Source organism: Hylobates moloch, unplaced genomic scaffold, assembly GCF_009828535.3.
Source record: "Hylobates moloch isolate HMO894 unplaced genomic scaffold, HMol_V3 SCAFFOLD_16, whole genome shotgun sequence".
Classification (NCBI taxonomy): Eukaryota; Metazoa; Chordata; class Mammalia; order Primates; family Hylobatidae; genus Hylobates; species Hylobates moloch.
The window spans coordinates 72,922,233-72,986,677 of record NW_026652291.1 but is presented as its reverse complement, the minus strand read 5'-3'; the positions used below and the strand labels follow the sequence as shown (position 1 = coordinate 72,986,677).

The following is a 64,445-nucleotide window of genomic DNA, read 5'->3' as shown; positions in this document are numbered from 1 at the left end:
AGAGATTTTGAATTCAGAATTTCATTGAGCCTTAGGATCCTTTGATGAATTTTCTTTAACTATTTCTTGCTGAAATAACAGAACTTCTAGTACGCAGGGCTAGCCTATTGCCACGACTTCTGAGTCAATCAATTTAACTCATCTTAGCCTCAGGCCAAAATTCTTGCAAATGGCTATATTCATACTCAATTCCACTTCTCACATGTACTCATCTGACCCATTGGGAACTTACCAGAGCCAGCTCTGGAGTCATAACTCAAAACTTTTCACAGAGGTCCTAGGCCAGGTGTGAATAGAATCTTCAGGTTTCCTGAACCCACAAACTATAGCCAACCTGAATGTCAAGACCCTATAGGCTTAACTATTTCTTACAATAGCAATAGCAAGCCCTTCTTACGTGCCAGACACTGCTCTCTGCTTTACCAATAGTAACTCATCTAAAACTCATAACGACACTATGGGTAGTAACCCTTATTATTCTTCTTTACAGATGAGGAAACTAAGACCCAAAGAGGTTAACGAATGTGTCTCAGATTCCAAAGATAGCAAGTAGAAGAAATGTTATAGTCAGATTCCAGAACCCAAGCTCTTAATCATCATGATATTATACTTCATAAGTTGTACAGTCAGTATTGCTGACAATAAAGGACATTCATATAATTATGTACCATATCCTTGAAAAAAGTTCTTTCAGTGAACAATTAAATCAGCCAAATGTCTTAGACATTGTTTTAGTCCATTCCGGCTGCTATCACAAAATACTATAAAAGGGCTGGCTGATAACAACAGGAATTTCTCACAGTTCTGGAGGTTAAGATGTCCAAAGTCAAGGGACTGGGAGATTCATTGTCTGCTGAGGGTCTGCTTCCTGGTTCATAGATAGCACATTCTCACCTTGTCCTCACATGGTGGAAGGGATGAATGAGTTCCCTTGGGCCTATTGTACAAGATTGCTAATCCCATTCACAAGGGTTCTACCCTCATGACCCAATCACCTCCCAAAAAGCCCCACCTCCTAATATTATCACCTTGAGGGATAGAATTTCCAGATATAAATTTGTAGGGGAGGAGACACAAACATTCAGACCATAGCAGATGTACTAAAGGATACTAATGATATGACTTGCTCCCCCAACACAAACAGTTCAGCATGTTCTGAGAGAGGCAAGACTGACACCCAAACAGGAAATGAACAGTATCAGATGCCACCATATGGAAATAAGACCTGAACTGTGTGGTGATTTAGACTGCAATATTCAGTTGAGGTCAGAAAAGGTATTGTGATCCTGGACACAGCACTTTTTCATTCAGCCAAATCACAAAACTCATATTTTTTTCTCAGACATGCGACGTCATTCACGCATTATGGTCTCTGTATAACGACATGATTGATACAGAGAGAGTGGTCCACTGAAATTCAGATCCATGGCATTACACAGCAGCCTGCCTTCAGTAGGCTTCCCTCACGAAGAGGCTAGCACTCTGTACTCTTAGGATGCCGTGAAGCAATAACAAAGATGAATACGTTTTTTAGATGTTTTCACAGGGGGCGTGACTTACTGTCCCAGAGAGCAGGTTTCTTGCAGAGGAAAAGCTGAGCCCTCAGATGATTCCTTTACTGAGGTAGAAGTGTGGATTGGCTCAGGGAATAAAGCACCCTAAGGGCTATCAGATTCCAAGCTCCAAATCTGGCTCTTACCTTAGGCTAGTCACTTAACCTGCAGACAGAGCAAAAAACTAAGGGTAAAGAACTTACAGGTAAATAACAACATTCAAAACGTATTATTCTATGGCACAAAAATACTAAACAGACACTGCATTTGGGTGAAAGCTATCCTTCAAGAGAACAGACCTACTCAAATATATCTACTTAAAGGAATATTCTGGGTTCAGAATTGAGTGTGTTTTAAATTAGGACCCATATTTTTACTAATGAAGCACGAACTGAAAAAAATAGCATTGGGAAGAGAAAAATCAGATGTGTAGCATGCAAGAAGACTGCTTTGCTGCCTCTATGGGGGAAATAAAGTTATGAGCATCTTGATAAAATTAAGTTAATTCATTCCTATCACATCTAATACGACTACTTGAAGATAAATCATAAAGTGTCAGCAAATAATGATTCTTACTTCAGTGGTAAATAAATACCTGTCACAATGATATTAAATTGCTTAAGACTAGACTCTAAGAGCATGATAAATTGTTGCAGATCTTAAACTTTGAGCAAGAGCATATTTCAAATATATACCTTCTTTTAGGAGGAGATTTAAAAGAATCAGTTATATTAACTGAGACTTCCTTAAAAATGAATTCAGCAAATGCTGCTTATTGTTCTCTGAATATCTGATTAGCATGGACAGTTAATAGTCAAAATTCAAAATTCATCAACAGTTTTTTATGACAACAGCTATCTTAACAGCAGATCTTTTAATATTATATCTTCGATGGCTTTTACGAAAATCCCCAGTTACTGAAAAAGATATACTATTTTTCATGAGATTAATTTAACAAAAGTCTATCTCAAAATTTTTGAAACATTAAAAGCTTTCTCACAGAGAAATCAGGATAAAGCTGTTGCAAAAACAGATAAAAATATCTATAAGATCACTTAACCTAGTAAAACAATTATGTAATTGCATAATTTATTAGTATAATAAATATAATTATATGTTCTCGATGCCATTAATTGTGTCAGCCCCATTAATTAACACTAAATACTATAGGGAAAACAATCTATATTAAAATTTATAAAAGAACAAAAATCTTATTTTAAATTCCCAATAAATACCACACATCCTCAGTCACAGAGTTCCAGTGGTCTTAATTGACCTGGTTTTAGTTAAAAGTAAAAACTACACTTAGGTTCAACCACAGAAAAGAAGAGGCCACTTTTCTAGATTAATTATTATGCTTCGATTATCCGGGAGCTGTTAGTTCAGCTCTCATAATTCTAGGAAAGAGTTCTAACACTGTGTCACAGAAACCTTAAATTATATTCTAGTCCACGCTTAGAATTGTCTTACCGTCCCTTCCATACTTTTAAAAGCTGCATTCAACACTTGTCTTTGTGGTCTTTTGCTAAGGATCCAGGGGGCCAACAGGTCTGAACAAACACATTGTGGTCTTCCAACTGGTACCTGGTTTCTGCTCCTGGATTTACCAAGTGACTCCTCCTGTGACTCTGGAAGCCTTGAAAAACTTGGCATCATTCCTTCCTCTGTAGATTAACAATAACTTTATCCATCTTCTTTCCCACAACTATGGAAAGGCTCTGAAAAAAAAAACAGAAATCATAACTTTGTACCTAATTTGTGATTCCTTGTGGAAGGAGGTAAAGTTCTCTGGGAAAATTAAAGTAGAGATTATACAATCTTTAAAATATTAATAACCATAATCTCAACAATCTCTTTGCTATATTAAAAAACTTACAGGAATTTAGAATAGCCTCAAACTGGAAACAACTTAAATGTCCATCAACAGGAAGGTAGATTCATACAATGGAATATTCAAGCATAAAAAGTATGAACTACTAATACATAAAACAACATGGACAAATCTCAAAAACATTATGTTGAATGAAAGAAGCCAGACTCATAAGAGTACTCATTATATAATTCCATTCCTACGAAAGCCAAATACAGGTAAACAAATTTATGGAGCTAGGAATGAGATCATGGTTGCAGAAGTAGGGTAATTTTCTAGAAAATTGCACAAGGAAAATGGTGGAGGGTGGAAATGTTCCATATCTTTTTAAGGGGTGATGTTACACAGGTATATATGATTACCAAAACTCATCATGTGAGCACTTAAAATCTGTGCATTTTAATGTATGTTACTTATATATATGTTAATAAAAGAATCTTAGCAAAATATCTCCTACAGGAGTTACAATTTGCTAAGGACTCTTCCTCAGACCATAAGAATTGACTTAGAGCTAATAATAGTATTAATCTCTAGGGGAAAGAAATGGGGACCAGGCTTAGAGGTATTGGTCAAAGGGGACTCTAGCTTTATCTGTAACATTTTTCATCAGTTTAGCACCTTGCTCTTTTCCCTTTTATCTAGGAGATGAATTTATATTGGCATATGGAGCAGCTGCATTATTTTTTAAGGTCATGTAGTTGTATCAGCCAAAGTTTATCAGGGAGGCAAAACCACTTAAAGTTATGGGTTGAGAGAGATAGTATACAAATTAGACCTTGTACAAGTGTTGGGGGAGCTGGGGAAGTAAAGATCTGGGAGGGAGAGTCTGACGTTTCTGAAGAGTTGCTAGTCAATACGAAAAGCCCTACAGTACTTCAGGCCACAAAGCGAGTCAACAAAGGGGAAGCTGGGGAGGAATCTATGGGAAGCTGTTTCCTCTGTGGGTCTCTAGCAAGGTGCCAGTCAGGAGGAGAAGCTGAACATGGGGCAAAGAAGAGTGAGGGCTTGCCAGCAACCACCAGCCTCTCTGAGTCTGTCTCCCATCCAATCTCCATGACTTTAAGAGAGTAACAGGTACTGTTCACTTCCACCTTCCAAATGTCCCACTAATTCCTCTTTTGGCCAATTCTCATGTAGAATCCTACAGGAAAGGCGTTCTGGGAAATGTAGTTCTAAGTTTACCCAGTTAACCTGGTACTGGTACAAACGACCTGATGGTATTTCTTTGTACGGCTTTACCGTAATTTAATCGGTCACCTATTGATGAGCACTTGGGTTGTTATTGAGCTTTTGCTATCACAAATGGTGTTGCAATGAATATCCCTGTCAATTCCCTCCCTCCACACATGCAGGAAGGCATCTGTAGAATACAATCCAGGTGAGGATTGGTCCAACTTGATCCAAATGTCCACAGCCAGTCCCCCAAAATTGGAGCCAGCCTTGTGGGTGCTCACTGCAAGAGTCAGAGAGCAGGCACTGTGGTTTACTCTGTACATATTATGTAGGCACTATGACTTACATAGTATATACTATGACTACTAGGTAATTTGGGCTGCCCCAAAATTACACCATTCAAGTGAAGGAAAACAGTTCCCAAAAGCAAAATAAACAGTTTTTATAGATTGGGGTTTTTCAGCCTCAGCGCTACTGACATTTAGAGCTGAATAATTCTTTGTTATCACAACAAAAATAGCTTCTGAAAGGCAAACTCATATTTACGCCACCACCCACCAATTGAGAACCACTGGAAAAACAACAGATTTTAAAATTTAGAAGTAGAGCTAAGTCATTTTGCATAATAAAGGAAGAAAGGACTGGCGTTTAGGGGTGATAACCTAGGTGAAAAGGGGACTGAGCATGGTGGCTCACCTCTTGTAATCCCAGCACTTTGGGAGGCCAAGGAGGGCGGATCACTGAGGTCAAGAGTTCCAGGCGGGCCTGGACAACATGGCAAAACCCCTCTACTAAAAATACAAAAGTAAGCCGAGAGCAGTGGCGGGCACCTGTAATTCCAGCTACTTGGGAGGCTGAGGCAGTAGAATCACTTGAGCCCGGGAGGTGGAGGTTGCAGTGAGCTGAGATTGTACCGCTGGACTCCAGCCTGGGCAATAGAGGGAGACTCTGTCTCAAAAAAAGTGGAAGGGTGGGGGTTAAGAATATCAAACAAGGAAAAAAGTAATTGAGAGGAGCCAGAGAGAAAGCAGCTCACAAGATAGGAAAGTAATATTGGGAGTTGGAATGTGTCCAAAGAGGAACTATTTTTAAATTTTTGACATTTTAATTTTCCCTCAGGGTCTAAGAACAATCGTTTCAAACATTGTGTTAATTTTTTTCCTAATTTTAATTATCTTCCCTATCCTCAGATCTTCAGGAAAAATTCTCTACATATAACCACTTTATCTATGTTAGTGGTACATTGAGAAGGTGTCCAGAGACAAAGAGACAAGATAGCAAATGTATGGACAAGATGCTGTGAGGGAGTAGGATTCAGAAGAATGTCCCAGAACACAACACAGCCGGGAATTCACAGAAATACTGGGGAAAAGGCACAGTGGACTTCCCACTTTCCGTGGATGGGGTCTCGACCCATTTTAAGAGGCTATTAAAGGAAAAATTGACTGCAGGAGGCAGGTCAACTTGGAAACATGGGCTATATTTTTTTAAATTTTAGGCATGGAGATATGGAAGGATGCACAGAGGCCTGGTATATAACTAAGAGCAGGGACTCTGGAGTCAGAGGGTCTCTGTTGGAATCCCAACTTTGCCACTTATAACCATGTACTTTTGTGTAAGTTATTAAAGCCTCTGAGACTCCATTTCCTTCTCTGTAAATAGGGAAATGATAATACCTCATAGGGTTGTCAAGAGAAATAAATGAGGCACAATTGTAAAGTGGATGGACAAGAGCTTAGTGTATACAAATTGCTGTACAAGAGCTTGTTAAATAATATAAATAAGTATGCATCAAAATGTTAACAGTGTTTTTTTGACGAATATAATTATGGGAGTTTTGAATTGTTTAAATTTAATATTCACCTCTGAAGTGTTTAAATTTCCTACAAAGAGAATGTGTTACTTATAAAGTCAGGAAAAAATAATAAAAAGATTTCCATTTAGGAAAAAATGCAAAGTATCCATAAGAATCTTCATGATAAGCATCAGAAGCAAATTCTTTTCTACAACAAATGATAACAATCCACTGATTATAAAGTTTTCTGTTAAAATATAACCCCTATGTCTTAAAGAAGTTTAAATCTGGACATGTGTCCAGCTCAAGATTCAACTTATGTATCATCAGAAGACAAGTAAGACTAATGAACACATTTGTTCAGGCTCTGGTTCAATGATAAGAGTCTATTACCTTCATAGGATTCATTAGTGTCTGCCTGTAAGAGAGAATATGCTTGAAACATACAAATCTTGCATTTCTTAAGCAGGGACCAGGTTCATTCATTATGGGTGAATAATTAAAACTGCTGTAGCTGTGTCTTTAAGAAGAGTATCATACATCGATTATAGATCTATAATAGAATTACCAATAAATAGGACTCTGCCCTCTTACTTACACTTGGAAACAATAGCAATGTGCACACTGCATGCAAAATGCTCACATTTGAGGAACTTTAAAAATCACAATGTAACTCGGCTACATCTCTTATATTTTTATACAGGTTAAATTTGGCTTAACATCAAATCTATAAATATGTGTTACACTTTCATGCTGTGTAAGAACCGTATTCAGAGATTCCCAGGATTTAAAGGCATGCATGCTATTGTTCTTGCCTCCTGGGTGGCTTGCAGTCTGCTTGTGAGGACCACACATGTTCCTTGGCTGGTGGGGGCAGACAGGAGGGAGGAGTAGGAAGGGGACTTGTATTAGGAGATGCTCAAATCTTCTTCTGCACCTACTGCAAATACCATCTGTCAGCCTATCCTTTCCCTCTTCTGTAACTCAGGCTAATCGATTACAAAAGCAGTAATAGACCCACCACATAGACAAGTGTGGGGCCCAGGAAACACTGGCAGTTTTGTTTTCTAAGGAGTAGATGGTGCAAGACCCCTGCAGCTTATATGATAGGACTATAGAACACCTAGCATAGAATTCCCAACCTGCTGTAAGCCGTAGAGGGGCAAGGAGGATTAAAGCAAGGATAGGGTGCTACTCCAAACTATTTTATGGACCAACACATTGGGAGTCCTTGCCCAGCCACTGGTCTCCACCTTTTAGCAAATGTATTCCTCCCTCATATTGGAATTAACTTCCCCCTTCCCAACTCCAACCATGTGGTTACAAGAAAATGTGGCATGTTCTTACATGATGCTGCCCTCCTAGTCACAGCTGGCATCCGAGGCTGATCAGCCACCTGACCCGGCCAACCAGAGTTCTCCCCTAGCCTATTAAAAAAATTAATCTGGGAGAGTCAGTCTGTCTCTCTGATAGAAGTTGTAAAAGAACTCCCATGCAAGGTGTCCACAGCCCCATTAACTGCCACGTGGAGAAAGCTGGTCTGCAGTGGGAGAAAATAGAGCCGGCACCAAGAGAAGTAAAAACCAAAAAGACAGACAAAGTCCTGACAAGCTGGTTCCTGGTTTGAGGGTTCCAGAGGCCCCGCTGCACTCCTTCCTGCCCGGCTGGTGACTTGGTTGTCCTACTCTTCTTTCAGTCATGTCGGCTACCCCAAGATCCTTCCATTAAATATGGCTTTTGCCTAAACAAGTTAAATATGGACTTCTGACACTTATCTAAAGTCTTGTGACTCAAATTAGTTTTTCTCAACCAAAATAAACTATGGAATAATCCTTAAGTATGGCTTGGGTACAGACAGCATATTTCTTTACAAAACAAATTCAGTGGTATGTTGATGTTCTATTAGATTGGTTGTTGTAATGGATTTCCCTGATTTGCAGAGATTTCATACCAAATCTGTGTGACAGATTTTTATTACTGAGTTATTAGATTATCTTGAAGGACAAATGCTTGTATCTGTATTTTCTCTTCTTTCTTTTCAATGATATTATCTTATATTAGGTGGCAAGCAAAAAAACCTCAGGAACAACTTGGTCGACTTCATTTCCCAAGTGTAAATTGTCCTGTGTGTACATTACTCTTGGTCATATTTCATGAGGTTATAGTGTTTTAGAACTGGAAGGAATCTCATTATCTGTATAAACCTTTTGTTAGAAGCCAACTGGAGTCTGGTAAAAATCTTGAAGATCAAATAAGTATATATTCAATCAATAAAACCTCTTTAGAACACTTATAAATTACTACTGTCAGTCCAAAACACAATAATACTATTTTCAATATTAATACTTACATTCAGTTTGGGAACTTTAATACCCTTCTTTCTCAGTCCTTTAAGACAGAGACCAATCTGCCTTACTGTAAAAGGAACAATAACAATATTAAAACAAATTGGTAGCATAAATAGAAACCATACAACCTCATTATCTTTGTGGAGTAAGTGATTACAGTGCTGCTGGTTACCTGCAGAGGCAAAATGCTACCAGCGGCAATTTTGGTGAATTAACTGGGGTTTACTGGCATACTGTCAAGAATCTAGAATGACTCATGGAATGAGTGTTAATGGAGTGAAACCTTCATTCCATCTATTTGGCAAATAGCAAGGCAATCTAATTGTTTTTCCCTAAAGCAACGCAACAATCAGATATTTAGACAGCGCATTACTTCCTTTCCTACTGGAAGAAACAGGAGTCATGAGACAAGAGACGAGATCTAAAAAGCACTGAGACTTTTCTTTGAGTTTTATTAGATTTGCTGAACCTGCACTACATGTTTGAAATGCAGGACTGAACAAAAACGACTGCACTTCTAAGGTAAGCACCGTATCCACGGGAGAAACTTTACGTGAATAAACAAATGTTACTGAGTAGCCACTGTGGACTCAGCTCTGTGCTAGATACTTCTCAATTGTACTACCTAATAAGAAAACAACTACGAAAAAAAAAGTATGAGACCATAATTAAAACTAGTTTGTAGAGTGCTCATATCACGGAGGTACCTAGGTCATACAACCCCTTACTGCTCAAAGGGTGGTCTGCTGACCATACCATCGCCATCTCCTGGGAGCCTGTTAGCAATGCAGAATCTCAAGTCCTACCCAGACCCTGAAATCAGAGCTACATTTTAACAATATCTCCATTTGCACATTAAAGTTTAAGAAGCACTGATTTAACCAACTGTCTTGGCTTATAATTGAGAAAAACAAGGCTCAGGGTGGTTAAGTGATGTGTCTGACCAAACAGCTAGTTAGGAACCCAGCTGGGACTCCCAGGTCCCTCAGCCCGCAAGCCAATGGAACTCAGGATACTGCAGGATTTCAGACAAGAGGGATTTAAGTGTGTGTCATTCCCTCAAATGACCATTGATTGTTCCCCTCTTCTCTGTGCAAAGCACATACGTACAGAGAGCCTGAGTGAGCCCAATCATCCTGCCTCCTCCCAACACCTCCTCCCACTAATACTCCTGCACAGTCCTCCCTGCAGGGACTTCCCCTTTGCCTGTCCTCATTCTAACCTTTTCCAAGCCCCTGTTAAAGAACCAGCTGGCCCACGAAGCCTTCCCTAATGACTCCAGTCCTCTTCAGTTTCTGCCTTTTTAATTCAGATTTGCTCCTACATTCTGCATAGGGCATTCTAAAAAGTTACTTACTACACCCTGACACATTTTCTAATGCTATGTACTAGACATATTGGCCTATGGTTATATAACAATAATATAGATGCAATCTTTTTCTCTATTGTGCTTTTCAATAATTGTATCTGTGTCTCCTTTCCAAAATAGATTACTTCTATTTTATCATATTAGACCATCACTTAACGCAATAACAGAAATAATATGAAACTCTTGGTGGTGGAAGGGATCCTCTCTAAAACATCCCTAAGACATAGACGTTCAGTTTTTTACTTGCATGCTTCCTGTGTTAGGAGGCTCACTACTTTTTAAAAAACAGCACCCTTTTAATTCTGAACTTTAGTTATTAGAAAATTCTAAGCCAAAATCTACTTCCCACTAACTGCTACCAGTGTCCTCAGTTCTGCCCTTAGAGGTAGTTTTGAACTGGCTGAATCCATCTTCCACAGGAAAGTACTGCAAGTATTTGAACTAATTTAACAAAAATAATTTGGAGACACAGAAGATCTAGCAGTTAGCAGCAATGAAGACCTAAGCTTGTATTCTGCATTTCCTGTCTGTATGCTTCTTAATGAATTCATGCTATCCATAAATTTGTGTTGAACACCTACTATGTGCTGGGCTGTATGGAGCACATGCCTTGTGGAGAGATTACAGGACAGAGGAAAGATGACAAGATCTCACATACCCCTAAAGCTGCAGAATGGAAACAATTTCACAATGGAAGCTTGAGATCATTTCAACTGACCTTCCATTTCATCCAGGTCTTCCTAAGCTGCCAAAGTATAAGCCTCTCTAGTCAACCCGCCCCTCCCACACAGTCACTCCAATTTGGTTCTACGTTCTTCCTTAGCAAATCATCTTCCCATAGCTGCTCTTCTAGAATTCCAGCTCCCAAGTTAATAAACTCTGCTGAACTCTCAGCCTTTTCCCAGAACACTAATTCCAACTGCATGGCAGGATTTCCACTGAGGATGCTGCCTTGCCCTCTACTAAAGTGAAGGCTGCTTATTTTCCCAATGATGAGTCACAACAGAGCCAGAGAAGAAGGAGCTGCCATTCTTTAAGCCTCCCAATGGCCTTTTAGATTCCTCACTTATTCATTCACTCATTCAAACTAGGATCCCTCACCCAGTATACAAACACCTCTTCTAAGGCTAATGCATTCTAGTTACAGGAATAACTAGAGAATCTTGTGACAGTCCCTCTCAACTCTAAAGGCAATTTGCCCTCTCTGGACAACTGTAACGCTGCACCAGGAATGGCTGAGCTGAGGACAGATTTTAGATTGTATTTCTGAATTCCATATTTCTTCCAAGGGGAGAAAAGTGAGATCTCTTCTGCTATTTCATCATCACATTACAATTTGGAGAGGAAAATTCTGCCTTCATAAATGCTAGAGAATGAAAGATAAACAATGTAATGTGTAATGCTAAAGGCTTATAAAGTTTAAGCCTACCACGATTTAAAACGAGGTATCTGAGAGGAAAGGGGTAGTTAGTGCAGCCTCCAGTGTGGGGGATTTAAGGTGCCATGAGAGGTGACAGAGGCCACAGTCGTGGTGGGTGCTTTGGTTCCAGAAGAGGCCCAGGAGGAGGGTTCGGGCTCTTTGTGCCACATATCCCATTTGATTTCTATCTGTGTGAAATGCCCTTCCCCGGGGTCAAGCCAGCACCCGAGGAAATGGCCTTCAGTGAGGCCTTGCTGAAGAGCGATCAGTACCTGGCTCCCAGCTCTGCTGAACAGGACTCTGTCCTTTCTCTGGGGACAAAAATAAACAACGTGACTGATAATTTGATTGTGGCTCTAATTTGAAGTGCAAATTCAAGAAGTCTGACAGGCGGGATCGTACAAAAAGAGAAAGATGGCTACAGGCCACAGTGCAGCTGCCCTGGTGGTAATACTAAAGACTCTGCCCACACTGGAAGCTGTTACTGCCCTGGGGAACAAAGCTGTGGAAAGCCCCACAGCACAGGATCCTTCTGAAGTTTTGACCGTGCTGACCAACAAAACTGGCTTGAAATCAGTTCTTCTAATGCTCCAGTGAAGATTCTCATTACAACAGTGTCACTCAATGTTGGAAAACTGGACCCCAAAGTCTATTTGGATAGCAAGGTATTGCAGAATGCCTTGGCAGTCATCTGACCTGCCTGCTGGATTGAGAGAAGTGCCTCTCAGTCCATAAAGTTCTCATCGGACTACTCAAGGACTCGAGGGTTTGTTTTCCTGGCTTTGAGCCACTCACATCCTGGATCCTTGACCTACTGGGTCATTCTGCTGCGATGAACAACCTCACCAGACAGTCTTTGGCCCTAAATGTTGCATATGAGCATTGCTTGCAGATTCTGGCTGCAGGACAGTTCCTGCTAGGGTCACTGGGTGTCACTGACCCCTGTGAGAGTATACACAGTCATCATCATGCAACTGCAGGACATGGTCTGCCACACAGCTCCGACTCTGGTCTGAATCCTCTGGTGGCTTTAGGAAGATCCTTGGCCAGGAGGATGATGCCAGCCATCTTGCTTCTGAAATATCTACCTGGGATGGAGTGATAGTAACAGCTTCGGAAAAGGCTTATGAGAAGCTGCCAGAGAAACAGGAAGGAGAGGAAGAAAAGGAGAATACAGAAGAACCACCCCAAGGAGAGAAACAGGAAAGCATGGAAACTCAGGAGTGGCCTTCCCTTCACTCCCTTTCCTACCCAAGGGGGAAGACTAGAGCCTAAGCTATCTGCCAGTGGGCTTTACAGGGTGGCAGGCGTTTCCATGGGACAGGAAGACAACAGGAAGGAAAATAAACTATGTAGAAGGAAGTGTCAGTCCAGTGGGTTTTGATATTGGCTTAGCAGCCAGAGTCTCCCATTTATGACCTATGCCATCCATCTATAATGAAGCAGGATAGCAACATTTCTTCCTCATACTCTAGAATCCCCAACTCCTGAAAACCCCTCTCTCAACTAATAACTTTGCTGTTGAAATGTTGTGAGCTGTTAGTGTCTGGAAAACTTTTTCTAAGAAAAACAACGAAAGTACTTCCTAATAGGGCGTAAATAAATAAATAAATATAAAAGGAGATACCTGAGAGCAAACACTGCTTTGAAGATCTACAAATTTCTGCTTTTTCCTTAGAGACGTAACTCCCAGTGAAGCTGTTGTTTATAGATTTTCCTTTCGTTAATTTGGATGATATAAGCCTGAAGACTAACGGACTCGGCAGAGAAAGAGAGCAATGACTATGGATGGCTTTTTGTGGACTTTGCAAATTAACAAAGCCATCTGGTGACAGAGAACCCCACTGGCTGACACTCAGGCCATGTCAACTCCTATCTTTAACCAAGCTTTCACAACGTAAGAGGTCTTCCAGCCTAACCTCACTGCCCGACCTGGACGTCAAAAAGGATAGCTATGTAACTTGTTTATTGCATTCTATTTCATATCCTATTTTTATCCCCAAATAGACCTGCCTGAGAACAGAAACTGTTCTTCCCACTTCCTTTGTCTACAGAAAAGGCATAAAATTAATACATGTTGAGACCTTTTGTACTTTCCTCATCAGAATATACAGTGTTTTAAGAACAGACTGCAAATTTTATCAGTGGAATGTTACATATCAAGGAGGCCCTCTTTTCTCTCACCTAAGATAGGGCTACACTAAAACAAGCACTTGATAAATGCCTTTTAATGACAGTATACTAAAACAATCATTATAACATTTAATAGCTGCTTGTCACATGTACAAATATATACAGTAGTTTTAAAACAGTAGGTACAAAATAGAAAGGTTCCCATATCTTACCAAGTTGACAGCTAGCTTTTAAATAACTGCAGCACACTGGTAGACATTATGTAAGTGAATCTGTACTTCCAGATAGGCATGTTTTACACTTCTGAATATGTGAATAAAGGAATTGTTCTAAGGTATTCACCACACACACGTGCATGCACGCACACACACACACGCACACACACACATTTTCATCATTGGCAACTTTTTCCTGGATTCCTCAGGCTTGAGTCAAGTGTGTTCACCCGCTCTGCCTTTCACCAGTGCCATCTCTTCATACACCCGTAACTATCTGGCACAGGGTGAAATCATGATTTAGCAAAAGGGCAAGTAGGAGGCAAAATGGAGTGCTATCTTCCCTAATTGCTATTTAAAGGAAACAATAAAAAGGATGAAACAAATTAAATTAGCAAAGAAGCAAGAGCATCCCAATGAACTGGCCAAGATAATCAACTTGGAAAATTAGCTATTAAACCTTCATGCATACTCATTTTCATAATTTTTTGTGTGTGCTTCTGAAACGCAACCCCCCATTGAAATGGCTGGGATGAAGTTGCTTCATTTCTCTGAGATAAGTCATTTGCAATTGGCCTTAATGAAATTAGAGGTGAGGTTTTTTAAATGCCCTGGTTCATCATTTCCCATTTCAGTACTGGAGTGTTCTGATTGGAGTTGGGGAAGTATGTAAAGGAGGCGAGAAGCTGGCTCAGACTAGTCACCTTTCTGAATTCTTCCACTTTATTTTATTATCTTTTCCAAACTGTATGTGCACAGCATGGATTTTGGTTTTTATTATCATTACCTTTATGTATCATCATCATCACCATATCATCATTATCACCATATCATCATCCTCATCATCATTTAAAAGACCTGATTTTTACTTATTTGCAGACTATCTTCCTTAAACGCTTAAGGGTAAGAATTTCTATGTATATTTTTTATCTTTTAATCTCACCATCTTGTGCTCTCAATGTTAGTCCTTCTTATGTATAGGTCTTCAACCTTGTAAAAGGCTAATCTTTATTACTCACAGCAGTCATTGAAAAGACCACAAGCATTAATAAAATCTATAAAGAATAAATATTCAAAATTACTTTTACCCAATAATTCTAATTTTTCAGTCTGTGAGCTGTTACTAAAGTACAAAATAAGTAGCCAAATGCATTATTTAAGATTCTTCTTTGGAACTTCCTTTCTACTCATTGGTTTGCTAAATTGCTACCTGGGGCAAAACAGGAATTAGAGCACATATTTAAACAGGACAAATTTTAATAGGAAGAGAAGCAATGAATTTGGATTATTCATCAACAAAAATTGTGAGAGCCAATGTCCTGAAGATTAGCTATTCACATATGAATGTTTCAATTGAAGATTAAGAACATATCTTTATATACTGGATTATTAGTGTGGTCTCCTCTTTTCCTTGATTTTGCTTTTTTTAAAATAAATATTTTAATCTACTGCTGAAGAAAATAATTTCTATAAACTCTTTTCTCCACATGTGAACAGTGAGTGGCATTTCTGAACTTAGGCAAGATTTAATAATCCCAGAACTCTCAGACCAGAATTTCAGAGGCCCCTAGATGTGTTATGAGGCAGCTTAACAATATGATTTCACAGGCCTTGGGTGGCAGAAGGAAGTCCAAATGTATGCTTGGTACCTAAAAGGCCAATGTTCAAGCTAACTAGTGCTCTGCATGTTCAGTCTTATTTATTCTTTATTTCTGAGAAAGAAATAAAAGACCAAAAGAAAAGAGAAACTCTAAATCAGGGGTGTCCAATCTTTTGCCTTCCCTGGGCCACATTGGAAGAAGAAGAATTGTCTTAGGCCATACATAAAATACACTAGCACCAACAATAGATGATGAGCTAAAAAATAAAAATCACAAAAAAATTCATGAGGTTACAAGAAAGTTTACTAATTTGTGTTGGGCCATATTCAAAGTCATGTTGGACTGCATGTGGCCCGTGGGCCGCAAGTTGGACGCGGCTGCTCTAAATCAAAGTAAGTAGATGGTACTTCAGGCCAAGTTATTTGACATTCATGTTAACTTTGGCTACCTTTAGCTAAATGGAAAATGCCTGATGGCATACAATTAGATTAAAATACATTTTCACTAGAAAGACAAAGAAGTCTTACCTTTTGAGGTGGCAAAAAATAGCCCTTGGTAGATATACATCCTCATAATTGTGCATTAATATTAACTTTGTATATTTTAAATTTATCAGTATAGGATGACGTGTGGTTTACAATTGTGTTAAAACATTTAAAATGAAAAACACATGTATTAAACTGTCACACCACCTGATGCATTTTTTCCTTTGTTAGGAATCAACACGTTAGATTTTCAAGTTGTTTTCTTGCCTATTAAATTTCATTCCTGAAATATTTTTGAGTGCCTACTATTTTCCAGGTTACTGTATTTACTCTGGGAATTCAGTATAAGGGATGAATTAGACATAGGCCCTGCCCCTACTAAAAAGACCACAGATACGGAGTTTGATGACAGACAAGGAAATGTTACCATGCAACTTGGAAAATGAAATGTTTATGTTGTAAAAGATAAAGTAGACTATTTGGGTTTTATTGTCTTTCTGTTTTGTGTTTTTGTTTTTGAGATGGAGTCTCACTCCATAGCCCAGGCTGGAATGCTGGCGCACGACCTCGGCTCACTGCAACCTCCACCTCCTGGGTTCAAGCAATTCTCCTGCATCAGCCTCCCAAGTAGCTGAGATTACAGGCACATACCACCACACCTGGCTAATTTTTGTATTTTTAGTAGAGATGGAGTTTTGCCATGTTGGCCAGGCTGGTCTTGAACTCTTGACCTCAAATGATTCACCTGCCTCGGCCTCCCAAAGTGCTGGGATTACAGCCATGAGCCACCATGCCCAACCCATAAAGTAGAATATTTGCACTTAGAAACAATCCATTTTGTTCTTCTGGGTTTTATTTGTTTATTTATTTAGAGACAGGGTCTTACATTGTTGCCCAGGCTGGAGTACTATGGCCAATCATAGCTCACTGCAGCCTGGAGCTCCTGGGATCCAGGGACCCTTCCACCTCAGCCTTCCAAAGCACTGAGGTTACAGGCATGAACCACTGCCCCCGGCCAAATTCTTTGTTCTTTTTTTGGTTTTGTTTTTTGTTTTTTGTTTTTTTTTGAGAAGGGATCTCACTAAGGCACCCAGACTCGAGTACAGTGGCATAATCATGGCTCACTGCAGCCTCAGCTTCCCAGGCTCAGTCAATCCTCCCACCTTAGCCTCCCTACTAGCTGGGACTATGGGCACACACCACCATGCCTGGTTAATATTTATATTTATTGTAGAGACGGGTTATACTTAAGTGATCCTCCTGCCTCAGCCTCCTAAAATGCTAGGATTATAGGCTTGAGCCACCACACCTGGCCCTAATTCTTGGTTTATTAAATCTTATGGTTGCTTAGAGCAAAAGGAAAAATGATAAACATATATAGAATCCCAACTCTGTTCTAGGGATTTTATATTTTAAAATAATGCGCCCTTGTCTCAAAGAATCATAAACCATAAGAGTTGAAAGAAAACGTTTTTTAAAAGTTAAGATTTTGGCCAGGTGCGGTGGCTCACACCTGTAATCCCAACACTTTAGGAGGCTGAGGCTGGCAGATTCCTTGAGGCCAGGAGTTCAAGACCAGCCTAGACAACATAGTGAAATTCCATCTCTACCAAAAAAAAATTAGCCAGTATGGTGGTGAGCACCTGTAGTCCCAGCTACTCAGGAGGCTGAGGCACGAGAATTGCTTGAACCCAGGAGGTCAAGGCTGCCGGGAGCTATGATCATGCCCCTGTGCTCCAGCTTGGGCAACAGAGCAACACCCTATCTCTAAAAAGAAAAAGTAAGATTTAAATTAAAGCTAACCTGATAGAGGAAGAGGTTAAACATAAGTTTTGAGGAACATTAATCTAGGTCACACGGTAAATAAGTGGGCTTTTATGGTCTATTTGGGGTACCTGTGGTAGATTAAGGATGACTGCAAATTCTTTGCCACTCTTTCCACTGAGAAGTAGACCACCTCTCCTTGAACCTAAATGGCCTCTATCACAATTTTCACAAACAGAAATAACACTGTACTAGTTTTCCAGGCCTACACCATAAGAAACTGGAAACTTAGACTTTATATCTCTTGGAACACTCACTCATGGAATACAGCCACCATCCTGTGAGGAAGCCTAAGCAGGCCCACAGAAAGGCCCTTGTTGAAAAGAACCAAGGACTATGGCCAACAGTCTCCATCCGGTTCCCAGCTGACAGCCAACACCAAGTTGCCAGCCATGTGAGCCCCGTTGGAAGTGAATCCCCCAGCCTCAGTCTAGCTACCTCAGCTGACACCAGGTAGGACAAATGTAAACTGCCCAGATGTGCCCTTTCTAAATTCCTGACCCACAAAATTGTGAGTAAAAAAAAAATTTGGCGGGGGGAAGAGGGTAGATTATTATACAATAACAGATAATCAGAACAGAATCTAATTATGATTAATACCACCAACTCTATGTGCAAAGTGGGTAATAATACAGGTTCTAGAGTCAAACTGCCTGGGATCCAGCTGTGTCACCTTGAACAATTTAATCTCTCTGAGCCTCAGATTCTTCTGAAAAATTAGGTTAACTATAATCTAAGTCACAGGATTTTTGAAAGAATTAAATGAGACAATTCACATAAGCACTTAGAAAGGGCCTAGCCCATAGCTAACATTATTGAGAATTCACTATTATCATTGTAGGAACATGTGCTGAAAAGTTAGAGACTACCAATATTAAATGGACTTTGAAAACACACGTGTTCACAGCTTGAGACCTGTCTGTCTATCTATCGGATTCTTCAGCTTTACTCTCCTCAGCTTCCCATATAAAATCATGAGCATGTCAATGACTGTCTCCCTCAGGGTTAATTTGGTGTTATCCCAAGCTCTTATATTTCACGTACTGTGAAAATATTGTTTCAAGAAATGGTCTGCTCATCAAAATTGTGTATCTCAATTGTGTTAAGTATATAATGACTTGCCATGTTAGCAAGATAAATCCAGGGTTAATTTAATGTGAGTATTTGAGATTTATTCTATTTTTTTCTGGTTCTGGGAACTTAAACATTTCTTCCACTTGATTTTTTTTCTCCCTTGTTTTTAGTTAGAAGCAGCATTTCAACAAGCAGATCCACAAGATGAATTTGCAAATAGCAGTTTCCAAACTTTTGAATCGTTCAACCTGAGCAACAGTTCTATCCCCATGAATACTTCACATATTGTTTATCCTGCTCTTAAATGTTACCTGATTCTTCTACTACAAATCAATCAAAGAACTGGTGATTTGTCTTGGGGTCTTAAATTAATTTGGAGCAGCTCTGCGAGCTGTGTGCCGTGAGAGAGCTTGTGGGGAGGAAAATCAAAGAAAAGCTAAAAAAAAAAAAAAAAAAAAAAAGGAGAACAAAAACAAAAGAACACCCACAGGTTTGCAAATTGAGGTCTGAATAATACATACTAGTCCCATTAAATTATGTTGTTAATCCCAAGACAATTAGTCTTCCTGTGATAAGTGTATGTAGGAGCACATTCTAAGTACATAGATTGTTGTCTGAAACTCAGAATAGTATCGCGTATCAACCCAAAATGATCTCTCCACAGATCATAAATGACATTACTTGAAATATCTTCATTTGTGCATCAGGTTCTTCGACATGGGAAAATTCACTGTTTATACAAAATGAAAGCAAAGAACACTATAAATTGAAATGCAGTAAAAGGAGTTTATTTCCAAGCCACAGCTTGGAATCATCTCCGTTTTGAATGTTGCTGGCAAAGAATGTATTCTTGATTAGGCTTTGTTGATAGGCAAAATGTGGAGCACATTTCCAGTTCTAATAAGTCTCTCAGGCTCTAGAAATTCAATTCTGAGCTACGTAAAATAGATCAGCACGATTTCTCCTCTTCTCTCCTACCAAGAGAAAAAGAAGCACCCAACCAGAATAGAACTGACAGTATACAAGAGAATTCACAATTTCTAGGATGATCTCTGAACATATATACAAAGATGAAATGCCATGGATGGGGAGCAAAGTTGGAAGGTCTTAAGAACGGGTTGGCCAGTGCCAATGGTATAGGAGAAAAAGAAGGAAGGAATGGGGAAGGACAGAGAACAAGCATAATTGGGAGGGGAGCAGGGAGAAATTCATGATGATATTACATCCTGTGTTAACAGAACTGCTTCTAGAGGCAATTGTGCCATAATTTACTGCCCCCAGAATTTGCAGATATCTTACAGAAGGGAGAATGAGAACCCCAGGGGTCAGTTCCCCATTTTGCCAGTGGCCAGCTGCATGATCTTAGAAATATTAAATATTCTGCATTTGTTTTCCCAGATATGTAAAAACAACAATTACCACGTTACCCACTCGTCCTATAGAAATCTCTGAGCTAGAATTCTTTGAAAGTCTATGCAACTTGTAACTTATATGATACAATTTCACAGTTAAAATTTTTGTCATCCCCATTCTAAGAACCTATCCAAGGTGTGAACCTCACAAGCAGTAAGGCCACACCTCAGCATCTTGGTTCTGCTTCTTACCTTGCAGGCAGGCTCAAAACTGCCACAGAACCAGAGAGAATGTGATTAGTTTTCTTACTTCTATGGTTATTATCGACCCTCCACTACAGGTCTCCCTCCTGGTGGGTTCCGTCCTCCATGGCTCCTCATGTCATGGGGCTACATTTTTGTTGTCAGATTACCTCCAAACACACGGTCCCCCAGCAAACATTAAGACTAATAAAAACATTAACCAAAAGGTATTAAAAGTTCAGCCTGCATTTTTACGTTTCCTCTGGAGTCTTATTCTTGATAATTTACATAACTGCTTCAGAATACTGAACATGCATTTTTAAATGTCACCGCTTGCAGGGATTATTTGTCTATTGCCTTAATTAGCTTCAACTTCAAAATCCAGTTGATCAGAATCGGGTTTTTTTGTGCATTGTATCTCCTGGCCTCTGTAGCACTGGTTTAATTAGGTTCCCAGCTTGCTTTCACCTAGATCAAAGGCGCGAAGAGGGGACTTGAGGAGGATTATCATAATAAATAAAATACACTTGCTTGTTCTTTCGTTCCTCATTCTGTATGCGTTTTTGCATTTTTTGGTTCATACTGTAGAAATAATGAATGTACAACATGCCTATTCTACATATGATTGTGTATCTGGCATTCTGCAGACATTTAACTTTTTTTTTTTTTTTTTGAGACGGAGTCTCGCTGTCGCCCAGGCTGGAGTATAGTTGTACAATCTCGGCTCACTACAACTCCATCTCCCAGGTTCAAGCAATTCTTCTGCCTCAGCCTCCTGAGTAGCTGGGACTACAGGTGCGTACCACCACACCTGGGTAATTTTTTTTTTTTTGTATGTTTAGTAGAGATGGGGTTTCACCATATTAGCCAGGGTGGTCTCGAACTCCTGACCTCAGGTGATCTACCTGCCTCTGCCTCCCAAAATGCTGGGATTACAGGCGTGAGCCACCGTACCTGGCCTGACACTTAACTATTAAACCAAAAACTGTGTATTCAAAAAACTAAACCTACTTTCAAGCTCAACATTATGTCTCAAGGGAATGCAAAACAAATAACTCACACTATGTTTTTAGTGGTCTACACTCTTTCAGAAACACTGATATCAAGAAAGAAATGTCATCCAAACCATTTACTCAGAAAGTCATATTAATTTTCAAACTGACAGAGAAATCACAAGATGGAATCATCTATCATCAGAATAGGCAAAGAGAAATGGGAAAGATCTCTGATTCATAGAAAAATGAAATCTAGATAAAATATTAGCTAGAGCAAACCTATGTATATCATTGAATCTTTTGATGCTCATTTGGCCATTTTTCAAAAAATACAGAAATACACAGTATAAAAAGTAAAAGGTTGCCTATTCTCTCACAATCCTTCAACTAACTCCTCCTCCTCTCCCTTGGACAGCCATTGCTCAGAATTTAGTGTATAAATGTTTTCAAAACATTCTAGTACCAGAAACACAATTGATATGTATATATATAAGGTTTATAAATATAATCATGCAAATAATATCTATATGGAGGTACCTGGTTATACATTCATTTAATGATTTTCCTTTTGATGAATATTTAGGTTGTTAAATATCCTAGCAGACACATCTTTGGGCACAAGTTTCAATATTTTTGGAGTACATATTCCTAGGCATGGGAGAGTGGGGCTCCTGTTGGGGGATTCCAGCTGGAAAGAGGAGAGAAAATATTGAGGAACCAAGCAACTGGTGGTAAGATGAGAGAAAGCAAGTTCCACTGTGGGTACAAGAATGAGAAGAGGCTGGGTGTGCTGACTCACACCTATAATCCCAGCACTTTGGGAGGCCGAGGCGGGTAGATCACCTGAGGTCAGGAGTTCAAGACCAGCCTGACCAACATGGAGAAACCCCGTCTCTACGAAAAATACAAAATTAGCCAGGTGTGGTGGCACATGCCTGTAATCCCAGCTACTTAGGAGGCTGAGGCAGGAGAATCGCTTGAACCCCGGGAGGCGGAGGTTGCAGTGAGCCAAGATTGCGCCACTGCACTCCAGCCTGGGCAACAAGAGCGAAACTCAGTCTCAAAACAAACAAACAAACAAACAAAAAAGAATGAGAAGAACCCTAAAGTTTTCAAGTGTTGGAAACAGGAGCAAACATCAGACTTTTTAGCAAGATGTGCTAGTGTCTAAGGATGTGAGCCCTCTTTAATGCCTGAGATTGAACAAATGAAGTGCAATGATCTGTCTAATCCATCAACAAATCTTCATTGACCATCTCAGACATACAGGCTTTAATCTGAGCTTTGCAATAATTTTTTCACTAATTAAAATAAGTGTAGATAGCAGGACATTTACATTTCAAGATACTATACTTTAGACCTGATTATAATTCAGTTGCAAATAATGTCTGCTTAGCTGAGGTGTACGACACTCTATGGAGAGGGCCCCAGTATCTTTTGTCACATGCGATAAGTCTATGCTTAGCAGAGTTGTGATCCCAGTTGTAATTTAATACAATTTTTATCATCTTAAACTCCCTTACTATCAATTTCTAAAATACAAATGGTACTTTTTTCTTATTATATAATTAGAAAACATCCACTCATTAATTGTTTGTGAGTTACCTTGCTGTTTTAAGTGGTGAAATAATCAGTGGTTATTAAATGATTTCATAACTGTGCTGGAGCCTAAATCACAATGCAGAGTGTTACAACCTATACATCGAGTCTTATTTGAACATTAGCCAAGTGTACAATCATTTGTTAATGCTCTCAACAAGTGGTTTCCAGGCTCTTTTTCTTAAATGAATTTGTCAAAAACAGACTGCAAGACATCCAAATCAAGAAAGTTTAAAAGTATTTATCTCATTGAGCAAAGAAATGTTTATATATATAATTTCATATGTATGTAATTTTACATAGTTTTCTATTTGGCATATTTATTAGCATCAAATAAAATATGTTACTTTACATATTGTTGCAAAGCATAGTATAGTACTTGTTTCATTGTAGGCAATGCTTAAAGTGATAGTTAAGATTCTTGAGAATTAGCTAAAAATCAGTACCTAAGAATCAGGTATATGCAATAAGTATCACTGAGACAAAACATTTCCTGGGGCCAGGCATGGTGGCTCATGCTTATAATCCCAGCACTTTGAGAGATCAAGACGTGTAGGCCAATCTTATTGGACAGATAGCACATTTGATTTGCTAAACATTGTTATTTCTTATATCACACAACTGGTCTCTTCCTGTTTCTAAAATATGCAGTTCTACCACACACCATTGGCAGCGCATATCAGTATACAGGTATACACTAGTGGTTTGCCTTGTCTTGGACTCAAATACTTGGCCTCATATCTCTTTCTGTAAAACTCATTTTGGAATATTTTTGCCATTCTGACTACAGCCAGCTCTTAGTTACTTGTAAGAGTAGAAGTGTAGAAGTAAGGTTTTTTTAGTTTTTTTTTTATTTTTTTTTTGAGACAGGGTCTTGCTCTGTCGCCCAGGCTGGGGTGCAGTGGCACGATCACATCTTGCTGCAGCCTTGATCTCCAGGAGTTCAACACCATCTTGTGCAACATAGAAAAACCCCATCTCTACAAAAGAACTTTTTGTTTTTTTGAGATGGAGTCTCACTCCTTCGCCCAAGCTGGAGTGCAGTGGAGCAATCTCAGCTCACTGCAACCGCTGCCTCCTGGGTTCAAGTGATTCTCCTGCCTCTGCCTCCTGAGTAGCTGAGATTACAGGTGCGCACCACCACACCTGGCTAATTTTTGTATTTTTAGTAGAGATGGGGTTTCACCATGTTGGTCAGGCTGGTCTTGAACTCCTGACCTCATGATCGGCCCACCTTGAACTCCCAAAGTGCTGGGATTACAGGCGTGAGCCACTGCGCCTGGCCAAAAAATTTTTTAAAAAATTAGCGGGGTGTGGTAGTGCATGCCTGCAGTCCCAGCTACTCAGGAACTCAGGAGGCTGAGGTAGGAGGATCACTTGAGCCTGGGAGGTTGAGGCTGCAGTGAGCTGTCATCATGCCACTGCACTCCAGCCTGGAGGACACAGTGAGACCTTCAAAAAAAAGAATGTCTGGGCCAGAAATAGGAAGAAGTAGGAATATAACTATGAGCAAATCAATGGTATAACATCCCTAAAGAAAGAAACTGTTGGTCAGAAGGAAGAATGGTTAGGCTGGAACATAGAAAAATGAATGCTTATCCACACATTTGACCAAGGAAAAGGATGGCCCACTCAGGGACTTGACCAGTCCTAAGAGAAAAATTTCTTTATTATGGTTGCACATTCTTCAGACTCCCTGGCACTCTTATACAGGATTATGAACCCTCCTTGACCGAATTCTGAGATTCTGACTTTTAACCTTTCAAGGTACACGAAGAGTGTTCCCCATCTCTTATGTTTCTTAATGCAGATTATTAAATATTCTATCTATACAACCATCAACAGTTTGGTTAATATGACTTTTTCCTCGAGAAAGTGAACCACTATTAATATACTGACATAATCCTGGGAATAAATCACTTATACATGTGCATATCTGCACAGTATTTAATTTTGTGTAGGAGACTGATTTAAATATTTTAAAAGGTCTATCATGATAGACTTCAGCAATTTTATAAAGAACCCAGTTAGCCCCCTGTAAAGCCAGGGTCTAAAAGAAATTTCATTTACTTTACCTATACTTTGCACCTAATTATTCGTTTGGTTGAAGTTTTAGACTTCTATGACCCTTAATGGAAACAAAAACAGAATAATCATCCTTGCTTCAGAGTGCAGAGCCACTTCAGGACAGAGACAGCAAAATGTAACAAAGAAGCAAGCAGTGTGAAAAAAAACGCAAAAGGAGAACTTTCAGAGCCTTCTGAATCAGGTCTCCTTAGAATGGCTTGAAGAAAATATTAGATGTAACCATATGAACAAAAAAAAAAGCTGGGCACGCAGTGGCTCATGCCTATAATTCCAGCACTTTGGAGGCCAAGGCAGGTGAATTGCTCGAGTCCAGGAGTTTGAGACCAGACTGGGCAACATGGCAAAACCCTGTCTCTACAAAAAATACAAAAATTAACTGAGCTTGGTGGCACACACTTGTATTCCCAGCTACTAGGGATGCTGAGGTGGATCACTTGAGACTGGGAGGTCAAGGCTGCCACTGCACCCCAGCCTGGGCGACAGAGCAAGACCCTGCCTCAAAAAAAAAAAAAAAAACCAAAAAACCTCACTTCTACACTTCTATTCTTACAAGTAACTAAGAGCTGGCTATAGTCAGAATGGCAAAAATATTCCAAAATGAGTTTTACAAAAAGATATATAAGGCCAAGTATTTGAGTCCAAGACACAGCAAACCACTAGCGTATACCTATATACTGATATGTGCTGCCAACAGTGCTGGAAGGCCCAGGCTGCAGCCATGTCAATCTAGGAGCCTAGTAGCAACCCTGACTGAGTACAGAGCACAGCCAGCAGCTCCATACAACCAGGGAGCCCAGTCGGCAGCCTTACCCTACCTTGGGCATGGGCAGCAGCCACACCCAACAGAGACCCAAGGAGCAAGCCCCACTGGCCCACAGACACTATCAGCTGGCTGTTCCACAACCCCAGGCTGGGCTAACTGGTGAAGGTATTTCCCTGCCAAAGCAAACCTGTAAAAGCTGAAAGAGGGGACTGCTTCCTCAAATGCACAGACACCAATGCAAGGATAAAAAGATCATGAAGAATCAGGGGAGTGTGACACCACCAAAGGAGGCTAACAAAGTTCCAAAAGTTAACCCTAAAGAAACAGAGATCTATACATTGACAAGCAAAGAATTCAGAATAATCCTTTTAAGAGTTCAATGAACTAACAGAAAACACAAATGCCAAAACAAAATTAGGAAAACAATATATGAATAAAATAAGAAGCTAACAAATAAATTAAATATCCCAGACAAACAAAAGCTGAGGGAGTTCATCAGCACTAGACCTGCTTTATGATAAATGTTACAGGGAGTTCTCCAAACTGAAATGAAAGAACACTAATTACTAACATAAAAATGTATGAAAATATAAAACTCACTGGCCAAAATAAGTACATAGTCAAATTCAAAATACTCTAATTCTGTAATGGTGGTGTGTAAATTACTTATCCCTAGTACGATCATACCTCGAGATAGTGCAGGTTTAGTTCCACACCACCACAATAAAGCAAATATCTCAATAAAGCATGTCACAAGAATTTTTTGGTTTCCCAGTACATATAAAAGTATTATTTATATTAGGTTGTAGTGTTTATTAAATGTGCAATAGCACTATGTCTAAAAAAAACAATGTACAGACCTTGAAAATACTTTATTGCTAAAAAATGCTAACAATCACCTGAGCCTTAAGCAAGTTGTCCTCTTTTTGCTGGTAGAGGGATGATCTTGCCTCAATGCTGATGGCTGCCAACTGATCAGAGAAGTAGTTAACTGAAAGTTGGGGTGGTTCTGGCAATTTCTTAAAATAAGACGATAAAATTTGCCACATTGACTGACTCTTCACAAAAGACTTCTCTGTAGCATGTGATGCTGTTCGATGCATTTTACACACAGTAAAACTTCTTTCAAAATTGGAGTCAATTCTCTCAAACCTTGCCACTGCATTATCAACTAAGTGTATGTATAATTCTAAATTCTTTGTTGTCATTTCAACAATGTTCACAGCATCTTCATCAGGAGTACTTTTCATTTCAAGAAACTACCTTCTTTGCTCATCCATAAGAAATAACTCCTCATCTGTTCAAGTTTTATCATGAGGTTGTAACAACTCAGTCAGATCTGTAGGCTCCACTTCTCATTTGAGTTCTCTTGCTATTTCTACCATATCTGTAGTGACTTCTTCCACTGAAGCCTTGAACCCCTCAAAGTCATCCATGAGAGTTTGAATCGATTTCTTCCAAACTCCTGTTAAAGTTGATATTTTGACCTCCTCCCATGAATCACAAATGTTAATGACATCTACAGGGATGAATCCTTTCCAGAAGGCTTTTAATTTACTTTGCCCAGATCCATCAACGGAATCACTATCTATGGCAGCCTTATGAAATATATTTCTTAAATAATATGATTTGAAAGTTGAAATTACTCCTGGTTCCATGGGCTGCAGAATGGATATCGTGTTAACAGGCATGAAAATAACATTGATTTCCCGTACATTTCCATCAGAGCTCTTGGGTGACCAGGTGCATTATCAATGAGCAGTATTACTTTGAATCAAATCGTTTTGCTGAACAGAAGGTCTCAACAGTGGGCTTAAAATATTCAGTGAACCATGTCTAAACAGATGTACTGTCATCTAGGCCTTGTTGTTCCATTTAGAGAACACAGGTAGAGTGGATTCAGCATAATTCCTAAAGGCCCTAGGATTTTCAGGATGTTAAATGAGCATTAGCTTCAACTTAAAATCACCATCTATATTAGCAGATGAGAGTCAGCCTGTCCCTTAAGCTTTGAAGCCAGGCATTGACTTCTCCTCTCCAGCTATGAAAGTCTTAGATGCCAACTTCTCCCAATATAAAACTGTTTCATTTGCATGGAGAATCTGTTGTTTAGTGTAGCTGCCTTCATCGATGATCTCAGCTAGATCTTCTGGACAACTTGCTGCACCTTCTCTATCAGCACTTGCTGCTTCACCTTGTACTTTTATGTTATAGAAATGGCTTTTTCCTTAAACCTCAAGAACCAACCTCTGGCCAGCTTCCAATTTTTCTTCTGTAGCTTCCTCACCTCTGTCAGCCTTCATAGAATTGAAGAGAGTTAAGGCCTTGCTCTCCATTAGGATTTAGTTTAAGGGAATATTGTGGTTGATTTGATCTTCTATTGAGACTACTAAAGTTTTCTCCATATCGACAATAGGCTGTTTCACTTTCGTATCATTTGTGTACTCACTAGAGTAGCACTTTTAATTTCCTTCAAGAACACTTTCTTTGCATACACAACTTGGCCATTTGGTACAAGAGGCCCAGCTTTCAGCCTGTCTCAGCTTTCAACATGCCTTCCTCACTAAGCTTAACCATTTCTAGCTTTTGACTTAAAGTGAAAGACCTGTGACTCTTCCTTTCACTTGAGCACTTAGAGGCCATTGTAGGGTAATTAATTGGCCTAATTTCAATATTATTGTGTCTCAGGGAATAGGGAGGCCCAAGGAGAGGGAGAGAAAAAAGGGAATGGCCAGTGAGTGAAGCAGTCAGAACACATGCAGCATTTATTATATTCACTATCTTATATGATGCAGTTTGTGGTACCACAAAATAATTATAACAGTGATATCAAAAGTCACTGATCATAGACCACCATAATAGATATAATAATAATGAAAATTTTGAAATATTACAAGAATTACTGAAATGTGACACAGAGACACAAAGTGAGCACATGCTGTTAGAAAAATGGCACCAACAGACTTGCTTGACAAAGGGCTACCACAAACCTCCCATTTGCAAAAAACACAATGCCTGTGAAGCACAATAAAACGAAGCACAATAAAATAAGATGTGTCTATATAAAGGTTAAATTACAAAACCATTAAAAAACTATAGCTACAATAATTTGTTAAGGGATATACAATAAAAAAGATATAAATTGTGATCTCAAAAACATAAATGTTGAGGCAAGAGGTAAAAGTACAGTTTTTGTATGTGATCAAAGTTATCAGCTTAACATAGACTGTTATAACTACAAGATATTTTATGTAAGCCTCATGATAAACGTGAGCAAAGATCTATAATAGATATACAAAAGATAAAGAGAATGGAATCAAATATATATATTATATATAATATAATATATTTAATACGTATGCTTTGATCTGAAGACAGCAAGAAAGAGAGAAACAAAAGAAGTACAAAACAGCCAGAAAACAATTAACAAAATGGCAGTAGTTAGTCCTCACCGGTCAGTAATTACCTTGATGTAAATGAATTAACCTCTTCAATCAAAAGACATAGAAGAGCTGAATGGATTTTTTAAAACAGGCCAAACTATATGCTGCCTACAAGGAAGAGAGTCATTTCAGCTTTAACGATACACATAGACTGAAATTGAAGGAATGGAAAAAGATATTTTATGCAAATAAAACCAAAAGAAAGCAAGGATAGCTATGTTTACACCAGACAAAATAGACTTTCGGTCAAAAACTGGCACAAGAGACAAAGAAGATCATCATATAATGATGAAGGGACCAATTCACCAGAGGCTATAACAATTTTATACATATATATACATTTGGGCCTGGCACAGTGGCTCACACCTGTAATCCCAGCACTTTGGGAGGCCGAGGCAGGTGGATCACAAGATCAGGAGTTCAAGACCAGCCTGGCCAAGATGGTGAAACCCCATCTCTACCAAAAATACAAAATTAGCCGGGTGCGGCGGCAGGTGCCTGTAATCCCAGCTACTCAGGAGACTGAGGCAGAAGAATTGCTTGAACCCGGGTGGCAGAGGTTGCACTGAGCCAAGACTGCACCACTGCACTCCAGCCTGGGCAACAGACTGAGACTCCGTCTCAAAAAACAAAATACATATATATATATAATATATTTTGTATATATAATATATATACACTCAACATTGGAACACATAAATGTATAAAGCAAATATTAATAGATCTGAAGGGAGAGATAGAAGCAATACAATAATAGTAGGGGATTTCAACATCCTACTTCCAGCAGTGGACAGATCATCCAGACAGATAATAAGGAAACGTTGGACTTGGTCTACACATTAGACTAAATGGACCTAACAGACATATACAGAACATTCCATCCTATAGTAGCAAAATACACACTCCTCTCAAGCACGCATGCAACATTCTTCAGGACAGACAATACGTTACGCCAAAAAACAAGCTTAGCAAATTCAAGAATATTAAAATCACTCTGAGTATCTTTTCTGAACAAAATGTCTACCAGAAATCAGTAACAAGAGGAAAATTCACAAATGCATTAAAATAAAACTGCACACTCCTGAACAACCCATGCGTCAAAGAAGAAATCAAAAGCGAAATCAAAAACTATCTTCAGGCTCCAGACTGAGAGACACCAGACACAAAGCCAGAACTGAAAACGAAAGAATTAAGGAAGGTTCCATACAAAATGGTGGTACCCCCTGCCCAAGTCCCCTTCTCCCACAGAACCTCAGAAAAGCAACAGCCAGAGTTCTACCTCTTCTCCCCACGCCCAAATCTACCGTCCCAACTAACACACACCCAGGGCAGAACATGGAGCACCTGTCTCTGGAAAAAACTAAACCCAGACTTTCAGATCACCAAATAGCCTCACAGGGAAGCCCACTAGCCAACAAGCCTTACCACCACCAACACACACACACACACACACACACACACACACACCTTCCAATCAGCCTTCTGGTGTCTAACTAACTATTAACAATAGACAGCCTCAGAGACCAAAACAAACAGGTAAAAAAGAAAGAAGCCAAAAAAAATTGACAAAATATAGAGCTGAAAATAACTTCAAATAAATTATAATACCTCACAGAGTTAAGAAAATATACGTATCCATGAGGCAAGAACAATGAACAATCAGAAATTAAACAACTCTTGAAAATAAAAAACACACGATAGTTGCAATGTTTAAAACTTAGCAGATTTGAAAATCTGGGAGAAATACAGCACTTTGGGAGGCCAAGGTGAGCAGATCACAAGGTCAGGACATCGAGACCATCCTGGCTAACATGGTGAAACTCCATCTCTACTGAAAAAAAAAAATACAAAATAATTAGGCAGGCATGGTGGCGGGTGCCTATAGTCCCAGTTACTCAGGAGGCTGAGGCAGGAGAATGGTGTGAACCTGGGAGGTGGAGCTTGCAGTGAGCCACTGCACTCCAGCCTGGGTGACAGACTGAGACTCTGTCTCAAAAAAAAAAAGAAAAAGAAAAAAATAAAAGAAAAAAAGAAAATCTGGGAGAAATAAGTGATGCTCAATGCTCAATAAACATTCATTAAAACATTTATGCATACATGAAAAAAATGAATGAATGACTACCAATTATTTTCATCCCCATTTCTCTCATAAGATTTCATCTTGTATTTTAGTTGCCAGCTAAATATTCTTATCTCTTTGTTTGGCATATCAAATTCCAGAGGCATAAAATGAAAATTTCCAGCAAATGGCATTCCTCAGTTTCTCCAGTGCAGCTCACCTTCTGAAGTCTACATTTCTGATAATAGTACAGTCCCTCTCCCAACCCCATATGCTAGAAATCTTGAGATTCTCTGGGACTGTTTCTTTCTCCTTTCCCTCTACTTTCATAAGTCACTGGGTCTTCTCAGATCTTCCGCCACAGCATCTCCCATGCTTTCTTCCTCTTCTCTTACATCACCATTCTAGTTCTGCCACTTAGTCTCACATAAACTGACACTCAGGCTAAAGTAATTGAGCCCTAGCATCATCTCCCTACTGCCGGCTCAGTTCATTCCAAACCATCCTAATGTGGCTGCTGGACCATCTTCTCCATATGTTGACTGTCACTCTATTGCTCAAAATCCTTTCATTAAACTCCCTAGTACCATTCCTTTAGTCTGCATGACATTTTCTATATCTTTATCCATCCACTCAGTCTATCCATCAGAAATGCATAGGATGGAAAACTATGTATAAGTTTAAAATGACACTTTCTAAAACTGTTTAATAAGAAATGATTAAGATATAATTGAAATAAAAAAATAAGTCACCTAACTATATGAATAATATACTCCTAATTATGTATGTCTGTGTACAACAAAAACTAGAAAAAGATACACCTAAGAACAGTGTCTGTGTCTGAGTTGTGTCATTATGGATAATTTTGTTTTCTTCTTTATGGTTTTATATATGTTCCAAGTTTTTAAATGAGCTGTTACTATTGGATTTTTAAATTAAATCTATCCAACCTTCAAGGCCAATTGAAATATGATTCCATTCATAAAGCCTCCTTCATCACTCATGTAATCAAATGGAAACATCTCTTTCATCTGATTTCTTATTATTCTTTTTTTCATTCTTAAGACATTTGTCACAGACTGCATTATACTATGTTTTTTACAAGTCTTATATCACTTATTATATATGAAGCACTTTGCAGATACATTATGCATCCCCTAAAGGGCCTGGCACAGTGACATGCATAAATAAACCCCTCAATAAATATTTATTAAATGATTTAGAGTATTTTCAGTTTATACAAAGGAGTACCAAATAATTCTCAAGTTGTATTATATCACTAAATCTCTGATATTTATTTCCAGCAGCAGACAAGAACAGAGTCAGCACCTAGTTTCATTTTATCAAAAGCCAAATTTGGATATAGAAAACACTCATTGAAAAGAATAGAATTTCTGCTGGGCGTGGTGGCTCACACCTGTAATCCCAGCACTTTGGGAGGCCAAGGTGGGCAGATCACGAGGTCAGGAGTTTGAGACCAGCCTGGCCAACATGGTGAAACCCCATCTCTACTAAAACATACAAAAATTAGCTGGGCGTGGTGGTGCACACCTGTAATCCCAGCTACTTGGGAGTCTGAGGCAGGATAATCTCTTGAACCCAGTAGGCAGAGATTGCAGTGAGCTGAGATCACACCACTAATCTCCATCCTGGGCAACAGAGTGAGACTGTGTCTCAAAAAAAAAGAATTGAATTTTTTTTATAATTCAAAAAATTGTGTCTTATTAAGAAATTGGAAAATCTGGAGAGAAAAATATTTTTTAAAGTCTAAACCACCATATGAAGAAAGACTTATTACAATGGGAATCAACTATGTATACAATTGTTTGTTTGTTGTATATTTTCCCACCAGATTATAAGCTCCATGAGAGCAGAGATATTTGCAGCAACAATAACCAAGAATTAGTTTGGTGGCTAGTAGATACAGGGGGTTCAGTAAAATTTGTGAATGAATGAAAGGAAACAACATTAAATATAAAATTCCTATTGATGACAAAGATAGATATATTTTAAAGGGATAAACTTCGTAGATTAATGACTTTGTAGAAAAATAATAAAGAGGCTGTGTTCTATTGCTCAGAAGTCAAACCTCTTCTTTATGACGCCAAGACCAAAGCTCTTTATACTATTCCAATTTTCATTTTCAGTTACTAGAATTCAGAGATTGGACCCAAGTATTTTTAATCTCTAGTTTTTCAGAGTTTTGTAAGGTTCTCAGAGCTAAAAGAAGCTACGCCCAACAGTTCTCTTGCTAGTTCATTCTTCTAGTTACCTGGATTTAACTGTCAATTAAAATTAAAAAATGAACTTGGAGGTTAGGAATAGCACCAACAGTAAAGAAACCCAGAGACCCTTGCATCCCAACAGACAATGAAAGGAAAGTGCCACTCTCCTTTCAAGTTCAATTTACAGCAATTTGTTCGGTGGCTAGTACATACAGGGTGTTCAGTAAAACTCACAGCAATCAGCAAAGGGAGAAGCTGCCCATCCTACAATGTCTTCGCATAGGCTTGCAGATGAGCACTCAGCACTTTAGCAACAACAGAGTAAACCTCTGTGAGTTCTATATTTCAGCCATGGCTTTTCTTTTTCTTTTTCTTTCTTCTTTTTTTTGTTCTTTTCGACGGAGTCTTGCTCTGTCACCAAGACTGGAGTGCAGTGGCATGATCTCGGCTCACTGCAACCTCCACTCCCAGGTTCAAGCAATTCTTGCGCCTCAGCCTCCTGAGTAGCTAGGATTACAAGTGTACGCCACCGCGTCCAGCTAATTATTTTGCATTTTTAGTAGAGGCCGGGTTTCACCACGTTGCCCAGGCTGATCTCGGACTCTTGAGCACAGGTGATCTGCCCGCCTCGGCCTCCCAAAGTGCTGGCATTACAGGCGTGAGCCATCATGCCCGGCCAGCCATAGCTTTTCATGAAACATTAGCAGAGGGCATTCCTCATAAGATTAAAAGTAAAAAAATGAGTCAATTATCACATATATAATGAGAGCACAGAAAACTAGACTTAGTCTAGTACATATTTGCCTAGGCACCTCCACCTGAAGAGACATAAAAATGCACAACACTCACCCCAAAATCACCAACAAAAGCAGCATGTGGTTCCAGAATATGTCTAAATTTAGAGTTACAGTTAGCATACCCGTAGGCTAGTCTAAATAACTGTGTGCTATATTTGGATTCCTTGCTGGAATACTTTTCCCTTTTCCAAGAGTATCAATCAGGCATATCACAAGCTATTTAGTTGAGGCCAGACATGGTCTCACCAGGTCCAATATGGGGAAAAGGATACCGGAAAGTTTGCTCGTTAATTGCTTGCCTGGGCTGAGAAAATAGAAAATGTCATTTTCTAGTGGTGTATATTTAGCCACCCTCACCACCAATAAAATCATATCTTTTCTTTTTTCTAAGACCTAAAGGGGTTGGAAGGAGTCAAGAAATATCCAAATACTTAACACCATTTCAAGGTGCTGAAAGTTTCAGAACTGCAGCAGGCACCTTGTGAGTCAGGCTGGGACACTGGGACACTCTTACAAGCCAATTCGAGAGCTGCCAGCTCTACCTTTTCTTCCACAAATGCTGTCACACCTTGCTCCCACCTCACTAAAATTCATCACCCCAAGGTCACAAGAGCTCAAAAGAAAAAAAAAAAAAAAAAAACCAAAGACAAAAAAATTAGGTCAGTGCTTTTTGTGATTTAAGAAATCCAGTTTGCATTCTGTAAAGAAAAAGAGCTTCTCTCTCTAGAGCATGACCCGGACAAATTAGGAGACGTTACTCTCTTGTTAAACAGCTCAAATATGAGTACGACTTCAGAAAAATACCACTAGATTTACTCTGAAGCTACTCTATTAAGTATCAGAAAAATTATAAAGTCTTTGCCTCCCATAGGAGATTTAACAAACTATGCACTAACCAAGTAACTATTAGGCTAAGTTGGGCATATTCCTGTGAGTAGTTGAGAGTAACTCAATTCCCTGCGCACACTATTAAGGCACCGTGCACGGCTGAGGGTGGTTAATTGACTTCTCCCTGAAAGAGCTGTTTTCTTTACCCAAAGGATGGAGGTCCAATTATATGGGATCCTTAAAACAAATTGGAATCAAATACCAGAAAGTATGCTGCAGAAAGCAGCCTTAAATGACAACCCAGGAAAGAACATGATAGACAAGTGTCCTTTGCAATGACCATCGTTAAGACCTGTGTGGCTGTTGTGGAAGTGCAAGGCCCTAGAATCTAAGAGAGGTTGAAGAACACGATCACTCAGATTCACTGTTAGTAACCTGGATGGAAAAAGAAATAAATAATAGTGCATGATGAAAATTTGAAAAAAAAAAAAAAAAAAAAGAGGCCTAACCAAAATACTGAAGAGTCAAAAGAATCTACTAGGAGAACAAAAAAAGCTTAAAAAATCATTGGCAAAAAAGCAAGGTAAGCATATTAATCTACTCTTTAATTTGGTACCGCTAAGCAAAAAGTTAATATAAATGTCACCTTATTTCCATTCTAATCTTGCAAGTGTGTTGAAAATAGTGAAAGATAAGAGAGGTCGGCATGATTTTTTTTTTAACCAGTTTTAGTATCATCACTACATGACCAGGCCACTTAAGAGAAATAGGTGATCTGAGGAAAAGATAGTAAGAAACTGTTTATCAACAAAACACTCCTTCTCTATAAATTCTGGATTATATCCCAACATAAAGAATACATGGGCTAAAAGAATCATATAACAAATTTGATTGTCTTACTCCATTTGGGCTGCTATAACAAAACACCTCAGACTGAGCAGCTTATAAACAACAGAAATTTATTTCTCACAGTTCTGGAGGCTAGGAAGTCCAAGATCAAGGCACCAGCCAATCCAGTGTGTGGTGAGAGCCCATCTCCCCTAGATGGTGCATTCCATCCGTCCTCACAAGGTAGAAGGGGCAAACAGGCTCCCTCAAGCCTCTTTTATTAAGGCGGAGCCCTCATAACCTAATCACCTCCCAAAGGCTCCACCTCTTAATACTCCCTGATTATGAATTTAGGCTTCAACATATGGGGGTGGGGGCAGGGACACATTCAGGCCACAGCATTAACCAAACTCTGCTTGATAAGAAGAATATCAGTATTTTTCTAAAAGAATCAAAATATTTATTCCTACAGTTTCCTCTAAGTGGGATTGGAAGAATTAGAGTGTTTGCCATGATCAGATTCAGATTTTTGTAGGAGCACTAGAGGTGCTAGGAAGAGAAGAGACTTGAAGGAGGGAGAAGTAGCAAGAGTAGAAGCAGCAGGGAGACTAGTTAGGAAACCAATGCTAAGTTCCAGGAAAAAGATAGGGATGGCTTAGACCAGTGTACCAGACATAGAAATGGTCACAAGTGATCAGATTTGGGATTTATTTTGAAGGTAGCACTACCAACAGGATTTTTTTTAATGGAATAGATACATGATGTAAAAGAAGAGAAGAGTCAAGAATGAGCTCAGATTTATCTATTTATTTATTTATTTTTGTCATGTGAAACCAGGTAAAGAGTTTTGCCAACTACTGAGATGGTAAACAGTGGGTGAAAAGCAGGTTTAGGAGAAAAAATAAATCAACCTTTGTTTTAAATGTTAAATATGAAATGTCTATTAGACATATAAATGAAGATGTTTAAAATAGTGTGTACATAAGGGGAAAAGCGGGGTTGAAGATACAAATGTGGGTCATCTGCATGTAGACATTTAAAGTCATGAGACTGGATAGATCACATGAAGAGCAAGTTTAGATACGCAGAGAAGAGGCCTCCCAAGCATTTGACATCACTAAGAGGAGGAGGATACGGCAAAGAGGACTGGGAAGGAGCAGCCACTGAAAGAAAGGAAGAGACAGGGAAAGAAAGAAACCACAAAACTAAGACACTACGATTCTCTGGAAACCAAACGAAGAAAATACTTAAAGAAGTGGGGACGATTTTCCGTGTTAAATGATGCTGAGGGATTCAGTATGGTGAAAACCAAGAACTGAGCACTGGATTTGACACCTTCAAGGTCATTGGTAACCTTGACAATGAAAAGAATTCTGTGGTAAAATAGACAAATAATAAAATTTACAGTTTTAACCATTTTTAAGTGAACAATTTAATGGCATTAAATACATTCACATTGTTGTGCAACAATTACCACCTTCTATCTCCAGAACTTCATCTTCCCAAACTAAAACACTGTATCCATTAAACGATAATTCCATATTCCCTCCCCCTGACAACCACCATTCTACTTTCTGTCTTTATAAAATTTGACTACTCTAGGTCCCTCATATAAGGGGACTAATACAATATTTGTTGTCTTGTGACTGGCTTATTTCATAATGTCTTCAATTTCAGATATTTTTACATTCTGTCAAAGTGAACACTGGGCCAGGCATGGTAGCTCACGCCTATAATCCCAGCACTTTGGGAGGCCAAGGTGGGTGGATCACTTGAGGTCAGGAGTTCAAGACCAGCCTGGCCAAATTGGTGAAACCCCGTCTCTACTAAAAATACAAAAAATTAGCCGGGCGTGGTGGCAGGTGCCTGTAATCCCAGCTACTTAGGAGGCTGAGGCAGGAGAATTGCTTGAACTTAGGAGGTGGAGGTTGCAGGAGCCAAGATCACGCCATTGCACTCCAGCCTGGGCAAGAAAGTGAGACTCTGTTTCAAAAAAAAAAAAAAGAAAGAAAGAAAGAAAAGAAAGAAGGAAAGGAAATTTGAAGAAAGCAAGTTTAGGTGACTTTCAACATTACATAAATCATCAAAAGCGGCAAGATCAAAACTGGAACCAGGTTCCTGACCCACAATCCTTCCAATTTAAGCCTGAGTGATTTGCTTTCTCTGAAAAACCTGTACATTTTCCCAAATAGGAAACATTTTAAATTGAAAAAGCCCATTTGATTGTTCTGAAATAAAAGAATATTATATGTATACATAAATCTTTTAAATTGAAGCAATAATAAAATTGTCACTTTTGAGCCAAACAAGTACCAAAAATAGTAACTTTCTTTTCACCAAGTTTTCTAACTTCATGCTTAAAAATAACGTTCATATTGGCCAGGTGCGGTGGCTCACGCCTGTAATCCTAGCACTTTGGGAGGCCGAGGCGGGTGGACCATGAGGTCAGGAGATCGAGACCATACTGGCTAACACAGTGAAACGCCGTCTCTACTAAAAATACAAAAAATTAGCCAGGCGTGGTGGCGGGCGCCTGTAGTCCCAGCTACTCGGGAGGGTGAGGTAGAATGGCATGAACCCAGGAGGTGGAGCTTGCAGTGAGCCAAGATTGCGCCACTGCACTCCAGCCTGGGTGACAGAGCAAGACTCCGTCTCAAAAAAAAAAAAATGTTCATCTTATAGACTAATGGAACAGAATAGAGAACCTAGAAATTAATCCATACACCTACAGTGAACGCATTTCAACAAAGGTACCAAGGATGTACATCGTAGAAAAGAGTCTCTTCAAATAAATGGTGCTGGGATAACTGGATATCCACATGCAGAAGAATGAAACTAGATCCCCATCTCTCTATATATACAAAAATCAAATCAAAATGGATTAAAGACTTATATCTATCAAACTATGAAACTACTAAAACAAAACATTGGGGAAACTATCCAGGACATTGGTCTACAATAGCAAAGATTTCTTGAGTAATACCTAACAAGCACAAGCAAGCCAAGAAAAAATGGACATCAAGTTAAAAAGCTTCTGCGCAGCAAAGGAAATAATTGACAAAGTGAAGGGATAACCCACAGAATGGGAGAAAATGGGTAGTTTGCCAATGACCCATCTGACAAGGGATTAATAACCAGAATATACAAGGAACTCAAACAATGCTATAGGAAAAAATTTAATAATCCGATTAATAATGGGATTTTTAAAAATCTGAATAGACATTTCTCAAAAGACAACAAACGAATGGTAAACAGGCATATAAAAAGTTGCTCCACATCACTGATTATCAGAGAAATGCAAATCAAAACTATAATGAGATATTATCTCACCCCAATTAAAAAAGTTTGTATCCACAAATAGGCAATAAAAAACTCTGGCAATGGTGTGAAGAAAAGGGAATCCCTCTTATAATGTTGATGGGAATGTAAATTAGGTAAAACCACTATGGAGAACAGTTTGGAGGTTCCTCAAAAACTAGAATATAATCTACCAGGTGATCCAGAAATCCCACTGCTAGGTATATACCCAAAAGAAGGGAAATCAGTGTATCAGAGATATCTACACTCCCATGTTTATAGCAGCACTATTCACAATAGCCAGGATTTGGAAGCACCCTAAGTGTTCATCGACAGATGAATAAAGAAAATGTAGTACATATACATAAGGGAGTATTATTCAGTCATAAAAAAAGAATGAGACCCTGACATTTGTAACAACATGGATGGAACTGGAGGACATTATGTTAAGTGAAATAAGCCAGGCATGAGAAAACAAACATCACATGTTCTCACTTATTTGTGGGAGCTAAAAATTAAAAACAATGAACTCATGGAGATAGAGAGTAGAATGATGGTTACCAGAGGCTGGAAGGATAACGGAGGGAGGAGGCAGGGAAGTGAGGAGGGTTAATGGTTACAAAAATATAGCTAGGTAGAATGAATAAGATCTAACATTTGCTAGCACAACAGAGTGATTATAATTGACAATATTGTACATTTTTAAAGAATTAAAAGAGTGTATTTGGAATGATTTTAACACAAAGTAAGGATAAATGCTTGAGGTGATAGGTACCCCATTTACCCTGATATGATTATTATACATTGTATGCTTATATCAAAGTATCTAATGTACCCTATATATATGCCTACTATGTACCTGTAAAAATAAAAAATAAATCAATAGAAGATCTTCCAAGTGATCATCTAGAAGTCATCTTTCTAAAAAGCTCTGAACTCTAGGCCAGGCGCGGTGGCTCACACTTGAATCCCAGCACTTTGGGAGGCCGAGGCGGGCGGATCACCAGGTCAGGAGATCGAGACCACGTTGAAACCCCGTCTCTACTAAAAATACAAAAAAATTAGCCGGGCGTGGTGGCGGGCTCCTGTAGTCCCAGCTACTCGGGAGGCTGAGGCAGGAGAATGGCGTGAACCCGGGAGGCAGAGCTTGCAGTGAGCCGAGATTGCGCCACTGCACTCCAGCCTGGGCGACAGAGCAAGACTCCGTCTCAAAAAAAAAAAAAAAAAAGCACTGAAGTCTTTAGAAAAAAAGTAATAATGTTAACCTTAACAATCAATATTTGGGCATAAGTTTTGCTTTATTATGTTATTATTAATTAGATATAATTTTTCTAAGACTATTATAAAACAAAAACAGAAAATGCTCCATATTTTTAAATGAAATTTTATTCTGGCCAAAGGATTACTTCAATCTTCTTTTAAAATGAAAAACAAATTCTGGGTTAAAAGAATAATATGTAATTAGATAAACTGAGAATACAAAGGAATAGATTTGTTTCCAAAACACTTATACTCCACCAACGAATGTCATTAAATCTGTATTATAGGCCAAAGTTACACCATGAAATACCACTATTTGAAATAATTTTGGACTAAGCATGGGGCTAGAGAACTCACTTTAATTTGGGAACAAGTAAATGCCCTTGTAAAAGTCTAAAATTCCTCACCCACTGTATATTTACAGTTTAAAGGAATATGCTTTGAGATCTCCTTAGTGATCATCATAGAATATTTTCTCAAATTACATATGAAATCAGCGAAAAATATAGTACAATTTGTCACAAGGTGTGCCAGATCAAGAGGTAGCAGGGAGAGAAATTAAGGGGAAAAGAAAAATATACATATGTTTCAGATGCTGTAAGGTTATTCATATATAGGTCAAGAACAACCAAGCCCAAATCACTGTATAGAAACAAAGACAGGGATTCTTAATAGAAACTTAAAGCTCAAACAAATTATTGCTGGTCAAATGTGTTTATTATCTCTTGTATCACAGTTTAATCTCTGGATACTCTATGGTTCATGTAAACAGACTGTTTCGGTTCATTTTACTTTCTCTAGTCTAATGGGGTCCTGGGGTTTAGGGTTTACCATTCATAAAAGGTTTTTAAAGACAGCACTATCAGATTCAAACCTAATGGGCCCATCATATGTAAGATAGATTTCATCTTAAATATCCCTTCACCACACACCCACATAAACACACAGCTTTACTAATAGTGTATTTGAAAATACTTTCCATCTCAGTGCTGGTGAACATTGAGAGTGGATAACTGGCTACCTTATACATGCACAGCTGTATATATGCCCTTTACGCTGAGCATAATTTGGAGGAAAAAGCATCCTAGACAGATGTCTGCTCCATGGTTTATAAGAGTATGTGATACCATCCGCACTTTTCACAGCTAAACCCTTGAAAACTGGGAGACAGACAAAGGAACCCAAACGTGAAGAGCATTCATTAAAAGATGTAAATAGCCAAGATCCGTGCTGTTTTGTTTCAATCTTCTTTATACTGCTGAAAACAGGAAAGCCTCCTGTCACGCAGACTCCAGGATTCTCGGAGCCCAATAAAGGTTAGTGACATTTTCAATTCATGTTTGTTGTCATTCTTCTAATCATGAACCCTGTGTCAGCCTGAGAAACCAGCTGAGAGTAATCCATAACCTTTTATAAGTGAAACATTAACTCACAGCTCGTCCTGATGTCTTATTAATGTAATACAAAAGCAAAAGCAAAAACACAATAACATACGTGATAGAAACACGGTAGCCAAATGAGAAAGTTTGTTGGAACTTTCACAGCACAGAGTACCACCTAATTTAATGGCCAAATGTTATTTACTAACTAGCCTAGATTGAGAATAAATATAAATACACCAACCAGAGTAACATCCGAATAGATAATCAAGAACAAATTACAAAAATCTTTCAAGATTGCCATTAATTACCAATGCAGTGTTCATAATAGAATAGGCATGCACCACAGAAAATACTTTTTTCTTAATCCATAATTTGTATTAATGCATCATTCCTTGGAAAGTAGTAGTCTTCACTAAATGGGTGAGTTTTGAAGCTGATCAGAAATATACTGCTGTATCATCTTCCCTAATACCCATACCCACTGTTCTATAAGATGCTCAGCAACATAGACATTTAGGTTGAAATCTAAATTCTAATACAGAATATGGTTCCTGATTGTTTCGCTGATTTCAATAGTTTGCCAGATTGAAGTTAGGTCTCCAAAACTATCTCCTGAGAGACACGAGTGTAATTTCTCCTGGAGAGTACATTCCTAATCAGATATTTAAGAAACTGGCTTTGCCATCCCAGTTGAGACTCTCTGTATCTGGGTACTAAGTGGCATGATCATCAAAGATTTAAGGACACCAAATAAGTGACTAATAAGCAAAATCCAGTTGAATTACACAACGGAGAGGCACTAGACCTAAGCGGTTAACTCTCCAATATGTCAAGAGAGATCAATGCTGACACTAAGAAGTACTAATTTTCTAACCCAGGTAAAGAAAAGACAGTATATGAAAGTAAAAGTAAAAGCTCTTTGGAACAAGGCATGATTTATTCATCAGAGGGAAAGGGGTACACCTTGCCAAGAAATACACCAGACCATGAGGAGCCTTCTACAGGGCTGACAGCAAGAAACAGGCAGATAATGAAGGTTTCTATTCTTCATCCCTATAGCTTCCAACATACAAAGAAACAAGCATCAGTGGCTGAAAAGATTCCAGTGAATACAACACAACTCAAAGTTTGGAGGAATTAGGAGGAGAAGGGCAGAAATGGGCTAGGGATCCTAGTCTTTATTAATGTTTATTTCATTAGCTCTAATTGCTTCATTATTATAAACATTATTATATTCATATTTGTTTCATCTCAAACTAATTTAATTGGCAGAATTCTGTGTCCTTGCTATTATGTGATACAATTAGCTCTCATTAGTTCACATTTCACTCATTTTCTCCTGACTGATTGCACTACATACTGATGCTCACTAATATCAATATGTAATGTAATCAGTCAGGAGTAAAATGTTGTTACAGTGTCTCGAAAACTATCGTAGTTATCATTCTGATTGTTTTCAAAGTACCAATATTCTTTCAATAATTTCTGTCTTAATAATGTGAAATTTGGTGTTAATACAATTTTTACTATACTTATTGACACAATGGTGAACCATCATTTAAGTAATTAGAGATAGCAAATAATTAAGAAATTTAAAAAGACAAACTGCCACTTGCTCATGTAGCCTTTAAATCACAGAAAGTGAAGCGCCGATTATTTTTTTGGTTTTCTTCTGAATCATTAGGTTTTCCCCTTCCCCTCCCTAATCTTTTATTTTTCTTCATTGTTATAATCCTTCTATAACCACGTGGAGAGCTTCAGGACAGCAAGAACCTGCAGCTGATGCTTTCTATGGGAGATGAAGAGGTCCCTCGAATTGTGCTACTGTTAATTTGCCCTTTGAGCATCTACAGCAGGGAGTCTATAAAGACAGAAGCAAAGCATGGAGATTTGTCTATCTGATTATTACGTCAGAAATGCTAAAGACTAAAAGGGAAGAAAAGGGCAAAAGGCTTTTTGTAATCAATTTTATAAAATCCATTGGGCTTTCAGTGGGGCCCATTTGGAAATGCCCTGCTAGTTTACTCAGATGAAATACACGCAGAGACTCTACATTCTCCTCCTGGACTATTTTAGCGCTATTACTTAGAATGTGAATTTGTACATACATTTCTAAATAAAACACTTGCTGTCCCTTTTTCCCTCACCAAGAATTACACCCTGTGGTTCCCACTAAACTGCAGATCATTCTGAGACAAATAATGGCACAACAAACTTGACTATATTATTCTTCGGAGTAGAGCTTCCCAACAATACATGTATTTAACAGTCTTTTCAACTGGTCTTGAACAAGATCCTAAGGTATAAACACACACACACACATAAACACACACAATACTCAATGCCAGAAAATTTAAAGCAGCAAAGGGCTTAATGGTTTTGATTTTCGAAAAGTTCAAAACAAAAATCATTTTAAGTAAATTTTAAAAAGAAGATGAATCTACATTACTTTTGCCAAAGCTAAATCCTACCTCAAATAATGGCAGAAGACATTTAAATACCAGAGTTGCTAAATAATCCCTGTTTGAATCACGGTTTCCCTGAACTGGGTTAAGCCTTTAGACAGAAACTAATTGCTACAAACACTAATTTTCAAGTCCCTTTTGTTTCCCTTTGCAGGCACCTCTGGACACAGAAGGTACCCAATTAGCAGAATTCACGGTCCTGATTGTGTATTGTGGGGCTAGTGTGTGGGCTGTATCAACACTGTTGATTACCATTCCTCTGTAATGGCTGATTTTTTGATTGCTTAATAAGGCCATCTATTCTGCATCAGGGCCTGGCAAAGCAGTTGGTGAAATCAGTTAGGTCACTTTTTTTTTCTGGTCCGAGTAGCAGGAGGAGTCTGTGATGGTGGCAGTTGACTAAAAACATAATTACAGGCTATTTAATCGCATCTGTTTCCCCACTTAACATTGTTTGTTCAAGTTAGACATAGTTAAGTAAATCAAAAGGACAATAACGGCAAAAACACTAAAAAATTACTATTACATGGTTAAAACTCTAGGGTTTGATATAATTACAGAAAACATAGCTTGCAGTGATTTTTTTAAGGTACTAATTTTTATTAGGTTCTATACACACATTTTGCTTGTTTGGTTGGTTTTTTTTTAGGATTTTTTTTAAGATTCTGTGTTATGTAAATAACTATTTGTCTGACAGGACTGATTTCATGTGAAGGGTTCTACAGGGATGATATTATTTATTATGATGATTTTTATGTGCTCATCCAATGTTATAATTAGCAGTCAAGTAACTCCTATCCTGTTTCGTGATTAATAACTAATCCCATAAACACACCTTCCACTACATAGAATTGTCTAGATGGATGAGTCCAAGTGAGCATCAGACCCAAGGGCACCGCCATTCACTCCGAGCTGGCCCCATCCTCCCTCTGAGTACCATACCTGTAATTTATCAATAACGGAAAACTGCTTGATAATCAAAGGGATAAAACTGAAAGGCACCCAGACAGCCAGAGCTGCCAACAGGCATCAGGCCCATGTTCCAACGCAACTAAGCCGGCCACTGAATCCAGTAAATATGATGAATCAATATAGGGTCAGATGAAATGAGAGGCAGCTGCTCTTTCAGAAACATACCCTGTTCTCAGTACCACATGTAGCATGTTCATAAGATGACTTACAACCACGTCCGGCAGATATTTTACTAAGCAATCTGCAGTACTTGTTTTACAATGACTGTCTTTTGTAAGTTGATACAACAGAAAAAGTTGTCTTTTGTAACCTCCAAGACTGTTACTACCCAAGGCCTAACAGAGAAGGATTTGCAACTGAGAGCTACCCTCCACTCCTGGAGAGTCTGAAAGGAATCCTTAGGAAAGGAGGGTCATCTCCCTCAAAGTGCAATCGTCTTTATTAAAGATGTTTTTCAGGATAAGGAAACTACATCTCAGTATTGGTTTTAAATGAAGCAAGCATGAAACACATTATGAATAGAAGTTCTTGAAATATACTACCTGCACGACAAATACCAAAATATCCATTATGGCAGAATATACAGTTTACATTATTTTTAGTATTTTTGCATGATTTTAACTATTAAATAGCTTTTAAATGTTTTTAATTATGTAAAGGTATTCTGAGGACAACTGGCACAGAGCATAGTTACCATAAATGCAATTAACAATATCTTTCACTGATTTGCTAGCTTATGAAAAGACACAGTGCCATTCCATGGAGCATCGTGTTTGGCAGCTACTCATTATTTGTTTAGTGTTAAAATATGTATTGAGGGCTTACTGCATATCAGGTACTGTGCTAGATATTGAGGTTAGAAGAGTAGAACGCTAAAGAAGGCATAATCCCTGGCCTCAGGGAGCTTACAGTCTAGTGATGCAGACAGACAAGTACATTAACAGGTAAATCATTGCAATCTGTGATAAGGTCTATGATGGAAACGTATAATGCCCCACAGTGGAATGACCAGGATATTTGATTCAGAGAAGGCCTCCAAGAAGATTCCTTTTTAGCTGAGACTTCAGTGACAAGAAGGAGCTGGCCATGTGAAGACCAGGGTAGATGGTGGAGAAGCAGAGCATTTCAGGCAGACCTATGGCATGTGCACAGGCAGGCCCTGAAGTGGGAAAGACATCAAGCGTTTAAGGAAGTGCCCGAAGTTCTTTGTGACTGCATCAAAGTTGGTAAGTGGAGAGATCACCAGAGGAAGTAGGAGAGGTGGGCACAGAAGAACAAAGCAGACCCCAGTAAGTCAAGGTAGGGAGTCAATTAAATTCAAAGTCCAGCAGGAAGCTTCAAGTAAGAAAGCACCACGATCTGATTTAGATTTTTGAAAGGTCATTCTTCTATGGGAGAATAGACTAAAAGCAGCAAGATTGGACATGCTGGAATGAGGTAGGAAGCTGCGGTATTCCAGGCAAGAGGAGATGGTCTCTCAAATCAGGGTGCAGAGTTTGGATATGGAGAAAACTAGGGTATAGATTATGGAGATGGGAAGAAGAAAACACATTCGATAAATATTTTGGAGACAAAATAAAAGGTTTTGTGTATGTGTATCTTGTCTCCCAACCAGATTGCAATCTCTCAGAGAGCAGCCCCTGTCTTCAGGCTTACATTGGGAAATCTCTGTCCACAGTCAAATATCAGACATTTACTTGGAACCAGGATTCTTTCCTCCTGGTTCTCACCTGCCTAGCCTTTCCCCTGCCAGCTGATTTGACCCGAACAAAACTTAATGTCATTATAATGGGAATATGCCAGGGCCTAAGGTACCTCAGCAACAAGCCCAATGAGAAGAGACAGAGAATGTGTCTTAGTGGGACAGAAGCCCCAGGAAGGTGGCCAGCAGTCCAACACCTACTGTCATGGCTGCACACACTTGGACCATTACCACTGGCAGGAAAGTACTCTCTGGCAGGCAGTCACTGCCAAGGAAGGTACGCAGGGTCAGGTTAGATTCCAAGTCAGGAGGATCAGGATCCATCATCCTTACATTTCCAATATATTTCCTGCCCCTATGTTAATTAGAAACTGGAGTAACCCTAAGGAATACACGTTTGGAAGCATGATGGGAAGGCAGGGAATTCATTCAACAAATATTTGTTGTACACCTTCTACATCCAGGCATTAGTCTAGGATCAGGGGTACAGCAATTAGTAAAAGTCTCTGCCTTCAATGAGCTTACATCCTTGTAAGGAAGACATATGAAAGCAAAATAAATAACACATTAGATTAGAAAGAAAGGCATACCATGAAGAAAAATAGACCAGGATAATTCCATTTGGCTAGAACATAGGATTTATGGTAGAAAAATAGAGGAGAGAAGACTTAAATGAAAGGTTGATGGAAGGCAAGTTTGCTGAGAAGAGAACTAATGAGTTGCAAAAGTACAGAGAACTGGAGGTCATGGTGATGGCAATGAGGAGACTCTGTTGGAGGTGAAGAATAATATAATATTGGAGCTAGAGAGGGCCTTAGAGATTCTGAATCAACCCCCTAACTTGACAATAAGGTGAGATATAAGGGCTAGCTACCCAGTGGCTTAGCATCTCTGCCATTTTCCTCTCCTCCTGTTGCTGTGATTCCAGCATCCCATGCCATCCAGCCCCCCATGGTATGTTCTGGATCTAGAGAGAAACTCCAGATTCAAGGTCTTGGAGGCAGAGCAAATCTGCGTGACAGGTGAGGCCCAAGGTGTGATTAACCCTGTGAGCAGATGAAGTGTAGGGAGGGTAATGAATATCACTAGTTTGTTATCTGCTACATGCTAAGTGCTTTACATGCATTGTCTAATTTAACTCTCTCAACAACCTTCTAATGTAGGTATTATCTTCCACAGCGAACATAAAAACCCAAGGTTACATGGCTGAAAATGATTTAAACCTGTGCACATTTAACTCCAAAGCCCCTGTTTTTTCTATTATGCCACACAGTCTCCTAGCATAGGCTCAGTAAGTTTAAAAGGGGGCAGGGTTAAGCAGGAAGGTTAGGGGTGGGGAGGTCAAGAGACAATGTCACTGTTTATGTAGTCATGACCTCTTACTGCAGAGAGAGGGTTGGGGCAATGCTTCAAGAGGTTGGCAGAGTCAATGATATGGATATTAAAGTTCCTGAGGATGATGTCCTCAGCCTAAATTTCTACGTGGAATATGCATGCAGGTGTACATGTGTATGTATGCACCCATTTACATGTACATGCAAGTGAGGGAGAACAAAGACCAAGATCAACATAGCGGGAGTTGAAAAGAGGCCTGTGAGCCAGATACTCAAGTTCTCTGTGACTGAGGATATTAAAGTGAATGCTAAAGGGTTTATCATGCTTTGATTTTGAAAGTTATTAAGAAACCCCAGAAATGTGTATGTAAGAAATCCAATTAAATAACAAATGTTCTGGAATAGGAAAGCAAGAATAAAGCCCATCTGTTACCAAAGACACCAGTAAAAGTGTAGCTTTTTACGACTCTCAAGCCAAAGGGTAGGAACTTATTAACAATAACACGAGAGCAGACTCTTTATTCTCCAATATGAGAAGCCACTGACCAGAGTCCCACACAGCAGCCCCCACGAACACACAGGTGGCTCTGGACAATGTCCTCTGGCAGTAGATTCCTGGAGGCCCAGAGAGCTCAGTCCATCTTGATTGTTACTTTCTTTCTGGAGAGTAATGGAGAATGATGACTTTTTCAACGACTCTCAAAATTATGGTCCCAAGCCCAGCAACATGTCCTATAACTTGTGTAAGGTACATGGATGCGCTTTAGTCAAGGAATAGGCCCAGGCAGATATCCGGCCTGCATGACTCAGTGAGTTTGGCACGTAAACGCACACCTCAACTTGTTATAACACCTGTTTGTGTAAGTTCATACTTGGCTCTATGCCACTATTGTCTGTAAAAGATATAACTGTCCTTCTGATACTGTACAGCGGTTCTTGGGGGCTTGGCTCGACTCAGCTCAATATGGCTTAACATGGTAGGCCTGCTGATGCAAAGAGAGAGAGAGAGCCAGAGCTGTCCATCTTTACAGACAGACAGGAGGGAGCCAGGACACAGCTCAACTTGCTCATGCGCAGAAAGAGAAAGAGTTAAGCTGCTGACCCTGAAGGCAAAGGAGAGCTGGACACACAGCTGTGCATGGGGGTGGCCAGCTCAAGCAGCCGAGACAGGGCGGACAGGGAGAAAACTGTTGATGAGAAAGCTTCTGGATAAAACTACATTTCACCTCCCTACAGCCCCCTAAGTGTTCTTGCTGCCCATCTACCCACTCACTCAGACTTCAGCACGGGCTAGACCCAGACCCTCGGATCTGACAATTGGCAATGAGGATGGGATGAAGTGGGTGGGTCTTCAGCCTCCAGGGCTCCCGGGTCAGTTATGTGGCCGCAGCATGGGCTGCGGTACCCAGTGGCAGCCGTGCTGCTTGGATGAGCCCTAGTGGAAACATGGGAGGCAGTGGACATATCCCCCGCAAGTGTGGAGAAGGCGCTGAAGCACCTGGAAGTGCACAGCACTGAGAAGCAGCATACCTTTACCAGCAGAGTCGGGGGGGGCATTTGTGACTGCGCTGTGGGAAGTGCATGCCCAGTCCCTGCAGGATGCAGCACAGGGAGGAGGAAGAACCTTCATTGCAGGCTCGCCCAGTGATCCACCAGAAAATAGAGCATGAGCAGCTGTTGGGCCCCAAGGGTGGGCCCAGAGACTCCCCCGTCATGGTGGAATACATTTCCTACGGTGCCTGTGCCCCCGTTAAGCACATAATGTCTGCAGTCACGTAAAGACTTAGTGCAAGTCATTCAGGAGGAGGACATTGCTGTGCTGCCTGGTCCCGCTGGACCATTCCAGTTCAAAGAGTACCTGCTGCAGTTGGCGGAAGTGCAAAGCCTTTTCTGTTTGATAAGAAACTGGCCAAGATGCCCGGCTTGTGGGGAGCACTGGACGACCAGAGCCACCTGTGGACTTGGCAATCCACTAGTCCCTGCACCCGGATAAGTTTCCAGGCAGAGCTGCATTTATTCACGGCTATGAAGACTGGTCAGTGAAAGTGAAACCTGCGTCTTGGCATCTTGGAATTGGCCACTTGGCTCTCTGCTCATGCACTGTGTATGTCTTTCCCATGCCTAAGGACATTCTGGGGGTGGATGTTTTGCACGGCTTGGCAGCTGTGCCGTCACAGACTTCATGGACCCCTGGACAATGGAACTGGGACAGTCCACTGAGAGCCAGGAACAGTTTGCCTTCATGGGAAGATGACAACGGGCTTTCTCAGTGTTGCTGCAGAGCTATATGCATAGACATCATATATCATGGTTTTGTTGATGATGTTATATTAACCTCTGATTTGCTTGCAGGTTTAGAAGAGGCAGCACCCCTCTTGCCTGGGACTGGGATGATGCAGCTGAGACAGCCTTCCAGGTAGCCAAGCAGGCTATTCAGTAGGTATAGATCCTATGGGTAGTCAACCAGAGGTACCCGTTTAAGCTAGATGTGCATACGACCACAGATAATTACAGTTAGGGCCTATAGCAGTGCACGGAGTGCCTGAGTATGCTAGTAGGCTTTCGGTCCCAACTATGGAAGGGAGTTGAGCTCCAGTGTCCATTAATAGAGAAGCAGTTAGTAATAGCGGGATGGGTGCATTCATGGATAACCACCCCCCAGACTGGGAAAGCAGTTAGTAACTGCATATGCTGCCCTTCAGGCTCATAAAAGCATGTCGGGACGGTTACAGTCATTGTGCAGACAACTTACCAGGTAGCAGGATGGGTGTGTTCGTGGGTAACAACCCCCAGAGGGCAGACATCCACTTCAGAGAAGTGGGGCACCTACTTAGAACAATGAAGTACACTGAGTACAAGTCCCTGAGCAGATTTACAAGAGGTTTTGGGGCCTGCAGTCCTAATGCAAGATAAGGCTATGGGGCCTGAGGCACCCCTAGATCCTGAGCCTTCACTGTTAGGAAGGGCAGCCCCCATTCCTAATAGGGCATGATATACAGATAGGTCTAGCTGGGGTGCTACTGCTGCCTGGACTGTTGTCACAGTCCAGCCTTGTATTGACGCCATACGGTTTGAAACCAGGTGTAAACAGAGTAGCTAATGAGCTAAACTCAGGGCAGCGTGAATAATAATCACCAAAAGGGTGACACCTGTGGTAATCTGCACCAATAGCTGGGCAGTTTATCAAGGCTTATGTATACCGGGCCTGCATGCCCAAAGCCTATGTGTCAAACCTGTGTATCCAAAACCTATTCTCCCTCGGCCGGGGGGGTGTAGAGTATAAGGTACACGGATGTGCTTTGGTCAAGGAATAGGCTGAGGTGGATATCCAGGCCTGCATGATTCAGTGAGTTTGGCACATAAGCACACACCTCCACTTGGTATATAACCTGTTTGTGTAAGTTCATACTTGACCCTACGCAACTATTATCTGTAAAAGGTATAACTGTCCTGCTGACACTGTACAGGGACTCTTGGTGGCTTGGCTCGACTTGACTCAACGTGGCTTAACATGGCAGGCATGCTGGCACCCAGAGAGAAAGAGAGAGCCAGAGCTGTCCGTCTTTGCAGACAGACAGGAGGGAGCCAGGATACAGCTCAGCTTGCTCATGCCCAGAGAGAGAAAGGGTTAAGCTGCTGACCCTGAAGGCAAGGGAGAGCCAGCCTGTGTGTGGGGGTGACCAGTTCAAGCAGCCGAGACAGGGCGGACAGTGAGAAAACTATTGATGAGAAAGCTGCCGGATAAAACTACATTTCACCTGCCTACGGCCCCCCAGGTGTTCTTTCTGCCCATCCACCCATTCCTTCGGACTTCAGCACGGGCTGGACCCGGACCCTGGGATCTGACAACTTGTTAAGAATGCAAATCCCAAGGCCCATCCTAGACCTACTGAATCTGAAGCTCTGTGAGGCCCCGCAGTCTGCGACTTAACAAGCCTCCAGGTGAATCTGATGCCTCCTGAAATTTAAGAATCACCCCCAAAACATCTCCCAGGAACAAGAGACAGTCTACAGGCAGGAGAGCTACTGAATCAGCAATCAGGAGTTACTTAGGGAAACAAGAAACCCCTATGTAAGCATCCTGTTTTCAACAATTAAATCAAGGTTGTAGAGATTACAAAAGGTATTTAATTTTATTAGACTCAGTTTTCAAGCAAAAAGAAAGATAAAATCATTAACTGCCCACCTTACTCCCCCAAGAATGGCCATTATCAAAAAAATTGAAAAATAATAGATGTCATCAGGGATGTGGTGAAAAGAGAACACTTCTACACTGCTGGTGGGAATGTAAACTAGTACAACTATGGAAAACAGTGTGGAGATTCCTTAAAGAACTAAAAGTAGAACTACCGTTTGATCCAGCCATCCCACTACTGGGTATCTACCCAGAGGAAAAGAAGTCATTATACGAAAAGGATATTTGCACATGCACGTTTATAGCAGCACAATTCGCAATTGAGAAAATGTGAAACCAGCCCAAATGCCCATCAATCAATGAGTGGATAAAGAAATTCTGAGATATATATACATGATGGAATATATATATATGATGGAATATATATATATGATGGAATAATGGAATATATATATGATGGAATATATATATGATGGAATATATATATATGATAGAACATATATATGATGGAATATATATGATGGAACATATATATATGATGGAACATATATATATGATGGAATATATATATATGATGGAACATATATATGATGGAATATATATATGATGGAACATATATATAGATGGAACATATATATATGATGGAATATATATATGACGGAATATATATATATGACGGAATATATATATGGTGGAATACATACATGGTGGAATACATATATGGTGGAATATATACATGTGATGGAATATATATATGTGATGGAATATATATATGATGGAATATATATATGATGGAAAATAAATATATGATGGAATATATAGATGATGGAATATATATAGATGATGGAATATATATATATGATGGAATATATATATATGATGGAATATATATATGATGGAATATATATATGATGGAATATATATATGATGGAATATATATATGATGGAATATATATGATGGAATATATACATGATGGAATATATACGTGATGGAATATATATATGTGATGGAATATATATATGTGATGGAATATATATATATATATATATGATGGAATACTGCTCAGGCACAGAAAGGAATGAATTAATGGCATTTGCAGCAAGCTGGATGGGACTGGAGACCATTATTCTAAGTGAAGTAACTCAGGAATGGAAAACCAAATATCACATGTTCTCACTCATAAGTGGGAGCTAAGCTATGGGTTGCAAAGGCATAAGAATGATTCCATGAACTTTGGGAACTCAGTTGGTGGGGAAAGGGTGGGAAGGGGGTGAGGGATAAAACACTACAAATGGGGTTCAATGTATACTGCTTGGGTGATGGGTGCACCAAAATCTCACAAATTACCACTAAAGAACTTGCATAACCAAATACTACCTGTTCCCCAAAAACCTATGGAAATAAAAACTTTAAAAAAATTAAATTAAAAAAAATCCTTAACCACATAGTGATCCTGCAAGCGAGTCTTCCAGTCACCTTCAGCAAGAGACAGCACCAGCAGCTAGGAGAGCATGCTGGAGAGTGGAGGGAGAGGGGCCTGCTAGGTGGCAAAATGGTGATCAGAGACATCAAAATATACAGAGAAAGGAGAAAAAAGGCTAGAATTCTCCTAATGATGACTGGAGCCCTGCCACTCAATGGGAGAATCACCAGAACCTGTAGGATCTTATTTGGAATTGACATTCTCTATTGTAATTTTGTGCCTATTTATTTTTAAATTTTCTTTTTGTTTCACTGGAAAGGAAAGATGATGCTCAGTTTTAAACTTTAAAAGTGTACAAGTTGCTTTTTTACAATAAAACTGAATGTGTACACACACACAAAAAGAGACATCAAAATAAAACACAGCTGAGCAACTGAATAGCCACTGAATAGCAATCGTCCTTTCACCTCAATTACTCCAGAGAGCAACTGTGGATTCCATGCAATCATGGCAAAATAATTGATGCTCATACTAACGACACTACTTCCTCAAAGAAAAGCTATGTTCAGCATACTTTTTAAGATGACCAGTTTCATTAAAAATGTCAAAGGGACGCTTTAAGGGGTAAACTATAGCTATCCAGAAAGCTGATATAAAATATTTAAAACATATTTCTTAACAATACTAGATAAATGAAGTCTTTTGTAATTTTTTTTTTAAATCCTAGGGAAAAAAGTGACAACGAAAATAATTGGGAAGGAATTTGAGGTCTGGCAACTAGTGTGACTCTAACACCAACAAACTGTGCGACAAGCGGCAAATTACTAAGCACTTGGACTGTAATTTCTCTGGATAGATCGTTCATTTCTTGAAGGGGGGAGTCTAGGTAACCTCTCACATCCCATATTGCTTTAAAACTCTTAATCTATCATATAAGTCTATACTTTAGTCTCACCCCAGGCCCAGAAATTTCTTCCCTTGAAACTATCTCACCTGAGAATCTACAAATTCCCTCAGGAAGCTGTTCTTCCCATACTCTCTGCCCCTAGAAGTTAGAGAATTTAACAGTTCACCTTAAGTGGTTACAATTCTGAAATTCAATATTCTTGGAAAAGGGATGTCATACTACATTGTATTTTTTTCCAAGAAATTGTTTAATCTATATGTTATTTGACTCGGTCATTAGCAATCTTTGTGCCAAGATAGCTCCTAATCAAATTCTGGCAGAATATAAGTACCATTGAGAAGAAAGCATACAGATCTTTCTTTTGAGAAGTACGTCTTTTTCTTTCTGGTTGAGCAATGTTATGCAACAAATGCTTCCAACTGGCTTTCTATCAAGGAAAATCATTAAAGATGAAATGCTCTAAGGGACATGATCATAGAAGCCTGAGACGCTTGTAAGTAATTACATTCATGCTGATAATTAGAAGAAACAGTCTGTGTAGTGGATATAGTACAATCACCTTTCACCACTGGTCTTGGATTTGATTTCTCCAAGGAATGCCAAGAAAAGCCTTTATTTAGCTGCAGTTTATGCTTCCCTCAATTCACTTATTTTGTAATGTAAAAAAGGAGAATCTGAAAAAAGAGAATGGGCACCTTGACATTTTAACTGCTTTGTTTTTAATGAAAATTTGCTTCTTTGAAGTGAATATAAAGCAGGTATGGGCAACAAGCCAGGAAGTGCTTATTTATCACCGAATAGCCTCACATGTCCTCAAATGCCTTAACCCAGCCTTAAAATATCCTCATTAGATTTCCCTGCTAGCTTGTATGCCATGCTTATACAAAGCAAAGCATTTCTTAACAGCCAAACAACACTGCGTGCACACACACACATGCACATACACACACACACACACACACTGTGCCCACAACCTTGGCAACAGGTCCCAATGCTCAGAACTTAAGAAGAAAATCTGCCTCCAAAGCCATCAGTAGGTCAATGTACATACACGGATAGAACAATTTATCAGAATTGGTGTTTCTCCCCCACGAGCACATTGACTGTGGTGAGCTTGGAATAAAATTGACAGTAATTCTCTTTTTTATTTTATAGTGAATCTGTTGCCTATAATCACTGTGGACGAAAATTTGTTATAATTTCACTTCTTAATCAAATGGATGCTCAAAGAGCAGAGAGGGCACTAAAGCAAAGAGATACTTCTAGGTCCTTAGCCTGTCTAAAATGGTTAATACTGTTGCTCTCCCCCTGCTCTTGAAACTCTATTTTGGATTCCCAGCGGCTATGTTTCCTAGTTCTCATTTCTCTCTTCTGCTTCACTGTCTCCCATTGCCTGCCCCTTAAGCACACAAGTTCCTCCAGGGTTTTCTACCCAGCCCTTTTCTTTCTTACCCTATACTCTCTCCACAGGAAGAGGCGGTATCTTTCGCTAAAATCAAAAATATCTGGATGCGAATCCCGGTTTTACCATCCACCTGGTATGTAATCCCAGGTCTCAGTTTCCACTCAAACCTTCCCTCACGAGGTCCCCATGAGGATCAAGTGAGAGTTCAGATATCTAAGCACTGAGCAGAAAGCCCGATCATAGGGAGGTTGTGGGCGGGGGGGGAGAAATATCCTTTCTTCCCATCTTAGGTTCATGGCTGAGGCCCCTATGACAAAAGACAGATTTAACAAGAGAAAAGCAAACAAATGTATTTAAGGTAAGTTTTACGTAACACAGGAGCCTTCAGAAATCTAGTCCCGGGCTGGGTGCAGTGGCTCATGCCTCTAATCCCAGCACTTTGGGAGGCTGAGGCAGGCAGATCATGAGGACAGGAGTTCAAGACCACCCTGGCCAACATGGTGAAATCCCCCTCTCTACTAAAAATATAAAAATTAGCCAGGCATGGTGGCACGTGCCTGTAATCCCAGCTACTCAGGAGGCTGGGGCAGGAGAATTGCTTGAACTTGGGAGGCAGAGGCTGCAGTGAGCCTAGCCTGCACCATTGCACTCCAGCCTGCACGACAGAGCACAACTCTGTCTCAAAAAAAAAAAAAGCCCCAAAGAAAGTGTGTTTTTGTATTTTTGATGTTGGGCTTGATGAAGCGGTGGACAGCCATGGAGAAGTATGACTGGACAAAGGATGCATGAGCTAAAAGTAATAAACTCAGGGGGAGCTTGGCAAGGCCTGTTTGTTTAGATTCTTCTTGGCATCTCCGTGTTTTCCACTCCCTTCCTCCAGGTATAGGGCAGGCACTTCTCAAATGAGGATCTCATGGCCTGCTGCAGGGAAGAAGAGTGAGAAGAAGGCAAGAAGGGGCCTTCTGCTTCTGCTGTCTTCTCAAATGCCAGTGTGTCACATTTGGGGATCACAGGTCCTCAGCCCCATCTACGTATTCAATCAATTTATGTTCCTCCTCTTTTTCTTCTTCCTCAGGCAAATGCTTCCTCTCCCACAGCTATGAAATAATCCATGGACAATTCTTCAGTAGATGGGTGTTCCCTATATGTAGATGATGACCAAATCTATGCACACAGTTCATATCCCCGTTTCTATCAGCCAGCTGACGCTGGGCCCACAGGAACCTAAAACTTAGCACATCCAATTAATTGTTATCACTTCACATACCCCTGTTGAATTTAAATGTGTGCCCCCAAATACTTCATATGCTGAAGTTTTAACCCCCAGCATCTCAGAATGTGGCCTGACTTTGAAACAGGTTGTTGCAAATCTAACTAGTTAAGATGAGATCACACAGGATAGAGTGAACCCCTAATCCAGTATGACTGGTGTGCTCATAAAAAGGGAAGATTTGTACACAGACACACATGCAGGGGAACACCATGTGAAGGTTAGAGTTATGCTACCACAAGCCAAGGAACTTCCAGAGGCTAGGAGTCAGGCCTAGAACAGAACCTTCCTTAGTGCCCTTGGAAGGAGCTAACTATGTTGACACCTTTGTCATGGACTTATAGCTCCAGAACCCCCGACGCCAATTTGTGGTACTTCGTTATGGCAGCCTAACACACCCACCCTGAGCTGCACTGCACAGCTCTGGAAGTTGAAGTTCCCCACTTCATTATGAACCACAAGCTCATCTCCCCAGCCACCTGAGCTTGGGTCACCTTTGACTTGCGCTTTTCCCTCCACCATCTCATCTGTCTTGCACTAAATCCTTTCAACTCTGCTCAGGAAGTAACTGTCTTTTTCCCTTCCTGCAGACATGCATAGAGTCTGCCTCACCATCTCTCATCAGGCGACAACATAATTGGTTTTCTGACCTCACTGTACTTAGTCCACTTTAATCCTGTTTCCACACTGCCACCAGAGTCACTTTTTGAAATCACAGATCACAGACTGTAATGGTCCTTACGATTTCACCCCAATCTATCTTTTGGTTCCATCTTACAGTGTTCTCTTTCAACCTCTCCTCTCACCCTAGAGTCCCTGCTAAAACATCACACTGCATCTCCAGACACTTCTGGGCAATTCCACCACCCCTAAATCTCCAGCCCTGTGCCTTTGCTGGTGCTTTTTATCTGGTTGGAACACCCAGCATCTTTCTTCTTCAACAGTCAAAATATCACTCAATTCTATTAAGGATAGAGATAAGGTAAGAAGAAAACACTGGGTATTAGTGAGAATCAATCAGTGAGTAACAGAAGTAAAAGGTGGTTGAGACGTTTTCATTTTGATTGTAAGTATTACAGAGTGTCTTTCAAACACCTAAATCTCAACTATGTCTGAGAGATTGTCCTGGTATATAACATTTTATAAATTAGCCAACTATGATCGTATATCATAGTTCATACTTGAATGACACTATCGAGGTTGAAACACTGAGTATAAGATATCTCTCTGCTCATTCAATGACAAAATCAGGTAAGAAAAATTCTAGCATGGCTAGAACTTAACAACTGCCTAAAGTGAAATATGCCTTCTTGTTAGCAGGGCAGCAGCGTATTTGCCTAATTACATTACAGGAAGTGACATTCTAACCCAAGATTGTTTCATTAACATTAAAAATCTAATATTCTTCTTATAAATTGTCCAGGTCCCATAGGAGGCATTCCATTTTTAGGTATTATCCTCATGTTTCTGATTTTCCCCAAACTCTACCAGTTACAAGCTGTTTCACACATCCTTCTGGAGGAACATCTTAAAGAAGTTGTTTCCCAAAACCTCTTTTACTCATCAGTCCCTTCATTCCTCTCTCAGGCTTAATAAAAAATACACAAGTTGCTATAAATCTAAAATCTAGACTATTTTACCAACTTAAGTTCCCATTTATGCTGTAGAACTCGGCTGAGCTTCTCCCTAACACTTTGACCAACTCCATGTCATGGATTCAAGTTATGTTATCTCTGGGGTCCTTGAAAAAACCCAGCACATATATACTTTACATGAACACACAAAAAGGATTTGTCACTCACATTCTACAAGCAGCTTTACTGAACTCCAGACTCAACCCCAAAGCCTCCAAATTGAAATCCAATCACTTTCCCACTGCAGGAAGGGAAACCATTGATATTGTCTTGCTCTTCACTAACCCCTCTCCCAGACATGCACACTGTGTGTGGCCTGTGCCCACCCACTTCTGTATCCTCCGAGTCCCTGCATGATTCAACACCAGTAATTCCCTTTCGCCACTCTCAGGGGGTGGGGGAGAGGGGAGGACTGAAGAAAAACTATTTTCAAAAGTAATTTTTCAAAGTGTCACAGTCAAAGTGGCAAAAGGTAACTATTTATCATAATTATGGTAATAAAGAGCATTATTACACTGTTGACCTTTGAGGTTGGAAGAGAAGCTTTCAGCCTACAAACATGAACTAATGAACGATGAATTTTAAAAACACGTGCTCTTCTCATTCTCCCATCCCCTGGACCCCATGCCAATGTTCGTTTTCCCCTTACTGGTTAAAGTTCAAGTGGGGGTAGCATTCTAAGCTTAAATTTGGTGCAAAATAAAACAGACATTCTATTAATTGCAAAATTAAAAGCTTTTCGTGGAAGGGTTCCACCATTTTCACGGCTGACACCGCCCTCACTCCCCACACTGCAGAGCCTGCTTGTAGGGTTATACATGTACTTCCTTGTCTTTCTTCACTACTAATCATAGAGTTATGAAGTTAGGAGGAATACTGTTTTCCTTCTTTTTTTGTAAATCCTATTGTTTAAATTATTTTTGGCACATAATAATTGTTCATGTTTATAGGGTACAGAATGATATTGTGATAGATACACATATACAATGTATAATGATCGTATCAGGGTAATTAGCATACCCATCACAGGAGGAATACTTTTGTTGTTTTTAATCCAATTTTTGCTCCTTCTGTAGGAATACTTTTTAATTCAACGAATTTCAACAATTTCATTTTTTAACTCAACTCAGGTATATTTCCTTTTTACAAACTATTTTTCCACTGGTATTTAAAAAAAATCAGTTAAAAATTTTTCTGTTTTCAATATAGCTTCTCTCTGAATTCTTAAACAGCCCCTGGTTGCCAAATTGTAAAATCCTAGTTTGTTTACATATAGGCCTTCACAGAGCCACCAAGAGAAGCAAACCTAAAGTGTACTTCCACCTCACCATGAGACAGTCTCAAACACTTCCTACCTTCATACTATACACAAATGCAGGTGTACCCACATGCATATACATGCATGCATCTTACTGGCATGTTTGGATGCCTCAAAGTTTTCGAAGAAATTTGGTCAGGGCTCCAAATAGTACTAGACTTCACACCAACACATAATTTACTATTGTTGAAGATAGAAATCCAAATATGAATTTTTTTAATTGCCAGGATTTGAACATATGCTTACCTTAGACCTCTCATTACCTCAATAGACCTCTGTTGATCTGCAAAGTTATTTTCTCTTTTTTCCATTTCTCTTTCTACCTGCTGATGGGTGCAGATTAAATACAAGTACTATATTTAAAAAGACAACCATACCATCATGCTTGAAGCACTCTGAAATGGTTAATTCCTTTTACTTTAACCTTTCATTCAAATTTACTTTCTCCAGTATAGGGGGACATGGTTCTTTATTTCTGCCTAGACTGCAAGGACCTAAATTGCAAGAATTAGTTATAAGAGGGCATTTAACAATACTGAAGTTTGCTTTTATACCACGCTCTACATCAAAGCACCAACCTTCAAGGGCCAGCTATATTCCTGTTATATAAGTTTATGAATTGCTCTACATTTTGTTATATCTTCAGCTTTAAATTCAACAATTTCCTCATATAAAAACACTGAGTGGTCTGTGAAAGATGTTGAAACATTCAGGGTATGATTCTTCATTGCAGAGCATGAAACTTATCTATGCCTTGGGCTTATTAATATTTCATCTTCGCATAAGAAATGAGGTTTGCTTTCTTTCCATAAAATAAAGGAAATGGACCCATATGAGCACCATGTGACACTATTATGTCTGAAAGGGAGACAAATGGAAAAGGATAAATTTTCTCATGTAAAACTTTTAAACCAAGAGTTTAAAATGAGACCATTGAAAAACAGTGCGGTACGTATTACTATCTCCATTTACCTGAGGACACCAAAGCTCAGAGATGGGACCACAGCTACATAATTTACAGGGCCCAGTACAAAATGAAAACGCAGGGCCTCTTGTTCAAAAGTTACCAAGAATGTCAAAGCGACAGCAACAGAGTATTAAACTAAGCTCAGGCAACTGTGTGACTGCACAGATAGCGCACACATGAAGACACTCCAACTCAGACATTAAATAACTTCTGTAAGATCAAGAGCTAAAAAGTAACTGGAGTTTGAGCCCTGTAAGTTTGATTTCAAAATTTAGAACTCTCTTATCCTCAAACAATAAACATCATTTCCTGAATCAAGCCAAACATAAAGATTATCTCAAGATAACCCATGCAATAGTCTAATTAACCATCATTGATCCCTATTTTGCAGATGAGGAAACTGAGACTTACAAAGGTTGAGTAACTTGTCTACTGAACTAGACGGTTGCTATCTTTTGACTATCCAGCATCCACAACTCCTTCCTAATAGCACATCAATTCCCTTTTGAAGAATTACCTTTAGCAGAACATAAGCACCCTAAGGGCAGGATGTTTTCCTGTTCTCACCTATATCCTCAGTGCTCATAACACAGGTATATAGTAGATTATAAGTATTTGCTGACTGAGGTGTGTGTACTGTTTTCCCACCACAGCAAGGGGCATACAGCCTCACATGCTCTCTCCCTCAGAGGCTCCCTCCCATCACCCATGCAGCGAGAGAGGGAGGGCAGCACATGCCCTAAGCTAGCACTCTCCAGAACTTTGATTCTTGAGTCCCACACAGAAAAGTTAGCACCTGATCATTTCAATGGTCTTGACTTGACAAGAAATATAATGGACCATGCTTTTGTATAGGTTCTGTCTTGATTCCAAGCCTCACTCTCTAGCCTTCTCATTACATGAATGAGCTACTCACTACAATGTATACACATACATATGCAGATGTCAGGGGTCCCGAGCCCACCCTCAGGTTCGATGATTTACTACTAGAAGGACTCACAGAACTCTGAAAAACTGTTATGTATACTGATGGTTATGGTTTATTACAGCAAAAGGATAAAGATCAGAATTAGCAAAGAAGCCAGGTGCAGTGGCTCACACCTGTAATTCCAGCACTTTGGGAGGCTGAGATGGGAGAAATGCTTGAAGCCGGGAGCTCAAGACCAGCCTGGGCAACAAAACAAGACTTTGTCTCTACCAAAAAAAAAAAAAAGTTTTAAATCAGGCATGGTGGCACCTGTAGTCCCAGTTACTTGGGAGGCTATGGCAGGAGGATAGCCTGAGCCCAGGAGTTCAAGGCTGCAGTGGGCTGTGATTGTGCCATTGCACTCCACCCTGGGCAATGGAGTGAGACACCATTTCTTTAAAAATAAATAAATTAATTAAAAGTAAAATAAAATCAGCAAAGGTAAAAGACTCCTAGGGTGGAGTCAAAGAGGAACCAGGAGCAAGTCTCTAGTTGTCCTCTCCGAGCAGAGTTGCATGGACAGCACTTAATTCTCCTGTTAGTGATGTGTGGCAACACAAGAGACGCATTGCCAACCATGGAAGCTCACCCAATTTTTGGCGTCTAGGGTGTGCCTATTGCCAGCCGGTCAGATAGTTAGGCAGCACCTGTGTGACCACTACTTTGCTACTCAGTGTCCAGCCCCCAGAGATCACACCAGTACAACGTGACACAAGGCCTCAGGAGTACAAAAACACTCGTCTCAAGCAGGATGTTCCAAGGGCTCAGAGGCTGTCTCCCAGGAACCTGTCAGGGGCCAGTCTTCCTAAAGACAGGCCTTTCTTTGGAATGTTCAGGGCTTGAGCAATCTGCACCTGCTGGGTTAACCCTTGACTACACAACATCCAATAAACATCCTGGCTTTAATTAGCTAGAATTGATTTCTGTTGTTTGCAGCCAAAAACCTGTGCAATCAAACAGCTAATAATTATAGAAGTAGAAAGTTCAGGTCTTCCTGATTCTAAAATCTATGTCACGAAAAATTGGTTGTTATGAAACATCATTTAGCAAAGGAATTTATCAAGTGGAAGAAGACTAATGGGCCACAGAAGTTAAGGCAAGACTCAGCAGTTCTCTCAGAACCCATCCTAAGGAAACAGTGAATAAATACACAAACATGGGTTTTAGTATTTATATATACAAACATATTTATTGCCATATTATTTTTATGGTACAAAATTAGAATCAAGTTACACACTCAACACTTATGAGTGGTTAAATCAGAAGCTGATAAACTTTTTCTGTAAATGGGCAATATAGTAACATAGGTGTACAGCTTTCAGCTTTGAAGGTGATACAGCATTGCAGCTTCTCAGCTTGCCCACTGTAGCGCTAAGGCAGCCACAGACAATAAACAAATGAGTGTGGTTGTGTTCCAATAAAACTTTATCTACATGAACAAGTGAGGATTTGGCCTGCAAGCTATAGTTTGCCAACCCTTGGGTTAAATTATAATAAGTATTATTATACACAACAGAATATTTTTAAAAATTAAGTACATCTATACACGCAGATATAAAAAAAGTAGATCTAGATGTACAGATGTGAAAAGATGCCTATTGACATATAACTAAGCAAACAAAACCTGTGGAATCATACCACACATATATTGTTGAGAAAAAAGAGATTTGTATATGCACAGGGAAAAATGTAGAAATGAGACTGTTAATAGTGATTCTCTCTGGAAGGCTGAAATTATGTGAAACTTTTACTTGCTATTTCATACATTTCTGTCCTGTTTGAAGTTTTTATTATAAACATATGTATTTACAATCAGACAGAAAATTATATTTCATAAAAAACATTAAGGCTGCAGCCAAGACATATACTTAATCACCTACTAAATTATTCAAGCTTCTAGTAAATTAGAAATCCTCAATCCAGGAT

General features: G+C 39.6%; 1 pseudogene; it reads left to right on the top strand.

Annotated features, from left to right (window-relative positions):
* Positions 1–11,611: 11,611 nt before the first annotated feature.
* On the top strand, positions 11,612–12,803 carry LOC116484714 (interleukin enhancer-binding factor 2-like; annotated as a pseudogene).
* The last annotated feature ends 51,642 nt before the right edge of the window (positions 12,804–64,445 follow it).